This window comes from Nycticebus coucang, chromosome X (assembly GCF_027406575.1).
Source record: "Nycticebus coucang isolate mNycCou1 chromosome X, mNycCou1.pri, whole genome shotgun sequence".
Classification (NCBI taxonomy): Eukaryota; Metazoa; Chordata; class Mammalia; order Primates; family Lorisidae; genus Nycticebus; species Nycticebus coucang.
The window spans coordinates 35,227,390-35,299,478 of NC_069804.1; the positions used below are offsets into that span (position 1 = coordinate 35,227,390).

Here is a 72,089-nt window from a genome sequence, read left to right on the forward strand (position 1 = left end):
TAAAATTGGAAAAAACTGAAATAAGAATTCTTTTTTTTTTTTGTAGAGACAGAGTCTCACTTTATGGCCCTTGGTAGAGTGCCGTGGCCTCACCCAGCTCACAGCAACCTCCAACTCCTGGGCTTAAGCGATTCTCTTGCCTCAGCCTCCAGAGTAGCTGGGACTACAGGCACCTGCCACAACGCCCGGCTATTTTTTGGTTGCAGTTTGGCCGGGGCCGGATTTGAACCCGCCACCCTCGGTATATGGGGCCGGCGCCCTACCGACTGAGCCACAGACACAGCCCAAGAATTCTTTAAATATAAAACAAAATGTTCTTGTTGGAGTTTGAAACTCCATAAAAAGTTTAAATAATGTATTAGATGCAACCGTAAACTGAAAATGAGTCAGAGAAAATTATAATGAGGTGAAATTAAAATGTAAAGGTTAAAGAAATGAAAAATAAAATTAAAAGGCCCACATTCATCTAATATTTCTCAAAGGTGAGACAGGAATGAACATAATCATTATTTCAAGAAATTGTTGGTATTTTTTATCTGCTTATTTCTTTCATTTCCTAAGGAAATTTTTGGAATGAAGATGGACATGGAATCATTGGTAAAAATAAATGAAAAAAATCCATGTGTATACACCTATATCAGACCTTCCCCTTGGTTTCATCCTTTCCTCGTTCCAGTGTTTATTTGGCTCTGGCAGACTTCTTATATTTACCACTGTCATTTGAGACAATTAACAGTGTCTCAATTACTGTTCATGATATACTCCGATCTACCTACTCTCCAAGTCCCTCCCCACTCCTACAGATGTTGCTGCTCCTGAAACAACTTTCTAAGTGTCCTCACATGCCAAACCAGTGGATGGATATTTGCTCCTTTCTCCATAATGCCTCTTCATGCAGTTTATGGGACTTCTAGGAGTCAAGTACCAGCTTGATTGGGCATTCACACACTGGATTGCCCTTCTTCCCTGATTTGCTGCTCTTATCCTGCAACCATGTTCACTTGGCTTATACTTACTAAGCAAATAATAGCACATAAACTCTTAGTCTGAGGCTTTGCTTTCTGTGAAACCAAGGATTATAAAAAATAGCTGGTGAACCACAGCACATTAATGGCAAAGAGAAATGTCTAAAAATCAATCTGCAAGAAATATGCAATACCAAAGAAGAGAAATTAGACTGGTAGTCCCATCATTAATAGATGCCAACTAATAATTTTTAAAAATACTATCTCCAAAATGTTAATGGAGAAATCACTCTTAAACTCAAAATACAATATTCAATCAACCATATTAACAAATAAAAAAATAGACATTTTCAGACAAAAACAGGTATTTTTACTTACAGACTAACCGGTAGGGCTTCTAATGAATAGGTTTCTATGGAAGGGAATTAAGCTCACAGGAAGGAATGAGAATAAAAAAGCAAAAGTGAATTCTCCATACTTCTTTCCATAGAGCCTGTATTAGTTTGCAATCCCACCAACAATCTAAAAGTGTTTCAATCTCTCCACATCCACACCAGCATCTGCAGCTTTGGGACTTTGTGATGTGGGCTATTCTCTGCGAATGGGCACAACGTAAGGGTATATGGCACACCTCCTGGTTGAAGAGCTCAACTAGAACGTGGGCTTAACAAATGCAAAAAATGCAACCTAATTATTTCTACCCTCATATTAATCTGAAATTTAAAAGAAATTAAAGTGAGGCAGCACCTGTGTCTCAGTGAGTAGGGTGCTGACCCCATAGACCAAGGGTGGCAGGTTCAAATCCGGCCCAGGCCCAACTGTAACAAAAAATAGCCAGGCGTTATGGTGGGTGCCTGTAGTCCCAGCTACTGGGGAGGCTGAGGCAAGAGAATTACCTAAGCCCAGGAGCTGGAGGTTGCTGTGAGCTGTGATGCCACGACACTCTACCAAGGCCGATAAAGTGAGACCCTGTCTCTACCAAAAAAAAAAAAAAAATTAAAGTGGACAAAGAAATGGATATACATGTAAGAAGGATTAACTGTTAAATATCACATAATCAAGTAACTAACTTCGGGGAAGATTTAAAAATTAAGTGCAGGGTGGCTCCTGTGGCTCAATGGATAGGGTGCCGGCCCCATATGCTGGAAGGTGAAGGGTTCAAACCCAGCCCTGGCAAAAAATTGCAAAAAAAAACTACATTTGATTCCAACATATTTTTTAAAAGGAATATATGTGTGTGTGTGTGTGTGTGTGTGTGTGTATCATGACCTTATTAGATTTATCTCAGGAATGCAAGATCGACTTAACATTCAAAAAACAATTAATGGAAGGGGAAGGGAGGGGGGAGGTTTTGGTGGAGGGAGGGTAATGGGTGGGGCCACATCTATGGTGCATCTTAGAATGGGTACAGGTGATTACACTAATGTACACAGCTATGATTTAACAATAAAATAAAAAAAAATTAATGCAATAGAATGGAGGAGAAAACACACAATCATCTCGAGAAATGCAAGGAAAGCATTTGACACTATTCAACATTTTTTCACGGTAAAAGCACTCAACAAACTAGGAATAGAAATTTTTCCAACCTGACATATGTCCATAAAAGTCCCACAGCTATCCTAATACTTCCTAATGAAAAACTGAATACTTTCCCCCATAAAATCAGGATGAAAAAAATAGCCATTCCTATCATCTCTATTTAGAATTGTACTAGAAGTTCTAGTCAGGTTACTTAAGAAGGAAAATTAAAGAAAAGCTAAGTTGGAAAAGAAGAAAAAAATCTATCACTATTCATTGCTGATATTACGTTGCATACTGAAATCCTACAGAAAATCCTGCAGAATTCACTAAAAATAAAATAAAATAAAATAAAAACTATTGAAACAAATTAGTTCATTAAAATTACAGGATGCAAGATCCATATGGAAATAGCGAATGTTTTCTGTATATTAGAAATATCAATTCATTTTTTGTATACTAGCAATGAATCATTCTAAAATAAAATTTAGAAAATAATTTTTTTTTGCAATAGCATCCAAAAGACCCTGGGCCGTGTTTCATGCCTGTAATCCCAGCACTGTGAGAAGTTGAGGAGGGAGAACTGCTTGAGCTCAGGAGTTTATGACTTGCCTGTGCCCGACCCCGACTCCTAATAAAATGAAAAACCCAGCCGGGCACCACGGTGAGTGCCTGTAATCCCAGCAGCTTCTGGAGGCTGCGGCAGTGGGATGCCCCATAGCCCGAGTCTGAGGTTGCACTGAGCTATGACGCCATTGCACTCTGCTCAGGGCATAGGGCATGTCTGTCTCAACAACAACAACAAAAAGCACCCAAAAGAATAAAATATTTAAGAATAAATATAACAAAAGAAGTAAAAAACTTATTCTCTAATAAACGATCTTACATTGTTGACAGGAATTAAAAACCTAAATAAATGGAAAGTTATCTCATGATAATGGATTAGAAGACTTCATATTGTTAAGATGGCAATACTTCCCAAATTTACTTACTTAATAAATGCAATCCCTACCAATATCCCAACAAATTCCTAATTTTAGCCTAAAATTCATATTGATATTCAAGAGACGTATATTAGCCAAAACAATTTTTAAAAAGATCAAAAGGGACTCACACGTCCATATTTCAAAACATAAGACAATAATCAGAGGAATATGATACTGGCAAAAGGCTAGACCTACCGATCAATGGAATAGATTGAAAGTCCAGAAATAAATCTTCACATTTATAATTAATTAATTTTCAAAAGAGGTCCCAAGACAATGTAACAGAGAATGAAAGGATACTCTTTTCAAAAAATAGATCTGAAACAACTGAATATCCACGTGTAAAAAAATAAAGTTGGACCTCACAGCATATACAAAAACTAACTCAAAATCAAAGTATAAGAGTTAAAAGGGATGAATTTTTGTGACCTTGAAATAGGCAATGGTTTCTTTTCTTTCTTTCTTTTTTTTTTTTTTTTGCAGTTTCTGGCCAAGGCTGGGTTTGAACCTCCCGCATATGGGGCCGGCGCCCTACTCCTTTGAGCCACAGGCACCGCCCTAGGTAATGGTTTCTTAAATATAACACCAAGAGCAAAAATCAAGAAACAAAAGGAAAAAAATAGATAAATTGACTTCATCAAAATTTAACAGAAACCTTTTGTGCTTCAAAAGAAACCATCAATGTGGCGGGCGCCTGTAGTCCCAGCTGCTCGGGAGGCTGAGGCAAGAGAATCGCGTAAGCCCAAGAGTTAGAGGTTGCTGTGAGCCGTGTGACACCAGGGCACTCTACCCTAGGGCGGTACAGTGAGACTCTGTCTCTACAAAAAAAATAAATAAATAAATAAAAATAAAAAAATAAAAAAAAAGAAACCATCAAGAAAACAAAAAGACAACTCACAGAATGAAAGAGAATAATCTGACACAGGGCTTGTATCTACAATAAATGAGAACTCTTACAAATTTATAATAAATACATCAAATACCCAAATTTAAAATTGACAATAAATCTGAATAAATATTTGTCCAAAGAAGAAATACAAGTGGCAAATAATACATGATAAATTGATAACATTAACCATCAAGGAAATGCAAATTAAAACCAACATGAGATAATACCTCACATGTTAGTATAGCTATCATAGAAAAAGACAGATAATAAAAAGTGTTGGTGAAGGTGTGAAGAAATTAGAACACTCATGCACTCCTGTTAGGTATGTAAAATGATGCAGCTGCTTTGAAGAACAAGCTTATGGCTCTTCTAAAAGTTAAATATGAAGTTAAGATATGACCTAGCAATTCCACTCCTAGGTATTTACCTTAGAAAAATGAAAAAAAAAATGAAAAATGAAAATGTACATCACACAAAAAATTATACACATGTGTTCACAGCAGCATCATTCATAGTAACAAAAAAATGGAAACAACCCAAATATCCATCAGCTGATAAATGGGTAAAATACAGCAAATCCATACAATAAAATATTATTTTGTAATAAATAGAAACAATGTATTAATACATGCTACAACATAGATAAACCTTTTTTTTTTTGACTGGGGCTGGGTTTGAACCCGCCACCTCTGGCATATGGGGCTGGCGCCCTATTCCTTTGAGCTACAGGCACCCCCCATAGATAAATCTTATAAACATTATGGTAAATGAAAGAAAACAGTCACAAAAAACCACATATTTTATGATTCCATTTATGTGAAGTGTTCAAAATAGGCAAATCAAAAGACACAAGACAAATTTGTGATTGTTTTTCATCTTTGTCATAATTTATTTTGAATTTGTGATTGTTAATGGCTGAGAGAGTGGGGTAGGGAAGGAGAAGTACAGAGTGACTGAATGGTATGCTATTTCCTTTTGGAGTGATGATAATATTCTAAAATTGATTGTGATGATGGTTACACAATTGTTTGAATATACCAAAAGCCCCTGAATTATTCACTTGAAATTAATTAATTATATGGTATGTGAATTACATCAAAATATAGTTGTTATTAAAAACGAGAAGAGGGGGATTCTGGGAAGATGGCTGACTGGTAGCAACCCTCAGCAGAGGATCCTGACCAGAGGGAGAAAAACTGGACGGAATTGGACTCTATGAAGCCAAAGGTAGGGAGCTGAGCCAAGAAAGAAGTTCGGCAGGCTGTACTCCAAGGAAGAGCATTCAAGAAAACAAATTACAGGTACAAAGCCTATCAACTAGAGGACAGGAGATCCCTCCTCCAAGCAGGAGGCCCTCTGCAGGCTATCTGTGAGTGAGCAGGGAACAAAAGACCTCTCATTTTACCTTGCTGGAGAGAGCTGCTAACCACCAAGTCTCTCTCTCCAGGGAGGTCCCACTTATGAACCTAGACACCACTACGTCAGGCATAAAATTGAACAGATACTTTCCCCTACAAGTCCAAACTCACATTCCACCCTTCCCCCCTCGCATAGTGGTCTGAAGTTCTGCCCCTTGCAGAGCACAGAGTGTTTGGTCTTTTCCTGAGAGATCTGGGCATAGTGTGGACTGCCAACCATCAGGATGGAACCTGTGGCTAACGGGGAAGAAAGGGGGTCCAAGAAGAAAGGGATACTCAGTGGGAAGAGGAGCAGTCCCCTGATTATGACTTTGTCTGGCCAGTGGTGGCATTGACCCTTGGTTCAGGCTGTGTCTGGTTGGACGGGGTGCAGAACACCGGCTCTGATGGCACCCACAGTGGGAGAGTGGTTGCCCAGTATGGACTGAGTTCGGCAAGTAGGACTGGTACCCAACCTCTGCTGGGCCTGTGAGCAGAGGCTTACCAGGCATGGACTAAGACCTGAGGGCAAGGGCAAGGCCCCTTGACTCCGACAGAACCCTCGAACAGAGGCTTGTTCGGTGTGAACCAAGACCTGAGGGGAAGGGTGTGGTCCCCTGTCTCCAGTGGGCCTGGTGAGCAGAGGCTTACCAGGAAAGGACTGAGACCTGTGGGCAGGGTGTAGTAGTGCCCTGACTCCAACGGAGCCTGTGAACAGAGGCTTGCCAGGCAGTGGACTGAGACTGGCAGGTGGGAGTGTGGTCCCCTGACTCCAACTGGTCTGGCAAGCAGAGGCTAGCTGGGTGTGGACTGAGACGGGTGGGTGGGGGCGTGGCCCTGGCTCCAACTGGGCTTGCGAGCTGAGAACTAGGTCTGGCGGGCAGTGGCATCGATCCCTGGCTCCAATCATGCTATTGGGAGCCTTGAATCCCTCTCTGTTCATCAGGGTTTGCACTTCTTGAGACAATTTAATTGGAACTCGTGTGTGGGGATGTCCACTTGGAGACATTCTGAGGTTGACCTTTGAAGTTCCAGAATATAACTGAAGGGTGGGGGCTGAAATGGAAGAAAAGATAGAAATTGAATTCCAAAGATTGTCTCAAGAAATTAATGAATTCAAGGACAAAGTCACCAAAGATATTGACATAGTGAGAAAAGAGAGCATAGAGCTCAAGGAAACGAAAAAGGTACTTGAGGAGCTCCTAAATACAGTAGAAACTCTCAGTAATAGAGTTGAAAACACTTCCACTTAGATCAGGAATGAGTCAAGGATGCCCACTGTCTCTACTGCTATTCAACATAGTAATGGAAGTCTTAGCCATCACAATCAGGCAAGAGAAGGCAATCAAGGGTATCCAAATAGGGTCAGAGGAGATCAAACTCTCATTCTTTGCTGATGATATGATCCTATACCTGGAAAATCCCAGGAATTCAGCTTTAAAACTCTTAGAAGTGATCAAGGAATACAGCAACATTTCAGGATACAAAATCGACACTTACATATCAGTAGCTTTTATATATGCCAAAAATAGTCAAGCTGAAAATATAGTTAAGGACTCTATTACTTTTACAGTAGTGCCAAGGAAGATGAAATATCTGGGAATTTACCTAACAAAAAATGTGAAAGATCTCTATAAAGAGAACTATGAAACTCTGAGAAAAGAAATAGCTGAAGATGTTAACAAATGGAAAAACATACCATGATCATGGCTGGGAAAAATCAACATTGTTAAAATGTCCATACTACCCAAAGCAATCCACAGATTTAATGCAATCCCTATTAAAGTACCATTGCCATACTTTAAAGAACTGGAAAAAATAGTACTTCGTTTCATATGAAATCAGAAAATACCTCAAATAGAAAATACATTACTCAGAAATAAGAACAAATCAGGAGGTATCACGTTATCAGATATCAGGCTATATTATAAATCTATAGTGATCAAACAGCATGGTACTTGTACAGAAACAGGAAGGTAGATTTATGTAAGAGACTAGAGAATCAAGAGATGAACCCAGCCACTTATTGTCATTTCATCTTCGACAAGCCTATCAAAAATATTCAGTGGGGGAAAGACTCCCTATTTAACAAATGGTGCTGGGTGAACTGGCTGCCTGTAAAAACTGAAATTGGACCCCTACCTTTCACCATTAACAAAAATTGATTCTCACTGGATAAAAGATTTAACTTAAGACATGAAACTATAAAAATACTAGAAGAGAGTATGGGGAAAATAATTGACGAAATTGGCCTGGGAGAATATTTTATGACGAGGACCCCCCCACCCGGGGCAATTGAAGCAACACCAAAAATACATTACTGGGATCTGATCAAACTAAAGAGCATTTGCACAGCCAAGAGCACAGTAAATAAAGCAAACAGACAACCTTCAGAATGGGAGAAGATTTTTGCAGGTTACGCTTCTGACAAAGATCTAATAACTAGAATCCACAGAGAACTCAAACTACTCAATAAGAAAAAAACGACCCCATTTGTTTGTGGAAAGAGACTTGAACAGAAACTTCTCTGATGAAGACAGGTGCATGGCTACAAACACATGAAAAAATGCTCATCATCCTTAATCATCAAAGAAATGCAAATCAAAACCACGTTGAGATATCTTCTAACTCCAGTAAGATTAGCCCACATCACAAAATCCCAAAACTACAGATGTTGGCATGGATGCGGAGAGAAGGGAACACTTCTACACTGCTGGTGGGTATGCAAGCTAATACGACCTTTTTGGAAAGAAGTTTGGAGAACACTCAAGGAACTAAAAGTAGACCTACTGTTTGATCCTGCAATTGCTCTACTAGGTATATACACAGATGACCAAAAATTATTTTACAACAAAGACATTTACACCAGAATTTTTATTGCAGCCCAATTCATAATAGCCAAGACATGGAAACAGCCCAAGTGCCCATCGACCCATGAATGGGTTAACAAATTGTGGTATATGTATACCATGGAATACTATGCAGTCATAAAAAAAGGATGGAGATTTCACATCTTTTATGTTTACCTGGATGGAGCTGGAACATATTCTTCTTAGTAAAGTATCTCCAGAATGGAAAAAAAAAGTATCCAATGTACTCAATACTACTATGAAATCAATATATAACCACCTACACATTCATATGAATGGTAAATCATAACTATAGTCCAGAAAGTAGAAGGGAAGAGGAGAGAGAGAGGAGGGGAGGGGGGATATTGGAGGAGGGAGGGTATTTGGGGGGACCTCACCTAATGCCATGATGCAATGGTACATTTCAAAACTATTAAGAAATGAGTGTAATTGTGATGGATGTGTTACTTAGTTCAATGTAAGCATTTCACATTGTATATCAAATCAGTACACCGAACTTCATAAATGCATCAATGTACAAAGTTATGATTTAAGAAAAAATATAAAAATATAAAAATAAAATAAATAAAAACGAGAAGAATATTCTGCTTGGTGTGAGGGATGGATGGTATAAGCTAAAAGAAAGCGTGTAGCAGACATATAGCTTATGGGTATAAGAAGCAAGCGTAAAGCTCGGAACACTTTGTAATTATAAGAAACACCCGTGGGCGGCACCTGTGGCTCAGTGGCTAGGGCGCCGGCCCCATATACCGAGGGTGGCGGGTTCAAACCCGGCCCCGGCCAAACTGCAACAAAAAAATAGCCGGGCGTTGTGGCAGGAGCCTGTAGTCCCAGCTACTCGGGAGGCTGAGGCAGGAGAATCGCCTAAGCCCAGGAGTTGGAGGTTGCTGTGAGCTGTGTGATCTGTGAGCTGTGTGATGCCACGACACTACCGAGGGGGATAAAGTGAAACTCTGTCTCTACAAAAAAAAAAAAAAAAGAAACACCCGTAACATCTCGGTAATATAACACCTTGGTGGTAAGGGCTTGGGAAAGGGATTCGGCTCTCTTTGACACGAGAGCTTGCCAGACGAGAACACCAGTGACCGGCAGTCTCTACACCTGTGGTGCAAGTAGCCACGGGATCGTGTCTTTAAGAAGCTGCAGGCGAATGCAGTTGGGGAGGAGGTGGTGGTGGTGGTCCATTCTTTCATGGACCAACTCACTCTGACTCTTGCTTATCCTGCCAGCAGGGCATCTGCCCAGCGTCTCTCCAAGAAGACTGCTAAGATTTACTTTCTTGCTAAGACTGTTTCTGTCCCTCAAAGACTGTTTCTCTCTCCCTTCTGCTAAAGCGAATAGCACTCAGGCACCTAAGGGTAATTGTTCCTGAGCAAGATAGCACAGCGGTCCACGTCTGGACAATCACTGAGCCGGCCGGAGACCTGGCCAGTCCCAACCCCGACAAAAGAGAGACCTTGAGAAAAATAATGTATTTCTTCTGATGAGATATATTGTAAATACGATGTACGCAAATGTAAGTAAAGTCATATTTATTAGCTTGAAAGCATATTTGTGAATAGACAAAAGATGTTTCTTTGAGAATTCAACACTAGGTTTTCACTTTGGTATCATTCCCTGTACAAAACATTCCATTATTGCAGGAAATAATTTGTATCGCATTACAGTTGAAAATTGAGTTTCAGGGTGGCGTCTGTGGCTCAAGGGACAGGGCGCCGGTCCCATATGCCGGAGGTGGCGGGTTCGGGTTCAAACCCAGCCCCGGCCAAAAAACAAAAAAAAAAAAAGAAAATTGACTTTCAGCTTTTAACGCTTTTAATTTTTAAAATTCACAAAGTTTTGGCCTGTGATTATTGCATTGCCCTTGCAACGCTATAGTGGATGTTCTTTTCTGTTATCAAGTTACACTTTTCAAATTGGTTATGTTTCCTTTTGCAAATGTAGAAATAAACCTAGATTTCACAGTCATGTTCTTTTCATCTAATTATTCAAGTAATAAAATATCAGCTTTCCTGATATTTCAGCAAGAACAAACTTTGCATGTTTCCATAGTGAAAATTAAGGGCAAAATTAGATGAAATTGAAGTTCAGAGAAGACGAAGAAAAATGATTAATGCCTGAAATGATTTACCAAGAAATATGTGTATTAAATAAGAGAAGCTAAATTTGAAATGCTTAGAAAAGATGACTAAGCACAAACAATTGTATATAAATATCTGATAGATATTTAAAGAGAGATAAGTGACACAGAGGAGCCAAGAAGATAGAGAAATGATTAACAATTTCATGTTAAAGGAGAAAAAGTAAAATCAAAATTAAAACTGAAAGAGTAGGGTGATTAGTAGTATAAACTATAGTAGAACAATATGATATTAAAAATTATCAGATTACAGGTTATCAAAAATGTTTTTTATTATATGTTGATAATAGATGAACAAAGTTATGGTAACAACGACCTTTAACACACTGCAGTAGCATGCTCCTTAATTTAAAAAGCAAAGAATAAGGCAACAGAGCAAAGAGATGGGCATTCTGCATTGGCAATCACTGTTCAGAGATAGGACCTTAGGAAATATTAAGTAACCTCAGCATGTTTTTCTCTAATGTCTATGTCTCCTAATATTGACTTCTGCTACCATAGGATGGATAATTGGAAGATGTTCATTATCATACAGTGTGTAATCTCTTTTATTAAAGAGTAAACTGAGCTTTGGAGTCATTACTTGGCACACATGATTATTATTCATTACATTTCACTCACTAATTGCAATAAGGGATAGGTGTGATTTTTGCTGCACTAGTCTTTCCCAATATGGAAAAATATTTGCCATATGATAGAGGACAAATAGTAAACTTTGAAATGTGTTGGAATAGAAATATTTTTCCTGTAACTGGCCATTAATTTTAGGCAATTTACTAATTGTCTTTGTTTCTCCATCTGAAGATGTCACTTCTGCCTTGGCGTTGAGTGGGAATGTCCTGCCATCATAATAAATGGAATAACAACAACAGATTTTTTTAGAAGGCACTTACAAACAATAATTTTTAGGTTTAGACCAAGTCTCCATTTTCCTGATCACCTGGGTTTTTATTCTCTTGCTTCATACTTTAACTTCTGACACCAATCTTAGATCATCCTGCTTATGTTGATCCATTTAATTCTGTTTCATTGATGTGCGATCCTAACCTGCCTTATTCAACACTTAACTCAAAAAAGATGAGTTAGTCCTAAAGCCAGGTGCCATGGCTCACTCTTGTAATCCCAGCACGTTGGGAGGCTGACGCAGGTGGATTGCCTGAGCTGTGGAGTTTGACACCGGCCTAAGTAAGAGCAAGACCCATCTCTGAAAAAAAAATAGCCACTGTTGTTAGGGTGCACCTGTAGTCTCAGCTGCTCGGGATGCTGAGGCAAGAGGCTTTCTTGAGCCCAAGAGTTTGAAATTACTGTAAGTTATGATGCCACGGCACTCTATCAGGGGTGACAAAGTGAGATTCCATCTCAAAAAATCCCCAAAGATGTACTTTATTTTTTTCTATAATAATACTTTTTAGCTCACAGCTACCTCAAACTCTTGGGCTCAGGCAATTCTCTTGCCTCAGCCTCCCGAATAGCTGGGACTACAGGCACCCGCCACAATGGCTATTTTATTTTATTTGGAGACAAGGTCTCACTCTTGCTTAGGCTGGTCTCCAAACTGGTGAGCTCAGGCAGTCCACCTGCCTCAGTCTCCCAGAGTGCTAGGATGATGGGCGTAGGCCACCAAACCCGGCCAAAAGATGTACTTTAATGATGAAATTTCTACAAAACCTTTTAAGTAATTCATACAAAAAAGCCTCTCACTTCCTGTGGAAAGTTAATTATGGTAATTTCATTATAGGGAACATAGCATTTTTATCTTTAATTGTAATGGTTTGGACCTCCAGCATATTACCTGGTATATAATGAGACCTTAAAAATGTTTGCTGAAAAAAATGAATGAATAATCAAATAGATGGTAAAAAATACACAGGTTATAGGCATGGTTGAAGAATTATATTTAATCTGTTAATTTGTGTATTAGAGAATTATTGGGATGGCAAAATAAAAGCTATGCTGGATCCAAATTGTAAAACCCCTAAAGTTTGCATGCTAAGGAATTTGGCATTCACCTGGTAGATTTTTAAAGTAGATGAATATCGTGAGTGTTAGAAAAAAAAAAAACAAAATAGAAGGAAATGAGTTCCAGGGAAAGACTCTTTCAATAAGGTGGATGTAATCCACAATTTCAAATGATGAAGATCATTAAGAATATGATAAGATATTTTATGGTTAAGTTTTTAGTGACCTTAAAGAAGGTAACTTCATAATTTGGTAGGCACAAAGCAAGAAAAGGTAAATTATATTTTCTCTTCTGGCCAAGATAGGGGAGAATGGACAGATTTATCTTTGAAACAGCTTTAAAAAGTGGGGAAAATAAAACTACAGTTTTCAAGGTAGTAAACATTAAGAAGCATAGACTGATCCCTGTGAGGTGGGTGATGAGTGAAGTGAGCCTATGATTGCTCCAGATTATTTATAGAGTTTTCAGGTCATGGCTCAGGGAGGAAGAAACCAGGCAAAGACTAGCAGTATCACTAAGTTGAAGAGATGGAATTGAGAGACTCTAGAGAAAAAGGAGCATAGTTCTCAAGATAGAGTACCAGAGAGGAGAATGACGCACAGAGAAGGAAATCCAGAAACTTGCAGAGTCCTACCCACAAGCTAATTGTTCAGTCGATTACTGGTCAACTCATGTATATGAGGAAATTATAAGATGAGACGCCAGGAAAGAAACCACTTTAACAGATTATAGATAACACGTCTGGTATTTATACAAAGCTGGGAATAGTGACATTCCTATTGAACGGACTGGAAAACCTCAAGATTCAAAGAGCATTTAATAATATACATGGAAGGGTCTTGTCTCAGCAGTAGGTAATATTTAGCCATAGATTGAGCACTGATCTGTTTCTGTCTAAAACAGTGGTTCTCAATCTTCCTAATGACGCAGCCCTTTAATACAGTTCCTGTGGGGCGAGACCCACAGGTTGAGAACTGCTGGTCTAAAAATCTTAAAAGTATAGGGCGGTGCCTGTGGCTCAAAGGAGTAGGGCACCGGCCCCATATGCAGGAGGTGGCAGGTTCAAACCCAGCCCTGGCCAAAAACTGCAAAAACAAAAAAAAAAAACTTTAAAGTATAAAACCATCTTTTAAAAACTCCAAAGTATAAAATCACTTCCAAGAAACAACAGCAAGCTAGAACAAAAGAGAAAAAGCATTTGTAAAATACAAAATTATCCATCAGCCAAAAAGATAAGATTTACAATATCTAGTATCCAATAATAAATTGCCACAGATTGAAAAAGGCAATAGTGTCCCCATAATAAAAAGATGAAGCAATCAAAACAAGCCAGTAATGACAAGATATGAGATTTATTAAAATAGGACATTGAAACAATTATATTTATACTCAAAATGTTTAAAAAGTTAAATAGCAACATGGAAGATATAAACAATTTTTAAATCAAGCTTATAACAATAAAGACTTCAAAGTGTAAGATGAAAAAACATTGGGTGGCATTCATAACATATTAGACATTGTAGAAGAAAATAGAGTATGCTTGGAGATTAAGCAAGAGAAATTATCCAAAATAAAATGCAAATAAAAAAGAAAAATGCTTAAATAAAATAGCAGTATATATCAGAGAAAACATATTTAAAGAGACAATGGCAATTTTTTCTCAAATTTGATGGAAACCCAAAAGTCCAAGAATTTCAACAAAACCCTAGCACGAGAAACAAAGAATGACACAAAGTCACATCATATAAGTTGTTCAAAGACAGCGATAACCAGGAAGTCTTAAGAGCAGCTAGAGTAAAAATATATTACATATAAAGTTATCAGGGTATAACCAGGTTGTTGTCTAAAAAAAACGCAAGTGAGAAAAGAATGGAGCAACCTTCTTAAAGTACAAAAAGAAAAGAAAAATAGTCAGTTTAGAATTCTACATACAGCAAAAACATATTTTTAAACCAAGACAAAATTATGATTTTCTTCGGTCATGGAAAAGATAAACAAATTCATCACTAGCAGGTATATAGTACTAAATGTATGTTGAAAAATTTTCTTCAAGCAAAAAGAAAATCTTTAATTGGAAATAAGGATCTATACAAAGGAATAAATATTAATGAAATTGATGATTACATGAATAAATACATAAGATTTTTATATATTGAAATCAACAGAAAAAAGTAAACCATGATGCAATGTTTAAGGGAAAGTAATTTTTAAAAAGTAATGTGGTTTTTATAACATATACAAAAGCAAAATGCCTGTAATATAACGAAATTGGAGGAAAACTCAAACAGAAAATAGGAAAACAACATATATAAATCAATGAAACCTAAAAACTGATGCTTTAAGAAGATCTATAAAATGCATTATATCTCTAGTAAGTCTCCTCAAGAAAAAAAGAGAAGAGACAAATTCTTAAAATCAGCATTGAGAGAGGTGATGGATATTACGAGAGATTTCACAGATTTTTTTTTATTATCTTTTTTTTTGCAGTTTTTGGCCAGGGCTGTGCTCGAACCCGCCACCTCCAGCATATGGGTCCGGCGCCCTACCCCCTTGAGCCACAGGCGCCACCCCGATTTCACAGATTTTTTTTTAAAAATTCGTATTATACCATATTTTTGTATATATAGATATTTAAAAGATAACAAGGGAAGATAGTCTGAACACATATCCACTAATATGTATGAATGAAACATACGTATTCCTTGAAAAACACAAACTAACCAAGTTCATTCAAAAACACAAACTAGGGCGGCGCCTGTGGCTCAGTGAGCAGGGCGCCGGCCCCATATGCCGAGGGTGGCGGGTTCAAACCCAGCCCCGGCCAAACTGCAACAAAAAATAGCCGGGCGTTGTGGTGGGCGCCTGTAGTCCCAGCTGCTCGGGAGGCTGAGGCAAGAGAATCCCGTAAGCCCAAGAGTTAGAGGTTGCTGTGAGCCGTGTGACGCCATGGCACTCTACCTGAGGGTGGTACAGTGAGACTCTGTCTCTACAAAAAAAAAAAAAAAAAAAAAACACAAACTAACCAAGTTCATTCACCAGACGGGGGAAAATGGGAAATTATATGTACCATTATTTACAAGATATTCATTACAAAATTTTATGAAATATCTCTCTATGTGCTGGCCACCTCTTTCTACACACACACAAAGTCATCTCTCACTCATGGCCTGACCACATTCCAAGATGTCTATTTTTATGTAATGTTTTCCTACATAGAGAGACTTTGAGGACACCTTATAGATAACCTAATATCCCATCCCCTATGCCTATTAAAGAAAATAAACTTGCAGTTTCAGAAACCTTCCTGCAAAGAAAGCCAGAGACTGAGATCTTCCATGGTGACCTCTACAAAGCATTTAAAGAAGGAACACCAATTATACGCAAATACGTCCAGAAAATGAAGAGCATAAATCCTTTTCAAACCATTCTACTAAAGCCAGCCTTAGCCTGATAACAAAGCCAACTAAACAGTAACATTAAAAGAAAACAGTTACCAGATGTCTCTCATAACCATTGAAGTGAAAATCTTTTTGGCATAATTTAACAAATATAACCCAACAACATACAAAGGGGATAAATAATGAGCATAAAAACCAAGTGAGGTTTATCTCAAAAATTTAATGTTTACCACTTGGAAATCAATCATTATAATTCCCTAGTTTAACATAATTATAAAACAAAAGCTTCATGAACATCTCAGTAGGTGCAGGAAGAGCCCAAACATTTGTCAAAAAAGCATTTGTCACATATCTCAGAACATTAAGGGTAAAAAAGAATTTCTTTAAACCGAAAAAGTTTATGTACAAAAACTTACAACTAACATTATACTTAACGACTTTCACCCTAAAATCAGAAACAAGACAAAAATTTCCACTATTACCGCTTCTAGCCAACATTATAAATAGGCCCCTGCCAGTACAATAAAGCTAGGGGTGGGGAGCTGGGTGGGAGATATTCAGGTTAGAATGGAAGAAGGGAAACTGCTTCATTCATAGATGACATAATCACCTATATATAAAATTCAGAGGACTACAAAATTCTTCTAAAACTAGTGAGTTCACCAATGTTGAATGACATGGTCAATGTACAAAAATCAGTTACATTCATATATACTAACAACGAACAACTGAACATTGCAATGTAAAGCAATAATGCCACATATAATAGTATCAAAACCATAAAATATTTAGTGAAAACATAGAGAAAAAATGTGAAATACATATATGATGAAAACTATAAAATATGCCTGAGATAAATTTAAGATCCCATAAACAAATAGAAAGATGTACCTTTCTCAGAGGTCAGCTTCACTTTGTTGCCCTCTGATAGAAAGCTATGGTGTCATAGCTCACAGCAACCTCAAACTCTTGGGCTTAAGTGATTCTCTTGTCTCAGCCTCCCGAGTAGCTGAGAATACAAGTCCCTGCCACAACACCTGGCTAATCTTTTAGAGGTGGGGGTTTTGCTATTGCTCAGGCTGATCTCAAACTCTTGAGCTGAAGCAACCCACCCGGCTCAGCCTCCCAGATCGCTAAGATTACAAGGTGGGAATCCCTGCGCCTGGTAAGACTCTCTCTATATATAGATATATATTTTTTTTTTTTTTTGTAGAGACAGTCTCACTTTATCACCCTCGGTAGAGTGCCATGGTGTCACACAGCTCACAGCAACCTCCAACTCCTGGGCTTAGGCGATTCTCTTACCTCAGCCTCCCGAGTAGCTGGAACTACAGGCGCCCGCCACAACGCCCGGCTATTTTTTGGTTGCCATTTGGCGGGGGCTGAGTTTGAACCCACCATCCTCCGTATATGGGGCCGGCGCCCTACCCACTGTGCACAGGCGCCACCCTCGTATTTTTAATATGTTGACTATCCCCAAATTGATCCACATACGCAACAGAATCCCAATTAAAATCACACAAGGTTTTCTTAAAAGATTTGGACAAAAGATAGTCTTTTCAAAAAATAGTTCTGGACTTACTAGATATCCATAGACAAAAGATAAAAATTTAAAAAATAAAAAGTTGGATCCATATCTTGTGCCATTTACAAGAATTAAAATTGATGACATATCGGGCGGCGCCTGTGGCTCAGTGAGTAGGGCACCGGCCCCATATGCCGAGGGTGGCAGGTTCAAACCCAGCCCCGGCCAAACTGCAACAAAAAAATAGCCGGGCGTTGTGGCGGGCGCCTGTAGTCCCAGCTGCTCGGGAGGCTGAGGCAAGAGAATCGCGTAAGCCCAAGAGTTAGAGGTTGCTGTGAGCCGTGTGATGCCACGGCACTCTACCGAGGGCGGTACAGTGAGACTCTGTCTCTACAAAAAAAAAAAAAAAAAAAAAATTGATGACATATCTAAACGAGAAAAAAAACTTTGTGACCTGTGGATAAGCAAAAAGGTACAACATAAAAAGCACAATCCATGTAAGAATAAATGGATAAACTGGATTTCATCACATTGAAAACCTTCTCTTTCAAAGACATTATTAAACCAATGAAAGAGAAAAGCCAAGGATGAAGAGAAAAATGTACTATCTGGTAAAAGACCTACATTCAGAATACATCAAGAATTCTCAAAACTCAACAAGGTATCAAGCAGTACAATTTTAGAATGGGCAAAAAAGTTTGAACAGACACTTTACCAAAGGAGAAATTAGAATGGCAAACACACATATGAACAGAAATTCAATACCAATAGTAATTAGAAAACACAACTTAAAACTGCAATGAGATACCACTAGGCAAAATTAAAATAACTAACCATACCAAGTTTGGGACAGCATGTAGGAAAACTGCAATGCTCCTACAGTGATTGACAAAATACAAAATAGTAGAAAAACTTAGTAAAAGTCTGGTGGTTTCTTAAATACACTAAACATGAATGTATCATTTGACTTCCCCTTTGCACTCCTTGCTAAAGTTTACCCAAGAGAAACGAAAGTATACATGCATACAAAGAAGTAAATTTAAAAAGTTCGCAGAAGCCTAATTTGTTATAATTCAAAATAGGAAACAGCCCAAATGTCCATCCAAAGGCTTATATTTAAATAAATAGCGTTATATTCTTACAATGGATGAGAAAATCGAACCAGTGGCGGTTGGGCGTTTCGGGGAACACCGATGCCCGGGAGAACCTGCCGCAACTGCCACCCGGGGAAAGATCTCCGGCTGGGCTTGACTGGTGGTCTCCTAGCGACCGCGGAGGCTGCAAGAAAACAAACCACTGAAGCTCTGGCAGTGGCTAGGAGCCAAGGGCACCATGATGGAACAGACGAAAGTATTTCGGCCGTGGGTGCTGCAGCCCATGCCTCTGGGCATGAATTGCAAGCCTTGGTACCTCGACAAACTACCTTCCAAGTGTTTGGCAAAGCACAAGAACAGAATTATGAAGTTCCCCACTTCCCTGAACAGCCAGCAGTGGGTGTTTGTAAAAGAAGGGCTGGACGACTTCAGAAAGGGCTGTCTGCCTTGTGAAGGTCTGATCACTCGCGGTCCCAAGGAGTCCTTTCTCCCCATGATTTCTCACAAATGTCTCCGACCCGCCCCCAAAACGAGTCAGAGAAAGCTATCCAAGGACTTCAGCCTGTTTTCCACGCTCTCTCAAAGCCAGCTAGCACGGAAGGCGTTCGTGGAGGACATGGAAGCCCACCTGACCCAGCATCCATTGGCCAGCTACCCGAATCTGGAAGATTTACCTGCAGATCTCTTACTAAAGGTGCTGCAAGTGCTGGATTCTGAGAGGGAGCTGGAGGATGCATGGGCTTATTGTGAAGGCGACAGGGAAAGAACCAGGGAACCCATGAAGCTTTGTAAACATCGATATAGGAAAGCTTTCCTGGGACCTCCCAAGACTCCCGTGACCTATCCAGAAGATTTGACTGAGGAAGAAGAGACGTCATCCTCAAAGGATGAGCTCCCTGAGTCTCCTCCTACTACTACATACATTCCGAGTGGAATCCATGACTTCTGCAAATGGGTTGCTACTTTTGGAGATGGAGATTTGGGCATTGATGAAGAGTTCGTCATGAAACAATTTGAGATCAAGCGTGAAGACTGCAAGTCAAATTATGAGGACCTACAGAGGAAGACGTTAAACGAGGTTTGTTCAGACCTAAAGTTCAGCGTGGGGCTAAGCAAAATGGAGGAAATAAAATTCTCCATAGAGAAGCTAGATATCGAGAGAAAACTCCAGAAACCACCAAATCCTTATAAACCAAAGTGGGTGAAGATGAGGTATGGAGCATGGTACCTGAAGCCTAAGTTGTGGAAAAAGTTAATAAATGATGAACCTTTGATTGACCCCAAGGTCATACTTGAAGCTGAAGCTAGGCTTTCTAAACCGGACATTCTTGACGACCTTTATGGAACAATTGCCTTTAAGGATTTCATTATGAGCAAGGGGTACAGGATGCCAGGCTTCCTTGAGAAATTATTTCACCGAAAGGGATGGACTTATGAATCTGTTAAGACTCCTATACCACACGTAGTAAATACTTATTCCATCATAGGAGATGATCCATCTGAAAATGATTAGGTGGTTTTCTATTTACTGCTGAATTGAATATTACTCATTCTCATTTTAAACTGCAATACATGAGAAGCCAGGTCTTCTTAACTGGACATTTTTGATGCCTTTATGGAACAATTCCTTCAAGGATTTCATTATAGGCAAGGACTACAGGATGCCAGAATTCCTTGAGAATTTATTTCAAAGAAAGGGATGGACACAGAATCTGTTAAGACTCCTGTACCACATGTAGTAGATATTTATTCCATCATACAAGACGATCCATCCGAAGATGACTGATTAGGTGGTTTTCTATTTACTGCTGAATTGAATATTACTCATTCGCATTTTAAACTTCAATACATGAGAACCCAGGTCTTCTCAACTGGACATTTTTGATGACCTTTATGGAACAATTGCCTTTAAGGATTTCATTACAAGCAAGGGGTACAGGATGCCAGAATTCCTTTAGAAGTTATTTCAATGAAAGCGATGGACTCATGAATCTGTTAAGACTCCTGTACCACACATAGTAAATACTTATTCCATCCTGTAAGACGATCCATCGGAAGATGACTGATGAGGTGGTTTTCTATTTACTGCTGCACTGAATATTACTTACTAATTTTAAACTTCAGTACTTGTAAGAATTTGTGATGATTGCCCCACCATACTTGTACAACTTTGATAACATTTGTAATTTCAATATCTAATGCTTATAAACATTTCTTAATGGCCTGTTTCAAGTTCGTCAATATTTTATATATTTTATTGACTAGGAGATCAATATTCATACATACTTTACTCACTTTTTGCAGTATTATAAATATTACATAGTCATATCAATTATTTTTTCAAATACATAAAACCAGAAATAAAACCATAATTATTCTCAAAAGGAATTATTTAGTGTTGTTACCCTACAACGTGAAATGAATCTCAAAGTAACTGTGTTCAGTGAAAGGAGACTTGTATAGCTCCACTTATATTAAATTTGTAATGAAATAATTATGACAATTATTTTGTTAAAATTGAAATCCTTAGGCAAAATAATGTTAACCCCCTTTAATGGTAAAGTAGTTATCTTCCCCTTTAGGATTCCATTGATTCCCGCCCCCCACCCAGTAAAACCAGTTTGAAAAATATTTATCAAAACTGTAGTTAAGGCTCGGCACCTATAGCTTAGCGGCTAGGGCACCAGCTACATACACTGGAGCTGGAGGGTTCAAATCCAGCCCGGGCCTGCCAAACAACAATGACAACTACAACCAAAACATAGCCCGGCATTGTGGAGGGTGCCTATAGTCCCAGCTACTTGGGAGACTGAGGCAAGAGAATCGCTTAAGTCCAAAAGTTTGAGGTTGCTGTGAGCTATGATGCTATGGCACTCTACCCAGGATGACATAGTGAGATTCTGTCTCAAAAAAAAAAAAAAAAAAAAAAAAACCACATTAAAAAAAACTGTAGTTAAAAGTCGAGTTATGCCATTTTATCACATCTCTTAATTGAATGCATATAAATTTTCATCATATTCGTAAAAGTTCACTTTCCAAATTCAATACACAGGTGCAGAATATCAGGGAGCATCAAGTACCTGGCAAATTTTGTGTGCACAATTTGTGAGCAAAGATACAAAGCAATATAAAATACCTTGACATATGTATTCAAATACAATTAAGGTTTGCATTTCATGAATAGTAATTTAAAATTCACTCATATATATAAAATAAGAAATCAGATAGCTTCCATACCTCTTCAAAAGAAAAGGGGAGAGGTAAATTTTTAACTAATAGGATTTGTAGTGCATATCTGAAGTACATTTCTGTTTCCAGTGATGAAGTAATCCATCTGTAAGTGGAAGTAGATGTATATTTTTCATTCTAGTAAGAAGGGACCTGTACCTGTTTATATACAGATTCTCTGCTTGTAGTGAAGTTTTTCTGTAGGCATATCATGTGCCTAAAAAAACAAGTCTTTTTTTTTTTTTTTTTTTTTTTTTTTGCAGTTTTTGGCCAGGGCTGGGTTTGAACCCACCACCACCGGCATATGGGGCCAGCACCCTACTCCTTTGAGCCACAGATGCTACCCAAAACCAAGCCTTTTTGATGTCATTTTGTAAGCCAAGGCCTAGAATTTCTTTCCAAATGTAGCAACATAAACTTATTTCACCTATCACCACTGTATCAGCACAAACTTAGGTTCACATCACCACTGTATCTCATAGTATTTATGTGGTGGTGTCCAACCCATTCGCTCTTCTCTGTGAGTATGTTTTTGTAAAATACAAACTTGGTCAAATTCGCACCCTTGTTAATTCTTTTACTGTAATTAAAATTTACCTACCCTGTTTCCCCGAAAATAAGACAGTGTCTTATTTTAAGGTGTGCTCCCAAAGATGCACTAGGTCTTATTTTCAGGGGACGTCTTAACTTTCCTGTAAGTAGGTCTTATTTTCGGAGGATGTCTTATTTTTGGGGAAACAGGGTAGATATGGAAACGCATACACACAAACACACCCAGATGTGCATACTCCTGCATTACAGACTTCATTCAATTATGTCTTTTTTTACCTCTGGGTCTTTGTTCATGGCCTCTCTATTGTTGGGACTTCATTCAGGCCATGTGATCCTGTTTCAATGCTCTCCCACTGAGGCTAACTTTAGGATTAGTTTTATTAAGCTATTATGTTTGTAGAAAAGGAAATTCAGTTTCCACTTAACCTTCTAGTGAAGAATTTACTTCAATATCCTAAAGAAATGAGCCACTAATGTCTTCAAAATCTGGGAAATCTCAATACCTGTTTATTCAAGCCTCAGAGAGGCCAAGGTCATGTTGTATGTCTCAGTGTTACACCTAATTCAGTTTCTTAAGGTCTCCACAGAATCCTTGTGCTTTACAACAGTGTTCACCCTTGCATGGTCAATGTTCAGTTCCTTTAAGCAAGAGAAAGACCTGATTTTTCCACATTTTGCTTATGTCACCTTGCACTTTAGGGAGCATGTATCCTCATCTATAAAATGGACACCATATCACTATTCTCAGACTTTGGTGAGAATTAAAGATTTACTTATATATATTCTTAATGCTGCAAAGCATCACAAAGTAAATACTCAACATATATTTGTGAAAGAAGAGGAGGGAGCCAGGAAGGAAGAATACTAAAAGGGTACAGCAGAAAGAGAGCAAGAAAAAATAATAAACTTTTGAGGGTGTTTATCCAGCAATAGGCTGCAGCAAAATCTCACTCAACCTTAGTTGTTGCTTAAGATGAAACAGTGGTGCTCACTTCAGCAACACACACAAGTATATTAAAATTGAAATGAAAGAGTGTGTTTTCAAAATAAGAATCACTGGTTAAAGCCTTTTCTTGCTTGTTGGTAACAGCTACTTCCAGTGAAATAAACTTTCCTCAGAGAAATTATGTGGGTCTCTCCATACTGTAATTACACACATTGGTATTAGTTGTCAGAACAACATAAACAGAAGCAGTGTTTGATTTATTTCGATTTTTTAAATACCAGTTGGACTTCAAAAAATAACCTGAACCCAAATTAGTACTTTTTAGAAGGAGCAGGAAATCAGGAGAGCCTGACATACAACTGTGTTAGCGTAGCCTCTTAAAGTTTTCAAAGGCCATTCATGTTCTTTGTATTATTTTTTTCTTTTTTCCTTTTCTTTTTTTTTTTTTTTTTGCATTTTCTGGCCAGGGCTGGGTTTGAACCCGCCACCTCTGGCATAGGGGGCCAGCGCCCTATTCCTTTGGGCCACAGGTGCCACCCCCTATTTTTTTGTTTTTATTGTTTACAACATAGAGCAACCAAAAAGTATTATTATTTTCATATTATAACTAAGAAATCTCCGGATAATAGAGTCAAGTGTGAAGTTTGCAGTTGAAGTTTTCTAATTTTGTGCCTTATTTGCACATGAACGTTTGGTACTATCATTAACAATAAAACACTCTCCTTGAAACCTTGGGCCACAATCATTGAAACTAGGGTTAAAACATATGCATCAAGGACTCTAATAAAGGAAACACATACTTTCATTTTCTGAAGCCAGTTCTATCCTGCTCTTCCATCTTGCCAGGCATGGCAACCACAGATTTGTCAGTGGTGTGTCAGGAGCAGACAAATTCAGATCTGGAAAGATGTAAAAGCCATAAATGAAATAGAATTGCATTACATGGTCAGTGGAACCCCTACTATGCACTCCCAATCTGACCTTTTAAGCAGAGGTTAAGGATGTTGTTCTCTTTTCAATCTATAGTAGAGTAACTAAGGAATTTTTAGTGTGCATAATACAAAATATGCCTTTAAAGAAGAAAAATATTGATATCAGTCATTCAACAAATATCTGCATCATGAAGTTGACAACACATGAAGGAACGGAAAGATAATAAAATAGCCACTTTTGCTGTTTAACATTTTACAAAAAGGGAAACCTGTAATTTCTTAGTTACTCTTCCTTTACTGCTTCTTTTTTTGCCCAAGATCACAGCACTTACCTTTTGGGATCTAATTGCTTCCTATCAAAAAAAGAGAAACTATTCTATTCAATCTTACCTAATTTCGGGAAAAACTATTTGCAACAATCATGGTGAAAACAAGTACTGTGTAATTATTAAATATTGCTAGCCAGGTTCATGAGGCTTATATTAAATTGATTTTAAAGAATCTAGAAATAGTTATGCTGAGTTAAAGATGCTAAGAAGATAGAGAACATACTGTATATTCTTTATTCAGGAAAGCCTGATATACAATTGTGTTGGTGTAGCCTCTTAAAATTTTCAAAGCCCATTCATGTTCTTTGTATTATTTTTTTCCCTTTTTGATGTTTACAACATGGAGCAACCAAAAAGCATTATTGTCTTCAGATCATCTTGTAACTAAGGAAACTCGAATAACATAAAATGCAAACCAATTGACAGCGTCAGAAAACAGGTAGCCCCAGAAGGGCCAGAGTTGGCGAATTAATTAAAGAGAGGCATGAGGAACCTTTAGGGTATAATGGATATATTCATTATTTTGAGTTTGGTGGTTTCACATATAGATATAGACATAGGTAAATATATATATATATATATAATATCAAAATGCACCAAATATGTGAAGTTTATTTGACATCAACTATATGTTGGTAAAGCTGTTCTTAAAAGTATAAAAGTTGTTTTAAATAAAGACTTGTTTTTCCGCTGGTCATGTATATGTCCATGTAACCCTGTACTTTAAGCCAGCCATGGCCCTAATACCATAATAAAGTGTATTACAGTGCATTACAGTATTACTCGGAATAATAAAAACTTTAGAGAATTTGTCTATAGAAATACGTGGTTTAACAAAGACAGAGGAAATTATTTTTCATTTCTGAGAGTGTGCAGGAAAGAATTCTAAACGCATGGCCTTTGGAGCTAGAAATGAATTCGTATCACAGCACTTCCATGTTCTTATCCTATGACTAGAGGTGAATTGCCTCACAGAAGCTGTTTCCTCATCTTAAACATAGAATGACCTACCTATTTCACTTGAATTTTTGAAGATTATATGACATATGAATGATTGTACAAATCATCATCAATTAATTTTGCTGCTTCCCTTTTTATCACCTGGTAATGACTGATGTTGTACTAAATATCAAAGACTCCTTTGCTTTAAAATCCCAAAATATAAAAAGGAAACTTAAAGAAACATCAGGCAAAGCTTGATTAATTTCTATAAGTCTAATATTTTGACTCAGTGTACATGACCAAGGAACTACTGAAGTGAATCAAAATGTTCTAATAAAACTTTCTACTTGCCCATTTAGTTGTATCTTAAATAAAGTAAGCTTAGACCTCATCAAAAATACTAAGAAATGAAACGGCCCCAAGGACCATGGAGAAATACATAATTTTTCTTTCTAACATAAATTGTGAGCTCTGTGGGAAGCGAATATAGTGTGACTTATTGAACATCAGAAGATAAATGATATCAGAAATATGCTCCTTGCTAATATTAAAAAAACATATTTTCAGGCAGCAGCGTGGGGATTAAAAAACTTAATCACATTCTCCTGCTATTACAATGTAAAAAGTGACCACTATTACCACTATTATCATTTTCAAATTCTTCCTGTATCATTGAGGAAAGAGGTAAATAAGAACACGCTGCAAATATCATAAAATTACACAATATTTACCAATTCTTGAATGCCATCAAAATATAAAAATTAAAATCACCCCTGTTAAGGGCAATTGTGATCTACATATATGTGGAAACACACGTACATTCTATAGCATCAGGGAGGCACAATGCCACCTGACTTCTTCCAAGCCTAATAGATTCTTAGCCAGAGAAAATAGATCATTTAATATAACGAAAATAGCTGCACTTCTATTAGCCTGCAGAAGCCAGTCCCCACATTTATATGGCAGTTCATGACGACACAATATGTACACAAAATGCAACAGTGATAGGTTTCATTTCTCAATAAATTCTGGGAGAAATGGGCCTGATTTTCATATAATGTTTGATGATGTGTGAAAGTCAGAGCAAACACTACTGTAGCAATGAGAAGAGGTAGATGAGATGGGAAAGTAGCAGACTAACTCCCACCAGGGTGTCTAACCATGGCCCTCTGCTGGCTAGGAATGCTTATCTGAGGTGTCTGCTAACAGGAAAACTATGCACAGATTTTTATTTATTTATTTTTTATTTATTTATTTTTTTTGCTCTTCAACTTGTGTATTTAGTGTGTGGCCCAAGACAAGTCTTAGATGAGCCTGTGGTTGGACAGCCCTGTGAAATGTTCAGGAAAAAATAAACAAGAAAAATATTAATAGAATTATTTACTAGCCCTTAAATTCATCATTGAGGTATGGCCTTCTGTGGAGTCTAGCTTGCAAATTACTGAAATATTTGCTTTAAAAAATATTCTAAGCCCTTCATCCTCAATCTTTTGTCATGGGAACTATGCAAGTGATTGATAATTACATGTTATTTCTTTTATTGCAGTAGGAACACTAAACACAACATCTATTCTCTTTATAAAAGTTTAAGTGCACAATACTTAATTGTTAACTATAGGCACAATGTTGTAAAGCAGACCTGTAGAACTTCTTTCATTTTGTATAGCTTTATATCCACTGAACAGTAACTCCCCATTGATCCTTCAGCCTCTGGCAACCACCATTCTACTGTTTCTATGAACGTGTCTATCTTTCCTACCTTACGTAAGTGGAATCATGTCCTTTTGTGACTGCTTTATTTCACTTTGTGTAACATCTTCTGTTTCATTGATGTTCTAGGAGATAACAGGATTTCCTTCCTTTTTTAGGCTGAATAATATTCCATTGTATGTATACATCACATTTCCTTCATTCATCTGTTGATGAACATAGTAGCTGTTGTGACTAGTGCTGCAATGAACATGGAAATGTAAATATCTCTTCAAGATTCTGATTTCAATTCTTTTTTTTTTCTCAGACTTAATTCACTTTATTATTCTTGTATAAAAACCCTGTGTTGTAGCCACAGCTGGAGTCTGGGTCCTCTGCACAGAGACTCTGGTGTGGGTCTTGACAAGATGGTCAGTGAACTCTTAGTAAGGAGACTTGGTGAACACCGTGTCTTTCCAGAGGTCAGGAGTGAGGTAGCTGTAGGTCTTGGAAATGGCATCAAAAGTGGTCTTGGCAAAGTTGCCCAGGGTGGCAGTGCAGCCCCTGGCTAACGTGTAGCAGTCATCAGTCCCAGCCATCATTAGCAGCTTCTTAGGCACTGGCACTGATACAAAACCAGTTCCTCTAGGAGCAGGGATGAGACATACCAGCACAGAGCCACAGCGGCCTGTCACCTTGCAAGGAACAGTGTGAGGCTTGCCCATCTTATTTCCCCAGTAGCCTCTCCGCACTGGGACAATAGAGAGCTTGGCCAGGATGATGGCCCCTCGGATGGCAGTGGCTACTTCCTTGGAACACTTAACACCCAGACCAACATGGCCATTGTAGTCTCCAATGGCAACACACGCCTCGAACCTGGTCCCCTGGCCAGCGCGGGTCTGCTTTTGCACTGGCATAATCTTTAAAACCTCATCCTTGAGAGATGTCCCAGGAAAAAAAATCAATGATCTCAGATTCCTTAATGGGCAGGGAGAGATAGATCTCCTCCAGAGATTTGATCTTCCTGTGCTTGACCAGGCGGCCCAGCTTGGTGACGAGTATCCACTCTTTGTCCTCAGCCTTAGCTCTGCGGCCTCAACCTCGACCCCGACCCTGACCCTGACCATGGCCATGACCCAGGTCTGGAATGCCACGGCCAAAAGCCTCCACGGAAACCACCACGGCCTCCCATTCCAGGGCCCCAGGGGGCCTCCAGGCCTTCCGGCAGCTGCAAGGGCAAGTTGGTGTTTTTGTCAAAGAAGAAGCTCTGATTTCAATTCTTTAGCATATATACCTCGAAGTAGGATTACTGGATCACAGAATTCTATTTTTTTTTTTTTTTGAGGAAATACCATACCGTTTTCCATGAATTTTGTACCATTTTATGATACTTTTCCACCACCAGCGTATATGGGTTCCAATTTCTCCATAGCCTCAGCAACATGTAGCATATTTTGCTTTCTGTCTTATTTTTCTCGTAGCCATCCTGGTATGTGTGAAGTACGAGCTCAACGTATTTTTGTTTTGCCTTTCCCTGATTATTAATTATATTGAACGTCTTTTCATATACCTGTTGACCATTTATTTGTATGTCTCCTTTGGAAAAATAGCTGTTCAAATCTTTTCCCCAATTTTACATGAAGTTTTTATTTTTATGCTATTGAGTTGTAGGAGTTTGTTTTATATTTTGGAAATTAATCCCTTATCAGATATATAGTTTGCAAAAGTATTATCCCATTCTTTAAATTGCCTTTTCATTCTGTTGATTATTTCCTTTCCCGTGCAGAAGCTTTTTAATTTGATGTAGTCCCACTTGTCTATTTTTTTTTTTTATTTTGTTTTGGGTTTTGGGCTTTTTTTTTATACTTTTAATTTTTTGGTTTTGTTGCTTATGTTTGGGGTGTTGTAACCCAAAAACTGTTACCAAACCCAATCTCTGAAGGTCTTTATGTATGTTTTTATTATAGGGTTTTTATAGTTTGGTGTCTCATAGTTAAGTCTTTAATCTACTTTTTACCTAATATTTGTATATGATATAAGAAAAGGATCCAACTTAATTCTTTTGCATGTAGATATCCAATCTTCTCAATACTTTTTGTTGTAGCGACTATCATTTCCCTGTTGTGTATTCTTGACCCCTTATTGAAGATTGCTTATATCTTATGTACTCAATTTTCTTTCTGGAGTTTGGGGGAACAAACTCAAATATACTATACATTGCATATTTGCAATCTTTTCTTCACTTATTTAAAAAATCAGCAATGTAGCCGGGCGTTGTGGCGGGCGCCTGTAGTCCCAGCTACTCAGGAGGCTGAGGCAAGAGAATCACTGAAGCCCAGGAGTTGGAGGTTGCTGTGAGCTGTGTGATGCCACGGCACTCTACCGAGGGCTATAAAGTGAGACTCTGTCTCTACAAAAAAAAAAAAAAAAAAATCAGCAATGTAAATTGTCATTTTTTCTTACAATAGAATACAGAGTATCAGTTCTGATATTTATTGAATCTGCATTTGGTGGTGTAAAGTAACTCTTTAAAATAAACTTCTTATACTGTTATTAAGCTTCAAAGAGATAAAACTCTGTAATGAAAACACATTGACAAATCTAATAGTTCTTTTTTTGTGTTACAGAAATGATACAAATACTCAAAATTAAATAGTAATTCAGGATAATAATATAAAAAAGTACAAAGGCTATGTAAATGAATAAGCCACTTTTATAAGCTTTTACAAACTACTTTTTCAAGGTTACTCACTTTTTGTCAGACTAATCTTTGCCATTTATTGATTACAAAAGATATTCATATTTTGGAACTGTACTACCTACTAACACTATCACCAGAAATAATATAAATGAAATTTCAGTGACTAACTGGAAAAGAAAAACAATGATAGCATAAGAAGGAAAAGGAAATGTATTGCATTTGTCTTCTAAACTTAACAACAGAAGAGTCTAAAGTTTAAAGATTAAGGTAAGCTTTTATATAATGAATTGACTACTTTCCTAGGGACAGCCTACTTTATAAAATAATAGCTACCAAATATGGATTGAAAATAGTGAGCAAAGCACAATATTAACATCGTCTTAAATGCACACCTAATACTTACATAATAACATGTCACATTATTTGGTGCTGTTTGTCTAATGAATAAATCACTATACACAAGTTCACACAGTTTGGAAGGGGTGGAGTCAAGCTTTCAACTGAGGACTATTTGATACTGAATCCCACCTCTTTTTTTTGCCAGGTAAGAAGGGAGTAAAAATTGTTTATTGCATTCATTATGCATCTATATACTTTAAATGAAGGAGAACAACACTGAGAATACAGGTCATAAATTATCTCAAATCCAAGGCAGCTGCTATATCATATACCTATTATTTGTAACTTTTTGTCAAGTGCCAGAATGTTCTATTATAACTAACATTAATGCAAAAGGAGGACTTCAATTTACAGATATATGAGGTCACATAAAGTGGGTGTGTGGTTACTTCTCAAGTTTAAAAATTGACTTTTACCTTTCAGTATAACAGTTCATAAACTGACAGCATGCTGTTTAAATGATTTTAGTTACAGGCTGTTTTTGAGAGGCAAGTATCTTGGGAATATGTCTCATTTAACTGTTCTTTAGCATAATGTCTCCCCCATGGCTCATTTTCTTAGTTAATAATCAACATCAGTAATATATCTTTTTAATGTGAACATGAAATTTGTGCTCTGCAAGATGATGATGGCAGGAGATAGTAGAAAGCTTTTCATTTATCTATTTATTTTTGCTTACCCCTTTATAAGTAAAGCCATCTTGTCAATAGTTTATAAAATGTATTATGTACAAGAATCTTACTTATTTACTCCTAGTAAGGAGTGGAAAAATTACTAAAGTTCGTAAGATTCCATTCTCTAATGAACTATAGTTCAATGATGCACTAAAACTCACCAACATATAAAGAGGCTACGAACACTTAACCACATGTGCTACGTCAGTCAAATAAATCCAGTTGCAACCCCAATATCCACCACACTAAAAATATTCCAAATATTTCTGAGAATATTTTTGTTGATTTTGTTGGTGAAAAAAGTTACTACCAGAACCAAATGCTTTTTAATAACTTGCCACAAAACAGGTAATACTGGGCGGTACCTGTGGCTCATAGGAGTAGGGCACCAGCCCCATATGCCGGAGGTGGCGGGTTCAAACCTAGCCCTGGCCAGAAAGTGCAAAAAAAAAGGTAATATCCAATACAGTTCACCTTATTATTGTTGTGTGACTGGAGACGCGAAAGAACAGCAGCTTTGCGGTGGGTGTAAACTCGCTCCTGTAATTATTAAGTCAAGAAACAGACTACACGAGATGGGATAGCATGTAGCGAAAAGCTTTATTCAGGGTTTTGATTTTATACTTTTTTAGTTACATACACACTTAATCATCATCTGTTAGTTCTATCATTATCTTACTTTACCTATCTGAAATTAACTTGAAAGGAAATATTTTGTTATCATATCAATACAATCACTTTTGTAGTAAACCTCTTCTTCTAAACACTGACTAATTTCTGAGCAGGTATCTAAATAAAGATCTCAAAGAAGAAAGTAGCCACAGGGGAACAGAGTTAATGGAAGAATATCTTCAAGCATTCTCTCAGTTTACACAGTGTGAAGTAATGACTGTGTCTTTCCCTCAGGGCAGAGCACTTACAGACCTCTGACAATATGTTGTTAACATACGTCAACCCTCTGGCCCATATCTCTGAGGAAGGGTGGCATGCCCTTTGATCTCAGGCTTCACGGGGTGTACAGCTTCAGAGAAATGGCTTATGGAATAACTCCAGAGAAGCCAACTCTGTGTGTATCCCGGGGGCCCAGGTCCCTTAAGCCTCTGGAAGAAAAGCAACTCATTTTAAACTCACACTGAATTCACTTTGTGTGCTTGATGTAGGATATGTTTATGTCTAAATATTATCCTACAATTATGAAGATATAGGTGGTAGATATGCATGCTGACTGATGGGTTCTGCTTTTACAAACCTATTTCTATAGTCTATTGTTTATCCAATTATAATAAATTTTATAGAAGAAATAATCATACACAGTGCTTTTCTTTAGAGCCTGTCAACAGTTATTCTCCATACAGATAGATGTTGATTGAGTACTCTTCTCCTCCTGGTGGGAAAGAGGAAAGCTGAAATAAACTTAGTCAAGCCTTTCAGTAGTTATTGTCCTTCAACTCTCATTTAAATCATCCCAATCACCTAGAAAACAGACAACAGAGCTTCCAATCTATCACCAAAGCAAATATAAAGAAAATTTGTTTCAAAATCTTAGAAGAGAAAATAGAGTGGGACAGTGATGAATATTCCCTTTCTCTTGCATTCAGAAAATATTTATTCATGTATTTATTTAATGCAAAGTATTGGAAATTTGTAGAAATATATCATGTTAAATTTAACAAAATTCCATTGTAACAAAATATTCCTAATGTGATAAATTCTAAAATGGATTTGTTGTATTTCTTTAACTCTCCCATGCCTTGATATGGCTTTTAAACTATTTTAGTTAAATCTGAGAAATTCTAAGTATAAAATTGCTTCTTAGAGTTTCTTACTGCCTATGAATTTTTTAAATGGAATTTGCAATTGTGAATTTAAGAAATAAGTTTAATGTTTGTCAAATACAATGTTTTCTAAACTCATTTGCCCTCACAACAGATTTCTTTTCAGGAAATAGTTATTAAACTTTCACGGATCAAGTGAAACATCCTTGAGAAAACCCTATTTCCTTGGGAGAACTATTCAGTTAAAATGATTTTATCTGTATTTACAATTTAATTTAAGCAATCAGTGTAAATTAATATTTTGAAACAATCTATTATATTTACATATTATAAATAAATGTTAAAATAATATTTCTGGAATTTAAATCTTCAGTATATAAACTAAATAATACAATAGATCAAATGGATCAGGGCAAGAAGAAATAAAATCTATGATGTGTTACTGATGCTGGAATTTCATCTTCAGAAGGTTCTTGGTCTCTGTGATTTGAAGAATGAATCCATGGACCACAGATCAGTGGTAGGACAGGATTTATTTATTTTTTATTTTTTAGAGACAGAGTTTCACTTTATTGCCCTCGGTAGAGTGCCGTGGCATCACACAGCTCACAGCAACCTCCAACTCCTGGGCTTAGGTGATTCTCCTGCCTCAGCCTCCCGTGTAGCTGGGACTACAGGCGCCCGCCACAATGCCCCGCAATTTTTTTTTGTTGCAGTTTGGCCAGGGCTGGGTTTGAACCCGCCACCCCCGGTATATGAGGCCAGCGCCCTGCTCACTGAGCCACAGGCGCCGCCCAGGACAGGATTTATTTTACAGAAAAGAATACAAAAACACAAAGCCCCTGACAGAGAGAAAAAAAACCAAGGGTGGTGGGGGGCAGTTCTCTCTCTCTCTGTCTCTTTCTGCCTGGGTTCTTTGTCTAGGGGTATATATAATGACATGGATCCTCTGTAGTTAGAGTAGGCCTGGACTTGGTAATGAATGGATACAGTCCCTTTGTTTGGGTAAGATGAATGAGTGTATTAATGAATGAATGCAATCCATTCCTGAAATTGGCCAGGCCTAGGAAACTTACATGAAATTAACCAGGCCTGGCACTTGGGGGTTCCCTGTTCAGCTGTAAGTGCAAGGGGAGGGAGACACTAAAGCGCTGGTATCTCCCCAGCAGTTGTCTGGTCCCTGTGGCTACTGAAGCCTCCTGCGAGGGGGCCCCTTGCTTACCCTCCAACCTGCTGGCTCCTCTGCCAGCTGTGGCCACACCACCACCGCCAGGGTGGAGGCGGCAGGTCCACCCCTCAGCTCCACCAAGCCGGCTGGGGCTCCACCTGGCCACCAAATGTTGGGCAGATGGTAACGTGATAAAAGATATGAGAGATAATTAAGAAACTTGGTGATTAAGTCTAACCCAAAGCAAACAGAGGTCCTGAAAACAAAAAGAAATATTTAAAGTAAAGAAATATTTAAAGAGACATTGATTTTTTAAAAATTTCTGACCTAAAAAAATAGACAATTTTTCACATTGGAATAAGTCCATGAAGTACTGAGTCCAATGGATTTAAAAAAAAAAAAAAGAAAAGAATAGGGCCGCGTCCCCTGGCCCGCGCTCGCGGCCAGAGGAGCAACCCGGCCTGGGCCCCGCCCCTCCCCACGCCGCGCCGCTCGGTGCCCAGGGGTCCCAGGGCGGGCTCCGGGCTTCTGGCGGACGATGCTGCCGCGCTGGCGGCGGGAAGCAGAGGCAGAGGTGACGCGCTAGGGCCAGGCGGACGGGCCGGACCATGCAGCGCTCCCGTGGAGGAGGCGGCCCTGCTCCATTTAAAAAAAAAAAAGATTCATAGTGAGATACATGCCAATGAAATTTCAGAATCTCAAGAATTAAAGCTTTAAAAAAAACATTCGGAGGAGAAAAACAAGGTCCCTACACAAGAATACGAATTAGATATATATTCAACCTTTTGCCAGAAATGCTGGATAGTAGACATCACAAAATAATGCCTAATCAAAACTGCGTTAAACCAACAATTTATAACCAGCTATACTATAAGTTGTGTAAAATAAAACATATCATATCATTTTTGTATTGCTATAAAGGAAATACCTAAGACTGGATAATCTATAAAGAAAAGAGGTTTAGGCAGCATCTGTGGCTCAAAGGAGTAGGACGTTGGCCCCATATGCCAGAGGTGGCAGGTTCAAAACCAGCCCTGGCCAAAAACTGCAAAAAAAAAAAAGGAAAAAGAAAAGAAAAGAGGTTTATTTGGCTCACAGTTCTGCATTCTAGACAGGAATCATGGTACCAGCATCTGCTTCTGGTGAGAGCTTCAGGCAACTTCCAATCAAGGTGGAAGGCAAAGGAGGAGAAGATGTGTTACACAGTGGGAGAAAGAACAAGAGGATGAGGTGGTGCCAGCCTCATTTGAACAACCAACTCCCACATTAACTAATAAAGGTAGAACTCACTCTATATCATAGTGGGGCACCAAGCCATTCATGAAGGATCCGCCCCCATGACCCAAACACCTGGCAGCAGGCCCCACATTCAACACTAGGGATCAAATTTTGACATGGGATTTGGAGGGGCCAAATATCCAAATAAATCAACAAATGTACTCATGTTTTTAAAAATTATATAAAAAGTGCTTTTAAAAAATGATGTTTAGAAAGTGAAGAAATTATATATTTTAAAAAGTAGTGGCAAAACATGACTTTTAAGAAGAAAAGAAATCTCCAAAGAAATAAAATAGACAATAGAACAGAGGCAACCTGAGTTTCATCAAACCTGCTAGGGCACCACAAAGGCAACTCAGGACCAGCACATCCCCCCTCACACACAATCAGGAATTAATCTTTGGGGAGTCAGACAGATCCGCAAGCCAGACTAGCACACCCATAATTTGATTAAGAGGCTAAATGAGAAGGAATCAGTGAAATAACTCCAGAAACATGAAAAATCAGAGTGAAAGAACAACCCCAAAAGAAATCAATAACTCCTTAACAATGGATCACAACCTAAACAAAATGGTTAAAATGAAGATGAAAAACTTTGAATATGGGTTGTAAGAAAGTTCAGTGAAACACAAGAGAAAATAGAAACCTGACACAAATAAGCTACGAAAACAATGCTGGAAATGAATAAAACCTTATCTAAAGAAATTGAATTATTAAAGAAAAATCTAATTGGAAATTATGGATTCAAAAAATCATCAAGCATATAGGCAGCTTATTTTATTAGATGTTTCATGATAGGGTGTTATAAAGTGGTTCATGTACACATAAAATTTTAGGGTACACGGTTTGAGGAGCTCAAAAATGGTTAAATTATTTTCCATTTAGTGTGCTGTTAAGGTAACAAAACTTTGATGATGTATAAATGCTATTGCATTATATCCACAGATTTAATCAAAGACAATTGACCTCACTTATTGATGGAAATTTGGTAGATGCATTCAGGTGCTGCCATAAATCTTATTTTTGGTAGCTATCAAAAAAATTCTAGAATCACTTCCTATTATGGATATGAAAAATGCAGAAAAATCAGTAATCTCAGTTATCCCCTGGTGCTGACTTAATCTCACTCCTCTTCTAATGCAACATTTGTATCTTTAATACAAAATTACAAATTAAAATTAATACAAAATTAAAAATTCAGTATAGGGTGACACCTGTGGCTCAAAGGAGTAGGGTGCTGGCCCCATATACTGGAGGTGGTGAGTTCAAACCCAGCACTGGCCAAAAAAAAAAAAAAATAATAATAATAATAACTCCAAAAAAATAAAAAATAAAAATTCAGTATACTATACACACATGCACAATCGGTTAAGATGCATGTTCTCAATAACGTGTACTTCACTTGGCTAATGGCCAACATTGGAAGAGTAGGCAAAAATATGCAATGTTATTATTATTTATAAATTGTTACTATTATAACAATTATAATATGAAACACAGTTATGAAGCACAGGCTGTTACTTCTATATTAACCAGATCCTACCCTTTAGAATAATGTGTGTATATATATATATTCAAGCCACAGTTTACATTAAGTTTCAAATTTTAGCGGGCTTTAACGTTAGTGATAAAAGCCTAATATGTACATGCAAACGTATGCATAATATACACATTTACACACACCACAATTTTCTGAAATATTATTGAACCTATTACAAAATATTAGTTGAGTTGTCGTTCTACAAAAATAATTTTGAAATCCTATTATTACCTGTTTGTTCATTTGATAGAATAACACTCCTGTGCAAAAAGATACTTTGAGCGATGTTCTACCTCATCCAGCTACGAAACAGAGTTTTATAAAGCAAATTGTCCTATATAGAGATTTACTCCAATTAATCAATCTAACAAAATTTATCTGATAGCATGGCTAGGAAAATCACTCCCATGGTTTATAAACCAGTTGAGTTGTTTTTTTCTGAGAAAAAAGGAAGTGCACTTCTGTTTTTGCGTAGAATCCTGTGATTCCTATTTTTATCACCCAATTTTATATTTGTATTAACTGAATAAACTGAATTATGTTTTTCCATTTTCTGAGTGCCGTCTCTGTAGATAAACCAATTAACTGAAATGTATTGATCTCATTGATGTATTTATCAATCAAATGATGATTTAGGAAGTGATTATCATAATTTGGAGAATCATGCACCTTGATTAGTTTAATAAATTATTGTCTTTTTTCTAAACATTAAAAAAATGGAGACTGTACGTCTTTTATGTTTACATGGATGGAGCTGGAAAATATTCTTCTTAGTAAAGTAACTCAGGAATGAAAAAAAAGTATCCAATGTACTCAGTACTAGTGTGAAACCAATTTATAATCACTCACACTTGCATATGAAAAATGAAACACAACTATAGCCTAGGATGAAGGAGGGAAGGGGAGGGAGACCTGCAGGGAGGGGGTGGGTTGATAGAGGGAGGGTTAGTAGGGGGACCACACCTATGGAACATATTGCAAGTACAAGTTGGATCTATCAGGCGTAGAACACAAATGTCTTAATGTTGTAATTGGGTAAATGAGGTGAAAGCTTGTAATTGGGTAAATGAGGTGAAAGCTATGTTGATTAGTAGGATGTAAGCATTCCAATTTGTACAAATAATCAATACATGGAATCCCATAATGGCATAAATGTATTTATAATCTATGTATAAATGACTTAATAAAAATAAAAAAAATTGTCTTTTTTCTAAATAGTAGAGATTTTTAATGTGGAGTAGAAAAAAATTAAGGCCAAGGCCCATCCAAGAGAAATTGCATTTTTCTCTGCAGTATAATTGAGGAATACATTTGATTAAGGGCCAAAGTGATGATTTAGAAGGAACTAAATACACTGATATTTGATACAGGCCTAATGAAATAGGGAAGCAATTCAAAATAGATTGTTTTGGTTGTAGAACAGACATTTCCAGTTATCATTGCAGGCGTTAGTCCTTCACAGTTATTGAAGGCCTGAAGAACGCTAAACAATGTATTGATAGCTATAGCATACACGACAGTAACACTTACTGTCACCAGAAACTGTTCTCAGAACAACTTTCCACTTTTGCTCCAGGCCAGGGACTTTACCACACACACAGGCAGTCAAGGTAAAGAGAATTATTTGTCTTACAAGAATTCTTTTCAGCGGGTGGCGCTGTGGCTCAGTGACTACAGTCACTCAGTACACTGGCCCCATGTACCGAGGGTGGCGGGTTCAAACCTGGACCTGGCCAAACTGCACCAAAAAAATAGCTGGGCGTTGTGGTGGGCGCTTGTGGTCCCAGCTACTCGGGAGGCTAAGGCAGGAGAATCACCTAAGCCCAAGAGCTGAAGGTTGCTGTGAGCTGTGATGCCACAGCACTCTACTGAGGGCAACAAAGTGAGACTCTGTGTCTTAAAAAAAAATAGTAATAATAAAATATTAAAAAAAAGATTTCAGCAGTTCCCTTCTCCTTAATTTCCAATTTTTAAAGCCTATTCTCTTTCAAAAGGGCTGCTTGTGGTCTCATCTTGCTTTCTCAAACCACCAGTTACTCTACAACAAATCTTCACTTCATGTTCTATAAAGGGATGCTAGGTTTTGTCTTTGCACTTAACCCCTCTTCCAGTATATAAGCTTTATAAATTAGTATTATTGCTAATTATTTTTCTGAATCAGTATTTTTCTGGCAGGAGAAAATCAAGGGATTACAATACTAATGGATAACCAAGTCATACTTCCTACAGCATTTGACAGATCATTAAAGAACATTTTCCCATGAGTTGTCTGACATACAAGAAATCATAAAGCACAGGCTCCTTCCCTTTGGGGAAGAGAGAGGAACAGAACCTTCTCTAAAGAAGACAGACGGATGGCTAGCAAACATATGAAAAAATGCTCATCATCCCTAATTATTAGAGAAATGCAAATCAAAACCACCCTGAGGTATCATCTAACCCCAGCAAGAATGGCCCATATCACAAAATCTCAAAACTACAGATGCTGGCACGGATGTGGAGAAAGAAACACTTTTACACTGCTGGTGAGACTGTAAACTAATACAACGTTTTTGGAAGGAAGTACAGAAAAACCTCAGAGAACTCAAGCTAGACCTCCCGTTTGGTCCTGTAATCCCATTACTGGGCATCTATCCAGAAGGAAAAAAAAAAAAAAAACCTTTTATGATAAAGAAACTTGTACTAGTCTGTTTATTGCAGCTCTATTTACAATCGCTAAAATGTGAAAACAGCCTAAATGCCCCTCAACCCAGGAATGGATTGGCAAACTGTGGTACATCTATACCATGGAATACTATTCAGCCATTAAAAAAATGGAGACTTTGCAGCATTTGTATTAACCTGGATGGAGGTGGAACACATTATTCTTAGAGAAGCATCACAGGAATGGAGAAGTATGAATCCTATGTATTCAACTTTGATATGAGGACAATTAATGACAATTAACGACTGGGTGGGGGTGGGGGAAGGAGAGAGCAGACAGAGAGAGAAGGAGGGAGAGGGTGGGGAAAGCAAAAAAAAGAAAAGAAAATAGTGACTAATCCTTACATAAATTGGATTTAATTTATGACTAAAGTACATTATTTGAACAATTATTTTTAATTTAACTTGTCAATACGTTGTTTAGAATATTGCATCCTCATTTATAAGTGAAATATGTTTGTAATTTCCCTTTATAATAATCTATTTTTTCCAATTCTAATATCAGGTTTATCCATATGAAGTAGAATGAATTTGAAGTATTTCTTCTTTTTCTATTGTCTATAAGATTTGGCATGATCTGATTTTTGAAATTATCTTCTATTTTTATTTATAAATATTAGTTGTCTATTTTTTGAGACTTTGGGGGAAAAAAGCAATCTCCACACAAGCAATAAGCAAAAGGGAAATGTTGAAAATCTTCATATCTAAAGAATATATCCCACTGGGAGGCTGAGGCAAGAGAATCACTTAAGCCCAGGAGTTGAAGGTTGCTGTGAGCTGTGATGCTACAGCACTCTACCCAGGGCAACAGCTTGAGGCTCTGTTTCAAAAAAAAATTTTTTTTGAAGAATATATCCCAACCCGTTAATTCATATTAAATTAAATGAGGTTTAAAATAATTTTGGCAGAAGGCTGGCTTGGCGCCCATAGCACTGTGGTTACCGTGTCAGCCACATACACTGAGGCTGGTGGGTTTGAACCCAGCCAGGCCAGCTGGACAACAATGACAACTGCAACAAAAAATAGCCAGGCATTGTGGTGGGCACCTATAGTTCCAGCTACTTGGGAGGCTGAAGCAAGAGAATCGCTTAAGTCTAAGAGTTTGAGGTTGTTGTGAGCTGTGACCCCACAGCACTCTACCAAGGGCAACATAGTGAGACTCTGTCTCAAAAAAAAAAAAAAATCATTTTGACAGAAAGCTAATAAAAATCAGATATTTCCTAGGAATTTGAAACTCCCAAAATTAGTTAGATATATTTCCTAAATACAGAATATCGATGGCTTATGCTTTTTTTATTCAGTCAGCCAGTATGTGCCTCTTCAGAGGGGAATTCAAGCCATTCACATTTATTAAAATAATTGATAAGTATGGTGGAGTTTTTTTCATCTTATTTTGTGGTGGTCCATTGCTTAGTTTTATCCCTTGGCCATTATGGAAGCTAGGTTTTGTCCTTTAATTTCTGGTTGTGTTTACTTTAATGGTGGTTTATCACGCTTGTCAGTGTGAAGAACAGATCTAAGTGCTTCCTGCAGAGCTGGTTTTATCGTGGGAAATTTCCTTTATGATTGCATGTCAGTAAAATATTTGATATCTCCATCAAAAATGAAACTTAGTTTAGCAGAATACAGAATCCTGGTCTCCAAATTGTTTTGTTTAAGAAGGTTAAATACAGACTTAGTGCCCGTAAAACAGTGGTTGTGGCGCTGGCCACATACACTGACAGTGGTGAGTTCGAACCCAGCCCGGGCCAGCTAACCAACAATGACAACTGCAACAACAACAAAAAATAGTCGGACGTTGTGGCAGGCTCCTGTAGTCCCAGGTACTTGGGAGGCTGAGGCAAAAGGATCTCTTAAGCCCAACAGTTGGAGGTTGCTGTGAGCTATGATGCCACAGCACTATATGGAGGGTGGCATAGTGAGACTCTGTCTCAAAAAAAAAAAAGAAAGAAAGAAGGTTAAATACAGATGACCTCTCTTCTAGCTTGAAAAGTTTCAGCTGATAAGTTTCCTGTAACCCTGATATTTTTCCCCTTTTAGTTGCTCACATCTAGTTGATTATAGAATTTTCTCTTTCACTTTAACCTTGGCCAGGTTCATTACAACGTGGCTTGACATTGCTTTGTTTGAATTGAGTTGTGCTTGGGTCTGAAACTATCTAGTATCTGGATTTCTGCAATGCTTAGGAAATTCTCCACCATGATTTCTTGAAATAGAGCTTCCATGCTATCTGACCCCTCTTCTTCTCCTTCAAGTATCCTTATAATTTTAATATTTGATTTTTTGGAGTATTCCCTTAACTCTCAGGGAAATCACTGCTTTTATTCTCTCTTTGTCTTCTGCCTTTTTGAATAATTGAGTTAGTTCAAAAGTCTTATCTTTGATTTCTAAGATTCTTTCTTCTCCATGTTCTACTCTATTGCTGAGACTCTCAACTGTGTTTTGAATCTCCTTGAATGCCTATTTCAATTCCTTAAGCTCTGCTACATCCTTTCTAATTATATCCAGATCCTTAGTGATTTTGTCCTTACTTTCACTAAATTCTAAAGATAATTTTTGGACTTCTTTTAGGATTTCTTTTTCCATCTTGTCTTTAATTTCATTCACCTTATTTGCCATCCATATTCTGAATCCTATTTCTGTCATTTCAACAATTTCTCTGTGGATGGTATTTTCAGCTATATCTCCTTTGAAATCTATTGAGGGGGTTGATCTGCTCTAATTTTTCATGTTGCCAGGGTTTTTCTGCTGATTCTTCCCCATGTGTATTTTTAGATTTTATTTATACATTTACATACTTTTTAAGCTGTAATATTAGTTTGTTCCTAAATAGTCATTGAGAGATAATCTAATTGGGACTCTTAGGCAGCACCCCACAGACCTAATTGGCAACTAACTCTGGCAGCCTGAAATCAAATGTGGAGGGCCCAGGATATGGTGCTGACCAACCAGCCCTTCACCACTGACAGTTCAAATGGGCTGGAGCTTAGGACTGTGGCCCTTCCCACTCAGCCTCACAAAGCTTACTTTTGGGGCTAAAGTGTGAGAGTCTCTAAGGACCAGCCTTGTTTTCTCCATGTTGGTTGGGATAGCACTAGAGGGGGACCTCCATGTGAGAGTCCCAGGCTGGTGGTGTATCCCAGTTAGCTCAAACTGTTTCTGTCCTAGTATTAGTACCCTCCACCCAGTTTAAAAGAGCCATGGGGTTTTTTTGTTGTTGAAATCTCTTCTGTAATGAATTCAAAATGCTACATTCCCCACAGGTGTTTGGGGGTGGGGAATTCATAGGCTGCCCTATTGTTTCCACCCAAGTTCCTGCCCCAAGGTATGAACCTTCCTCATACAAACAAATTCAAAAAGCTGAGGTTGTTGTCAGAGTCCTGGCCACAATAGCCTGGATGTACTATGGCCTTTATCCACGGCTGGGGGAGGTGTTCTGTGGCCTGCTATCTGCCTCTCAGATCTTCCCAGGGTGCAGTGCCTGAGGCCAGGCCTATCTCTCTCCACATCAGCTGGAGGTGATCCAGGGATGAACAGGCACAGACACCATGCAGAACTACTCCATCTGGCAGGGAAAAGGTCTCCCCTAACAGGAAGGAGACCTAGGAAGGATCCCCACCCCCAACCCCATACCAAAGTCGGTGGTGCCTAGCCACAGTTTCCTCTCACAGAAGGGAAGGGCACAGTCGGTTCACTGGACCACACAATTGAGAGTACCCTCAGAGATCCTGCCAGACACACTGGGGAGGCAGGGCTTGTCTTCCTTTCCTCCTGTGGCCAGTTAAGGATCCAGTTGGTTATGACAGAGAAAGTGGCCTCTGTAACCCTTGCTTCTACGGTTGGAGGTTCCTTTGCCTTTCTGGTGCCTGGGCCTGGTGTTAGACTCCCCAGGCTATCTGGGCTGAGCTAGCACTCTGCTTTGCCTGGACACTAGGAAGCTGGCCTCTGTAGGGGCAGTCTCTCAGTGGGGGATGGGCTGTGGTCTCAAGGTGCTGGAGAGAAAATCTGTTCACTTTTGTGCCAAGCATAATGGAGACCTAGAGGTGGAAATTCCTAGGTTTAGGAAAACTGGGACTTTGTGGCTCTGTCTCATCAGGTGAGAGATGCTCTGTTTGCTGCTCACAGAGAGCTCGCTGTAAGCCCCTGGGTGAGTGGTCTCCCTTACCCTTCAGACTCAGGAACCCTCAGTCTAGTTGCTCTATATTTCTTCTCTGTTCTCCTCCTTGCAGTTCGTCTCAGAGAGGATAATGAATGCCTTGATTTCTTCTCCTTGTATTCATCCCTTCAATTTCAACTTCTCCAAGTTCACTTCAGTCCAGTTTTTCTCCTTCAGGACAAGAGTGTTTGGCAAAAACTGCCTCTATTTGGCCATCTTTTCCCCCTCCTATTATTCTATTTCTTTAAAAGATCAATGATGAAATGCCTCTAAAACTTCCAAGATGATTTTAAATATGACATTTTAATACTTAATCCTTTGTTTTCTTCATAAACACTGATTATAAATAACATTAACTTCCAAAAAAAATTGACCAAAATAAAAGTACATTAATAGAAGCTGTAAGAATAAAGCTTTATGAAAGAAAATAGGCATTTTACCGATAACTTTAAAAGCATTTTAGAGCACTTATAATGTTCTGTCATTCTGTCTTTTACCATGAGAACAAAGTCTGTGCTTGATTTCTCTCTCTCTTTTTTTTTTTTTTTTTTTTGCAGTTTTTGGCTGGGGCTGGGTTTGAACCCACCACCTCCTGCATATGGGGCCAGCGCCCCACCTCTTTGAGTCACAGGTGCCGCCCCTTGATTTCTCTTATTTCAATAATCAAACAGTGACTGACACATATTTGGAGTATATAAGTTGTTGTTGAATTAATACACAAATAAATTATTAGTACCTAGGTTGATTGGACTTATGTCTTCTAATATAAAATCCTTGAATTCTAAGAATATGGTTTGTTATTTATATTTCCATATACATGTGTAATATCTTGTATGTGTTTACCTGAAGCAATAAGGAAGAAAATATGACACTTTTTTTTAAAGGAATAGAGATTTCATCTCTCTTTTTCTACATCAAATCCTATTCCTGTGCTTTGGACATATTGGGTAAGTAATAAATATTTGTTGAAAGAAAAATGTTATTAATTAATGAAAGGATATCTGAAATCAGTGGTAGGATAGCTAAGCGAGTTCACTACTAATGATGAAAGAAGAATTACTTGTTGACAATTGCAGAAAAGACGAAATTTGTATAGCTTATGTGGCTTATGTCATACAACCTACTTGATCGATTAAAGAAAAAGGCTTGCCCAGTGGCACTAGAATTACAAAGGAGGTGAGAGGGTCTGCATACATCCACGTGGTTAACAGTGCTTTCTCTTAGAATGCATACAAGGCTTTTAAGTCTACTTGCCAAAGAAGAGGAAATTCACAGTGAAGCTAAAGGGTATAAGCAAATCTAGGATGTTGGGAAAATTATACTGGATTGTCCATTTTGGAGTCCACACAGGGCAGAAAGAATGTTTTCAGGATTGTGCTTAAATATTGAGATACTTGAGAGAATAAAGGAGTGAAAAACAAGTCAAAAAGTGTGAAAAAGGCTAGGAGTGGGGTGGCTCACACCTGTAATCAATCCTACCACTTTGGGAGGCTGAGGCAGGAGGATCACTTGAGCTCGGGAGGTCGAGACCAGTCTGAACAAAAATAGACCAGTCTCTACTAAAAATTGAAAAATTAGCCACAGCTCATGATGAGTGAATGCCTGTAGTCTCAGCTACATGGGAGGCTGAGGCAAGAGGATCCCTTGAACCCAGGAGTTTGATGTTGCTGTGAGCCAGGCGAAAGCCATGGCACTCTAGCCTGGGGCATCAGAGTGAGACTCTGGGGAAAAAAGATGTGGAAAAGATGGAAAGATTTAAATAATCACTGTTTGAGACTTTGGAGATAGGGCTCTTGTGTCAGGGAAGTCAGAAGTTGATCATGAGTAAGAGAAAAATGGAGATCACTGAGTTAATAAGGTATAGGAAATCAATGCGAAGGCTATCCACAGTATCACTGGTACAGATACTGAAGTCACGGAGGAAAACTGCCATTCAAATAAAGCTTTGTGATAATATAACTAAAGACCTCACAAAAACATTACATTTTTGAAAAACACAACATTTGCACATTAAAATATGTTTTTAAAGGATATTATCCATGTGTTTAACTCAAAACTGTTGCACTTGTATTCATAAATAACTTTTTAATATATTACATAGGTCAAAAGGTCATGGCAAAGTCTCCCGAGATTTCCTGTAGATCCCTGAGATTGTGCTCTCACTTCCTGTCCCCACCCCCCTGGTAACGGCCTTCAGACCCACTTCCGATCAACTGGCTGACTTGCCGCCATTCACAAAGCCACTTGCTGGGAGGTCATCCTCTGCTGGCTGCCACCTTCTTCCAACCTGGGTGTGATCCGACGTAGCCGCCTCCAGCCCCGCCGCCGCTGCCGGCCCCTCACCCCGCGGCTCCGCACCGCCTTTGCCGTCTTTTTGTTTGCTGCGCCAGCACCGCCAGCCATGGCCGTCGCGCCCCTGCAGGTACGCCAAAGCTACCACCCTGATTGTGAGGCCGGTGTCAACAGCTTGATCACCTTGGAGCTGTATGCCTCCTATGTGCACCTTTCCATGGCTGCCTATTTCGACCGGGACAACGTGGCCCTAAAGCACTTCGCCCGCTTCTTCCAGCAGCGGTCAAATAAGGAGAGGGAGCTGGCTGAGACCCTGATGGAGCTGCAGAATCAGCGTGGGGGTCGTGTCTACCTTCGGGATGTCAGAAAGGCTGACCGTGATGACTGGGAGGGCGGTCTGCAGGCCATGGAGTGTGCCCTCCATTTAGAAAAAAGTGTGAACCAGACCCTCCTTAACCTGCACCATCTGGCCACCGAGAAAGGTGATGCACAGCTCTGCAGCTTCCTAGAGATCCACTTTCTGCATGACGAAGCGAAGACCCTGAAGGAGCTGGGTGGCTACCTCACCAACCTGCGCAAGCTGGGGGCCCCGGAAGCCGGCCTGGCTGAATACCTTCTTGACAAGCTCACCCTGGGCGGCAACGACAAGAAGTGAGCTGGGACTGTCCCCACAGCCACGGGTGCTTACCCCGGGGCGGCCACCAGGCCAAGGGTGCACATTGCTCAGAGCACTCCCTCACATCTTTTCCTTTCTGTTTAACACTCTTCAATAAAATAGTCTGGTTGTTGAAACAATAAAGGTGTCCAGTTGATTTGTGCGTGCTCTCACCTTTTAGAATAAGGATGAGTCCCCATGGATGTTTAAAACCAGGGATTGCGGTGGGGTTTTAAAATCCAGGGGGCTTTCCACCCACCTACAACCCCCCATCCACATCCAGCTCGGGATCTCTATGAGCGGTAGGGAAGGGTATTCCATGGGCTCCTGGAAAGCACAAAATTAGTCTTCCCCTAAAACGTGGTCATATAGGGGGTTGGTGGTCTGGAACTTTGGTGTCCATAGGTACATGTGTGTGGTAAAGCATAAAACACCATCCGTATTTTGTCATAGTGGTTGCCTCTGGGCACAAAGTGAAGGGAAAGGAATCGGGTAGGGATTAGACATCCCTGGATTAAAATAAAGAGGTTTTCAATTTTATTTGAAAGCTTTTAATTTATTAAAATATGCAAATGTTGGGTGGCACCTGTGGCTCAGTGAGTAGGGTGCCGGCCCCATATACTGAGGGTAGGGTGTTCAAACCTGCCCTGGCCAAACTGCAATAAAAAAGTAGCGAGTGTTGTGGCGGGCGCCTGTAGTCCCAGCTGCTTGGGAGACTATGAGGCAAGAGAATCGCATAAGCCCAAGAGCTGGAGGTCGCTGTGAGCTGTGTGATGTCATGGCACTCTACTGAGGGTGGTAAAGTGAGACTCTGTCTATACAAAAAATAATAATTAAAATATATATATATGCAAATGTTAACATTTGTTGATTCTAGGTAGCAAGATGGGGGCCCTAGAAGATGACGTGGTAGACTCTTTGACAAGTTCATCCTGGGTGACTGATCTTAGACTGGCTTCTCCATAGACAGCAGAGTGAATTCCTGTGGTTACCAATGGCAGGCATTTGTACTGCTTCTTCCAATAAAGTAAAAAACTGCAACTTAAAGCAGGAGACCATATAATAAAACCAATTTTACCATATAGGATAATTGACACACAAGTTCCTATAGCATACTTCTGGTTATAAGAACATCATGAAACTTATAAATAAAGACCAAAACACTTCTAGAATTAAACATGGAAATAAACGTGAGCTGTATGTACATTTGAAAGATTAATAAAAACAAGTAATGGGTGGCTCCTGTGGCTCAAAGGGGTAGGGCGCCGGCCCCATATGCCAGAGGTGGTGGGTTCAAACCCAGCCCTGGCCAAAAACTGCAGAAAAAAAAAATAAATAAAAACAAGTAAGATAATTATTTATCAGATTACTCCAGTTCAGGGTTGCCAGTGGCTGAAACCTATCTGCAGGGTCCATGTCAGGAACCAACCCTGGACAGGCTGCCAACTAATCCCTTTCATACTCATACCCACACCCACACTCACACTGGGACAATCTAAACATGCCACTTCACCTAATGCCTATATCTTTGGGATGTGGAAGGAAACTCGAGTACCTGGAAGAAACCCACACAGACAGAATGTGCAAAATTCATACAGACAGTGGCCCCGCCCACAATCAATGTTTTTTCCTCATCAATGAAACAATGAAACAATCTTGAACAAAACAAGGTTGAAGAAAACAAATGTCGTTCAAGTACTGTGTATTATATGTGTATATATACATATATTTAAATTTCGTTTACATAAAGGGTGGACATAAAGTTCCTGTACAATTTAGCATGTTGCACATGAACTTTATGTCCACTCTCTATTTAATATTTACTTAATAGACACATTCATTCTACCAGCACCAGAGTTCATTTCGAATCTCCGGACAAGTTTCTGAATTTGTTCTTAGGAAGACATCCTTTGTTCAAAGAAGTTTAGTGACTATATTACTGGAAGTGATATAGCTTCTTTCTAGGTCTTTCCTGAGCCTGGTTTTATTTCTGCCCTTGGGTTTTATGCATCCAGCTTTGATTTGGTTTTTGTTGTTTTCTACCAAGAGAAATTAAACTAACAGGTCATATTATCACTGCACCTTTATCAGGCTATATTTACAGTGGGGTGAATGACATTTTTTCTCTTTATTCCTAGCACACAGTTTGTAGAAATGAAAAAGCATGAAAGGGTAGACAGGATAGAATAGAAACAATTTGCCTCCATGAAGTGAATGCTGCTACCACAACTGCTCATTCTCACCTGGAAGTGTATTTCCTTCATAATTTACAGGTTTTTAATTCCTTATAGTGGCATTTATTAGACTGTGTTTACTATCAGCCACTTTTGCAAAATAGTAATAGTTGTTCACTTAAAAAATGGATTATGGATTCATGGCAATACTTTATATACATTGTATATGTATATACAGAGTGAACTTAAAGTTTGTGTGCAATTTACTATGTTAAAGTATTCTAAATTGTGCACGAACTTCATGTCCACTCTGTATATATGCAGAAAGTATTTTTATTAATTGAGTTAGCCGTATTTTTATTTGTTTTGTTTTCTGTTTTTACATTTTACTCTAGGCCCTTTCAGTCTTTAATATAAAAAGTATAATTGTGAATTTACAACAAGGGGATAAATATTCAGCATTTCCCAAACTTTCTAATCATGGGGTTATTTTTCTACTGAATCTCATAGAACGTTAATCCAAAGAAAACAACTCAGAAAATGTCAAAGGATCTCATAATGTGTTGTTTCAGATGCTCCTACTGATGCAGGACAAAGTGACACCACGACCAGCCACCTTAGCCCTGGAGGTGTTGATGCTGCTGCTGCTAGAGGAACCAGCTTCCTAAAAGGGGCAGACACCTGCTGGGGGAAGACACTGGCGCCTTGCTGTCTACTCCCCTTGCACTTCTGGCTGGTCAGTTTCATGGACCGAGCCTTGCTGTCTCCTCCAGGTACACTTCTGACTGGGGCGAGGAGGGATTTCATGTAAGTTTCCGAGGCCTGAGAGTTCACTGGACAGCTGGCTGTAACTGACAAGACCCACACCCTAAAAGTCAACATTGAGTTCTTAAGTAACAACCCCCCTGCTACTATATAAACCCCTGAGCAGAGAGCCGAAGAACAGACCTCAAGAGAGAGTGGGAGAGCTTGTTCCCCTCCTTGGTTCTCTCTGTCAGGAGGTGTGGTTTTTGTAGTTGTAATTTTTATTTCTGTGACTAAATCCTGATTTACCACTGATGCTATGGTCCTGGGTTCATTCTTCAAATCGTGGAGACCAAGAACCTGAAACTTCGGTATCAGTACCTGGCAGCTAAGTCTCTCTCTTTCACTAATAAGTGTTTATGCAAAACATTTTTTTGCTGTGAAAATTCCAATACAGTTAATTTCAGGGCAATAAATGCAGTGTACAGCCCTCACCATTAGTGTGGGGAGATAACACACACAACTGTTTTGTTTCCTGATGGATAGCTCCTCATACTCTATTATTATTTAATTTTCTAATTTCCATTTCTAAATGAATGGTTTCTGAGAATGATGACACTTAACTTTTTCCAGTATTTGAATCAAAGATTTTCAAGGCTCCCACATTAGCTAATATATGTCCTTCCCTCTGCCTATGTATTCATCTCAGGAGCAGCTGAGTTCTTCCTTTTGATGCTCCAGAGTAGATTGCTGAATCTAGGTTAGCAATACATCCTTCGGTCAAAAGTAGTCAGTGCCTACATTTGTTAGAAATGAAAAGGCTGCTCCCTCTATCACTAGTGTATGTTGAAATTTCTTCAAATTCAGGAATTTGGCCATAAGAAAAAAATAAAGCATATAGCCTACATAGCATTTTAATTAATAAAGGCCAGGGTTGTTAAATAATTATTGGATGAGTAATATGTTAATGTGGAGCATCTTACACACCTATATCTTTCCAATATAGATCATCAACATTTTCTATATTATAAGTTTGGGATGAGCATCTTATTGCTATGTGTTCCTCTTTAAGCTCAGTGAATGACGTGACAAGCTTTTCCCCATCCCTGAAATACATAATGTAATTCTATAAACTGAAGTTTTAGCACTCCCAAACAGTAATGGCACAAGGCAACATTTAACAGTGAATTTAAGAATATTTTTTAATTTAAATGTGCCTCCACAGCTACTCTCAGGTAGCAACTCTTATGACACCTCCAATGAATTTGATAGGGTACCCATTTTATTCCCAAGCAGACATCAACACAATACAAAACTATTATTTTCTCAATATGGAAAATATTCAATCATTTTAATGAATGATTATATTATGCTAGGAAATAACAAGGTGATTAAAGAAAGCTTCTCAACAAGAATACTGTTTCATTCTGGCCAATCTTACTAACCACAACTTTCATTTGTCTGCTGTTGTGGCTGCTTAATTGAATTCACCAAACATTTGTTCTTAATAAATGAGATGGTGCTGGGAGTCAAAGTTAAATAAGACATGGATTTGGCCCAGTTAAGAGAAATGTATTAGTAGTTTGCCAATTTTTTAAGAGTAAAATAAATGTCCAAAAGGAGATTATTTTAACAGCAAATTAAGTCAATAGTGTAGCTAGAAAATGTTTCAATTTATCACGCCCCACTTTTTCTTAGTCAAGAGATAATGCTACATACACATCATTCACCAAACTTTGACAAACTGTAATGCAACAATTTTTATAAGGTATGAGGAAGAATGCAAGCAATTTGTTCTTCATATAACAACAGTGGACTCTAAACAAATCTAAAGAATCATCATATTGACAATCATCTGGGTAAATGAAAGTATGAAAATGTGTTTAGAAGCTTCCTTTTCCTGATAATGAGGGATGTTACCTGAGGGAGAGGGGAGAGTTTGAGCAATAATTCAACACAATTATCAAATTAGATTTTAGTAAATGAGGAAGTTACTTACTTTTTACATATTTTATGGTGTTTTTGCCTAGAAACAAAGGATGTGCTTAATTAAAGGTATGGTTTGTTAGTGTGTATCACACAGGAATCTTGTAAGGGACTGGTTGAAAAACATGTTTTCAAAACTGTGAGGAAAAAGTTATTTTCACTCTGGATTTGAATCTGAATGAAATCTACAGGTAAAGGTAATCTGGAAAAAAAAAGGGGGGGGGGAGGCATCCTAAATGTTTGAGGCTTTTACAGCAGCAGTACTTGCATTCACTGATAAAAATAGCTCTTACAGGCTCAGTGCACGTAGTACAGTGGTTATGGCTCTGGCCACATACACCAAGGCTGACTGGTTCCATCCCAGCTCAGTGGCTAAACAACAATGACAACTGCAACAAAAAATAGCCGGGCGTTGTGGCGGGTGCCTGTAGTCCCAACTACTTAGGAGGCTGAGGCAAGAGAATCGCTTAAGCCCAAGAGTTTGAGTTTGCTGTGAGCTGTGACACCACAGCACTCTACCCAGGGCGATATAGTGAGACTCTGTCTCAAAAAAAAAAAAAAAAAAATAGCTCTTACACTTATTGACATCTTGCCATGTATCAGGCTCTAGGTTAAGACGTTTACATAAATTATTTCATTTCTGCCTCACAGCAACACAAAAGTTGTCACTACTGTCACACTCGTTTTACAGGTGGTGGCTGTAAACTCAGAGAAATTACATGAATTCTTTAAAGTCTTACAACTAATAAGTGGCTCACCTTAAATTTATCTCAAGACTTTTTTTTTTTTTGCAGTTTTGACGGGGGCCAGGCTTGAACCCGCCACCCCCTGGCGCCCTACTCCTTAAGACACAGGCACCGCCCTCTCAGGACACTTTTTAATTTGACTTTCAATTCCTTCATTGACTCATTGGTTGTTTAGGAGCATGTTGTTTAATTTCCATGAGTTTGTGAATTTTCTGAATTTTTTAAGTCCTATTATTGATTTCTAGTTTTATGTCATTGTCAGAAAATATATTTGATATTATTTCAATCTTCTTAAATTTGTTAAGACTTTCTGTGGTCTAATATATGATGTATCCTAGAGAATACTCTGTGTGGACTTGAAAAGAATGTGTATTCTACTGCTGCTACATACATCATACTGTATGTCTGTTCGGTTCATTCAGCATAAAGTATAGCTCAAGTCCAGAGTTTCATAGTATTTATTTTCTATCTTCATCTGACCATTGCTACAAGTGGTGTATTGAAGTCCCCTACTATCATTTTACTGACTATTTCTCCCTTCATATCTATTAATATTTGTTTTATATACTTAGGTTCTCTAATATTGAGAACATATGTATTTACAATTGACATAGTCTCTTGATAAATCAACCCCTTTATCATTATGTAATGACCTTCGTAATCAATAGAGTTTTTGACTGAAAGTCTATTTTTTATTATTTTTGTTTAGCAATTCCCATTCTCTTTTGGTTTCCATTACAAAGAAAAAAAAATTTGCCTATGCTTATCAAGATAAATAAGTTTATTTTTGAATTACAGTTACAAAATGTGTAAATCTATCTCATATTTTTACTTGATATTGATATATGTTTATATCATTTTTGTTAGAATGAATGGAATAATATATTTAATATGTAATATAAATTACAATCTAACACCCACAGTGGAACTGAAATTATTATTAGAGTTTGGAAAAATGGGATGATATTTTTGAAATTATAGCTTTCACTGTATTTCATGTCCAAAGATATTTCTGCTGATGTTTATTATAATATTTGAATGTGAACATGATAAAGAAGCAAATGTGTGAACAGAATTTTAAGGTTAGCAGGAAGGGGGATCAGGTGGGAGAAGGTTATCTTTAGTTTTCTTGACCATATCATACTATTTTAAAAGGTCAGTTCTATTAGCAAGTGTTTATCATTATTACATTCATTTTCCTTAAATGTAGATTACTTGATTAGGCATTCCTAAGAGATGTCATTTCTTTTATTTGTTGTTTAGGAAGGAGTGGCTCAAAACCTGAAACAATTCTAATATTTAGATAATGAATAATTTTGAAGTAAAAGTAATCGCTTCTAGGCCTTTTGGCTAAGATCAAGTGTGTTGAAGTAAAAGTATTATTTCCCTTTCCCAGCCAAGTTTCTGGATACAAAATGGACAAATGTTTTCCTTAAACCAGAAAACTACTGGGCGGAGTACTGTATGATCCAGAACATAATTTTGACAGATGTTTAAGTGTGATCTTAAGAATCTTTTTGTATCTCACCCATTTATAGTTCCTTGAATTTGGTTTGTCAAGCTGTAGATTTTTCAAACCATATTTTCCTTCTATCACATGCTCCCATCCTCCCTGCCACTTAAGATCTGATTCTGAACTTCAAACCCCATGCCACAGAGTTGGCTTCCTGTTTCCTCACATCTCTTGACAAGTGATAGCATGCTGGCTTAACATATCTCAATAAATTCCCTCCCTGTAGGTCTCTGAGTTTTGTATCTCGTATGTCAGCTAGGTCATCTTAACCCTAGCTCCTCGATGATCAGTTACCTGTTATTTTCTCTGAAGATAACTGACTTTTTCATTCTCAACTCACCAGCAACTTTCCCTCTAGAGAGTATGTCTATTCTAGAACTTGACCCCTGTCTTGAATATAAATCATCTGTGAAAAGCCATTCAACGAGAAAACGGAAATTATCCATGCTGCTAACACTATTGCAAGATCTCTTTGCATATGGCTATCAAAACATTTAATATTATATGTTATACACACATGCACACACACATATATGTTGTTACATATATATGTTGTTACAAATATATGTTATTTGTTGTTCTTCAAAACTTTCTACAAATTTCCAGGTGTGGTGGCTCAGGCTTGCAATCCTAGTACTCTGGGAGGCCGAGGATTGCTTGAACTCAGGAGTCGGAGCTCAAGCTGAGTAAGAGGGAGACCCTGAGTAAGAGTGAGACCCCATCCCTACTAAAAAAATAGAAAAAGACTAGCTGAGCCTTGTAGCGGGTGCCTGTAGTCCCAGCTACCTTGGGAGGCTGAGGCAAGAGGACTGCTCAAGCCCAGGAGTTTGAGGTTGCTGTGAACTGTGATGCCACAGCACTCTACCCAGTGTGAGACTCAAAAAAAAGAGAAAACTTTCTAAAAATGTTTTATTCTCTCTCAAAATTTACTAAAATTTTAATATTACCCAAATCCACTGAACATAAAAGATATAAAAATTTAGATATACAGGTTTTTAAAAAATATCTCATCATTTTACTGCACATAAAATACATCTATCAATGAAGCAACGTATCTGTTTAATCTCTTTTTTTTTTTTTTTTTTGTGGTTTTTGGCCGGGACTAGGTTTAAACCCACCACCTCCGGCATATGGGACCAGTGCCCTACTCCTTGAGCCACAGGCACCGCCCATCTGTTTAATCTCTTAAAATACGTTATCTATTTAAGTGAGTCATTATAAGAGTGTCATGCAGAATATTTCAGTTAAAACACTGCAAAAAAAACCCCACCATTACCTTCATTAAGATGATATTCCAATTAGTAGATGGACTATAGATATGAAGAAAAACTATCACAATTGCAGAAAATAAAAAATCTGAACTCATGCTTCTTCTTTCAAATCAATAGATTTAAAAAATTAAGTTGAATTTGATCCAAGTATTTAATCTGTGCCTGAAAATATTTTTCTCCAGAAAAAAGACTTTTTTTTTCCACACTGTGTCTCTTAATCTATATCAGCTTCACTTATACTCTAACAGGATGAAGTCATTTTACTTCCTTAAATACACCTCACATTATCCTCTGAAATGGATCCATTAACGTCATTTGACATAAGACACAGGAAGTGAATTCACAACAATTTAGTTCAGAAGGACATCTCCGTTTCTGAAATAATAATTGTTAGGATGCCATGGAAAAAGAATAGTATCAACATGGCAGCGCCTCTGGCTCAAAGGAGTAGGGCGCCAGCCCCATATACTGGAGGCGGTAGGTTCAAAACTGGCCCAGGTCAAAAACTACAAAAAAAAAAAAAAGAATCGTGTCAACAAAAGTCCTCCAGTTTCTAATATTATCCAAATTAATGGTAACACTGTCTGAGAGGCAGTGTATCAAATATGCAAAGAATTTGCATCAAATATAACTCAGTAAAAAAAATCCATTTACATCATGTATTTACTGTATGACCTTTGGCAAGTCTTTTTTCTATTTCATCATTTTCCTATTTAACCACACTTTTCAAAACATTGAAAGAGCTATATTACATAAACAACTTAGTGGCATGCCCAGCATATGGAAAATGGCTAATAGTAGTTAGTATTACTGTTAGCATTTTAATTATCAATAAGCATCGCATTTCCATAGTTATTGACCTTTATTTTCATTTAATTTGTATGAAAATGTTCTAAATGCCTTTGACAACACTTATAACATTTTATCACAGACTCTAGATAGGAAGAACTTTACATTTAACCTGGCGATGGTGTTTTACTATTGCAAAAGAGTATATTGAGATATGTACAGAAGACAAATGAGCACATTAAAAAAGGTGCATTTTAAGTAGTTTATTCCTTGAAAATGCATTTGGAGCACAGGAAAATCTGTTTTTTCATATACATTCTTTTGAAACCTCTTGCCCAGAAAGCCTGCAGCATTATTCATTATTTCCAACTGTTTCTACATCCATCACATCTTTATCTTCTGCTTTCCATGTGACTGCCTACCCCTTCTGATTATACTAGCTAACAGAACTAATCATGAATACACTTAAATTTGAGACAAAGCAGAAGTTCAGTGGCCAGGTAGGACCTCAGGTCTCTCCAGCCTGTGTGGGTCTCAGGGTATTCTTATCTATCATACGAAAAAGCCTATTTTATCCCAGCTGTGCACTAGGCTAGGCTGGGCATTAGATTAAGTTAAAAGGGCATAATCTTCCAGCCCTGGCGGGCATTTTTAGATGTTGATATTTAGCATTTATCAAATGTACCCTGTGTTGTCTGTGTCAAAACAAATCAAGGGCACTTCTTTGAAAAACGCTGTGTCTTAATAGGGCCAAATATATAGAGGAGATAAAGATAGAGATAGAGATAGCCAAAGTAGGTATATATAGTAGATGTTGGACACAGATTATGTATTTCATGGTAAAGAAGGAAAACAAATAGAACAGGATCCCCCCCTTTCTCTATGTTAACACCATAGCATTGATGTTGCGGATATATGTATACCATGGAATACTATTCAGCCATTAAAAAAAAGGGAGACTTTACATCCTTTGTATTAACCTGGATGGACGTGGAAGACATTATCCTTAGTAAAGCATCACAAGAATGGAGAAGCATGAATCCTATGTACTCAATTTTGATATGAGGACAATTAATGACAATTAAGGTTGTGGGGGGGGAGGAAAAGCAGAGAGAGGGAAGGAGGGAGGGGGCGGGGCTTTGGTGCATCCCACACCTTCTGGGGGCAAGACATGATTGCAAGAGGGACTTTACTTACCAAATGCAATCAGTGTAACCTGGCTTATTGTACCCTCAATGAATCCCTAACAATAAAAAAAAAAATAAATAAATAAATAAAATTTAAATAAATAAATAAATATATGTTGATGGTAGTGAGAAATTCAAGATAATGTGGTAGTAGGAACTATTTCAAACACATCTCTGTCTCTCCTTTATTCACTGAAGCCCATTTTCATTCTCATTTTCTCTGTAAGTTAGAAAAATTCTATAGTACATGTTTAATATTTTCATATTTGTGTCCTCTTGGGGGGCATCAAAATAGAATACGCTGATCTCTTCCTTCAGAGACCTGTGAATTCTTTATATTTCAGGCAAGGAGATGAATATACTTGAAAGAATTAATAAACAGAGGCTGGCACGGTGGCTCATGCCTATAATCCTAGCACTCTGGGAAGCCAAGGCAGGTGGATTGCTTGCACTCAGGAGTTTGAGACCAGCCTGAGCAAAAGCAAGGCCCTGTCTCTACTAAAAATAGAAAAACTAGCCAGGCATGGTGGCAGGTGCCTATAGTACCAGCTACTTGGGAGGCTGGGGCAAGAGGATCACTTCAGCCCAGGAGTTTGAGGTTGCTGTGAGCTATGACCCTGCAGCACTCTACTAAGAGCGACAGAGTGTGACACTGTCTTAACAAAAAAGAATAAAATAATGAATAGTCCAAATTAACGTATTATTAAATTCTACAAGTTATCAAATAGACAAAAGAGGCAGAAGGCAATTAGAAAATTAATAAATTATAGCAGACTAGAATAGTTCAACTTTATGGGTTCAATTAAATTTTAAGTGAAATTTTAGTATCAAATTACAAACATTGCTTATATATGGTTGTTTTCTTTATATTTACCCTTAGTTTTCTCTTAAGCTAAAAAATTGTGAGCTAGTACTCCATATTTTCAAACTATATTTAGAAACAAAAATGCAATGAGATCGCCACTTTCATAAAGTAAGGAAGAAGGAAAGAGAGAAAGGACTTCTGCATGAACAACATGCATGAATGAACGTGATCTCAGTCTTTACTGTCATAACCTTGTGAAGACAAAATAGTACAAAGTAATTTTGATATGTCTAAATTTAAGGGGTACAGTGCAATTTTGGTACATGGATATATGAATTTGGCAACAACAAATTGCTAATAAGCAAAATTACACATGCTTTGACTCAGGAATTCCACTTCTAGGAACCTACTCCAAAGACACCCTAACAGAGATACGAAGTGATTTATGCACAATACTATTTCTCTTTTACTTGCAAAAATAAAACTATTGTAAAAGGGAGTAAGGATGAAAGAAATATGTTAAATATTTTGGGATATCCTTTATGAACTTTATACACCCACTCATACAGATATGCACACATATGAAGTAAAATAATCAATATGAATTTCACAGAATCCCTTGTGAAATACTCTTTCCAACATAAAATAAAGTAAAATAAAATGAATCAGTTGGACATCAAGCTCTAACTAATAATTACAAGAAGTTTTGACAAATAGAAAAAAATTACAAACATTTCAAACATACAAACTAGACAGAATAGCATATGAACAATAGAATAAACCAAGAAATTATAAAATTTAAAATACCAATATAAAGAGTTGCTGAAATTGAAACAAATATTCAGTGAAGAGATTCAACAAGACACAAGTAGGTTATTTCTAAAAATGTAAATCAAATGCACAGATGCTGACAAAACTAATAAGGAACAGTAGCATATATGTGTAAACAGTATGAAGGTAGAAAATGGGAAAATGACTTCAGTAGAGGTAAAGCTCAGATTCCGAAGAAAAAACTACAAAAAATTTTATTGCAATAAATTTGAAAATGTACATACAATAGTCAATTTCCTGGAAAATAAGAACTTTATAAAAATTAACTGAAAAACATTGTCATAACAAATAAATTCAATCGTGTTTCAAAATGTAAAATGACCGCAAACAACAAGGCCTAAGTGCTTTTCAGGCAAATTCAACCAAATTTTTTTTTTTTCTTTTTTGGAGACAGAGTCTCACTTTGTCACCCTGAGTAAAGTACCTGGGCAGCATCATAGCTCACAGAAACCTCACACTCTTGGGCTCAAGCGATTGCTTGCCTCAACCACTCCAGTAGCTGGGACTACAGGTGCCCACCACAGCGCTCGGCTATTTATTTATTTATTTATTTATTTTTTGACGTTTTTGACCGGGGCTGGGTTTGAACCCGCCACCTCCCACATATGGGGCCGGCGCCCTGCTCCTTTGAGCCACAGGCGCAGACCAACGAACGCTCGGCTATTTTTAGAGATGGGATATCACTCTGGCTCAGGCTGGTCTTGAACTCCAGGGCTCAGCCAATCCACCCACCTCGGCCTCCCAGAGTGCTGAGATTACAGGCATGAGCCACCATGCCTGGCCTTGTTTTTGTTTTTTGAGACAAAGTCTCAAGCTGTCCTTCCGGATAAAGTTCTCTGACATCATAGCTCACAGCACCTCTAACTCGGGCTCAAGCCATCCTCTTACCTCAGTTTTTCTATTTTTAGTAGAGATAGAGTGTCGCTTTTTCTCAGGTCGGTCTAGGATATGTGAGCTCAAGCAATCCATCCGCTTTGGTCTTCTTTGTTTTTTTGTGTTTTTTTTTTTTGTGTGTGTGATTTTTTTTTGGCTGGGGGCTGGGTTTGAATCCGCCACCTCCGGCATATGGTACGGGCGCCCTACTCCTTGAGCCACAGGCGCTGCCCAAACCCGGTTTGAACGCATCAGCCCCCCGTGTCCGGGTGACGCTCTAACCATTTTTTTGTTTGTTTGTTTGAGACAGAGCCTCAAGCTGTCACCCTGGGTAGAGAGCTGTGGTGTCACAGCTCACAGCAACCTCCAACTCCTGGGCTCAAGCGATTCTCCTGCCTCTGCCTCCCAAGTAACTGGGACTAGGGGCGCCCGCCACAAAGCCTGGCTATTTTTTGGTTGCAGCCGTCATTGTTGTTTGGCGGGCCCAGGCTAGATTAGAACCCACCAGTTCAGGTGTATGTGGCTGGTGCCTTAGCCTCTTGAGCCACAGGTGCCGAGCCGATGCTCTAACCATTGAGGTATGGGCGCCCAGCCCAAATTCTACCAACTTTCAAAGAAAAGATTAATCTTATAAATATATTTCCAGAGAAAGGAAAAAAAATAGATTATTATATAGCTCAGCTAAACATTATCATGGGTTTGGCGCTTGTAGCTCAGTGTCTAGGGCGCCGGCCACATACACCGGAGCTGGAGGGTTCAAACCCAGACCTGGACTGCCAAACAACGATGACAATTACAACAAAAAAATTGCTGGGCATTGTGGTGGGTGCCTGTAGTCCAGCTGCTCTGAAGGCTGAGGCAAGAGAATCACCTAAACCTGAGAGTTTAAGGTTGCTGTGAGCTGTGACATCACAGCTCTCTAACGAGTGCAACATAGTGAGGCTGTCTCAAAAGAAAAAAAAATTATACCTACTGTTTGCAGATAACATGATCTTATATATGAAGAAAGCCCTACAATTCCCCCCAAAGACTGTTAGAACTAATACACAATTTCAACAAAATCTCAGTACAATCAACACACACAATTTTATTTATTTATTTATTTATTTGAGACAGAGTCTCACTTCCTCATCCCAGGGAGAGTGCCATGGCATCATAGGTCACAGCAACCTCAGACTCCTGGGTGCAAATGATTCTCTTGCCTCAACCTCTCCAGTAGCTGGGACTACTGGTACCCGCCAGAATGCCCGGCTTTTTTTAAGATATGGGGTCTTGCTCTGGCGCAGGCTGGTCTCAAACTCCAGGGCTCAGCCAATCAACCCACCTCGGCCTCCCAGAGTGCTGAGATTACAGGCATGAGCCACCATGCCCGGCCTTGTTTTTGTTTTTTGAGACAAGAGTCTCAAGCTGTCGCTCTGGATAAAGTGCTCTGGCATCATAGCTCACAGCACCTCTAACTCGGGCTCAAGCGATCCTCTTACCTCAGTTTTTCTATTTTTAGTAGAGACAGAGTGTCGCTTTTGCTCAGGCTGGTCTTGAACTCGTGAGCTCAAGTAATCCACCCATCTCGGCCTTTTTTTTTTTTTTTGATTAGCAGACCAGGACCGGATTCAAACCCGTCTGCCCCCGTGTACGGAGCGGCGCTCTATCCATTGAGGTATGGGCGCCCAGCCCAAATTCTACCAACTTTCAAAGAAAAGATTAATCTTATAAATATATTTCCAGAAAGGGGAAAAAAAGTAGATTATTCTACAGCTCATTCAATGATGACAACATAATCTCAATAGCTAAACATTCTCATAGCCTCGGAGCTTGTAGCTCAGCGACTAGGGTGCCAGCCACATACACCGGAGCTGGAGGGTTCAAACCCAGCCAGGAGCAACTAAACAACAAGGACAACTACAAAAAAAAAAAAAAAAAAATAGCTGGGCCTTGTGGCCGGCGCCTGTAGTCTCATCTGCTTTGGAGCCTGAGGCAAGAGAATCACTTATGCCCAAGAGTTTGAGGTTGCTGTGAGCTGTGACGCAACAGCACTCTACCCAGGATGATATAGTGAGACTGTGTCTCAAAAAAAAAAAAAACAAATAAACAAATAAAAAAATCATGGATGAATGAGAAAGAAATTGGAGGTCAATGCACTTACTAACATAGAGGCAAATATCCTCCGCAAAATGTTAGTAAATTAAACCCACAGTGTACAAAAAACGAACAACAACAAGACACATTATGACCAGTTGGGCTTTTTGGAACTTTTCAAGATCAAGACACATTTTCATAACGGTGCCCTGGCTGCTACGTTGAGAAGAGATTAACTTGGGGTGAGCAGTTAGGAGCAGAGTTGCTGGATAAAATCTGTATTTACCAAATCTAACAACTCTACTAAAGAGGTTATTGCAATAATTGAGACGAGGCATATTGTTGGCTTGTACAAGTATAGTGGAAGGGCAGATGGTGAGTTGTGGTGGATTCTGGAAACATTTTGATATTAAATACAACATGATTTCACTCATATGTAGGAGCTAAAAAATTGACCTCATAAAAGTAGAAAGTAGAATAGTGGTTACCAGAGGCTGAAGAGAATGAAAGGGGAGGGGAGGAGAAAGGAGGAGGGGGTGGTGGGCAAGTAACAATGTTACAGTTAGATATGAGGCATAAATTCTGCTTTTCTATTGCACAGTAGGGGGCTATAGCGAACAATAATGCATCGCGTATTTCAAATAATTCGAAAGGAGGATTTTTTTTTTTTTTTGAGAGATAGAGTCTCAAGCTGTCACCCTGGATTGAGTGCTGTGACATCATAGCTAACAGCAACCTCCAACTCTTGGGCTCAAGCGATCCTCTTGCCTCAGTTTTTCTTTCTTTCTTTTTTTTTTTGTTTGTAGAGACAGAGTCTCACTGTACCGCCCTCGGTAGAGTGCCGTGGCCTCACACGGCTCACAGCAACCTCTAACTCTTGGGCTTCCGCGATTCTCCTGCCTCAGCCTCCCGAGTAGCTGGGACTACAGGCGCCCGCCACAACGCCCGGCTATTTTTTGGTTGCAGTTTGGCCGGGGCTGGGTCTGAACCCGCCACCCTCGGCATATGGGGCCGGCGCCCTACTCACTGAGCCACAGGCGCCGCCCGAAAGGAGGATTTTGAATGTTCTTACCACAAAGAAATGATAAATATTTGAGGTGATGGATATGCCAGTTACCTTGATTTGTACGCCATAGACGTGTACAATTATTGTCAATAAAAAAGTCAACAAGCTTTTTGTGATGGATTGGATATGAATTATTTCCCATTCTTCTGTCTATTACAACGTGCCCTGCACTATTCCAGATCTGTACCCTCCTTTACTGTAATTCTGAAGTAGCCTCCTGATTTCTGTTGCCTCTAGACTTGTCTCCCTACAATTTCAAATTCTAGCCTAAGTAATATTTCTAAATGTGCAAATCCAAATGTTCACTACCTAAATCCCCTTAATGTCTTAATTTTGTCCTTTGGGTAAAGTCTAACTCCTCAAACTAGATGACCTTCCCTCTTTGGCCCCATGTCTAATTTTCCCATTCTCAAGGCAATCATTTCTATTATACAACTTCCACTTTCTGTCTGGCTACATCTTATTTATTTTCTAGTTCTTAACCTATAGGTGACATTCTCACGAAGCCCATCACTAAGGTGGGTTTGGTTTGATTGCCATAAATTCTCATAAAATTATAATTTCTCTCATTATACTATTCATCAGGTTACTTAAAAATCATGTATTTAAATAGATAACATGATTTCTCAGGCCAGGTGTGGTGGCTCATGCCTGTAATCCCAGCACTCTGGGAGGCCAAGGCAGGTGGATCGCCTGAGCTCGCAGATTTGAGACCAGCCTGAGCTAGAGTGAGAACCCCCATCTCTAAAAATAGCTGGGCATTGTAGGGGTGCCTGTAGTCCCAGCTACTTGGGAGGCTGAGGCAAGAGAATCACTTGAACCCATGAGTGTAAGGTTGCTGTGAGCTATGATGCCACAGTGCTCTACTGGGGCAACAAAGTGAGACTCTTGAATAAATAAATAAATAAATGAATACATAGATGTTTTCTTAATTGTTCAGAAATGTCAGGGAAGGGTGAGATGTAACTGTCTTATTTATTACTGCAAACAAAACCTTAAAGAATCTATGATATGGAGTATATAGTCAATAAATATTTTAACTGAACGATGACTAATAAATTAACTGAGTATTCATTTGCATTTAATATTGCACAACAATTACTGAGACCTCCAAAATACAACAACAAATGATGGTGCTTTATTACAGCACACTAGTGGTGCCACTAACTGTTATATTTGATAAAACTTTGTCCTTAGAGATTATTTTCTTTAACTGAAAAAAAATGCAGTTGTATTATGTCACAAAATTTACTTATGAAAGTGTACATTTTGACATTTTCCTTAAAAATAATCACTTCAATCTCTCATAAACTAGGACTTACTTCATTTCTACAACATGAAAATAAAATGGAAGTTTTTACTTCTATATATTTTATCTAACTAGCTATCAATAAGATGACAGAAAAGCAGACACATTAGAGGACATTTCTCTCTCCTATTGTAACAAATAGTGAATGAAAGACTGAAGCTCAAAAACAGAAGTCAATGAGACATAGGATTATTAGAGAAAAGGGTGTATATTTAAAACTTTGGAGAAGGATTAATAATCTGTGCATATTATTGATAAACTCAAATAAAAATGAAATCTGAAAATAAACATGAATAACATTAAACTGGTAATAATGTGCCTCTATAATAAGTAGTGTTTTTTTCTAATTTTAGCACTAATTTAGCCCAATATCAATTCCATCCTGTCTACCAGACTTAAAACTTATGTAAAACAAAAAATCTGGTAGGTAGATTTTTTTTTTTTTTTTTTTGCTCAGAGTGTGCTTTTTAATATCTTTTCTCTTCCTCTGTGAAAAGGAGCCAGTACTTCTTCACTAATAGCTGATCCTGTGATAATGGAACATAATACAGCTGCCCAAAAGTGAGGAGGATTTCAAAGATGTCTTAGAGAGTGATAGAAGCACAAATGAGCTCAGTTAAAAAGGATTCTCGTTGTCTAAATTTTTGCCAATATACGTTTAACAGAGAAAATATTATGGTAATTTATAACAAGGTGAGACTTGAATGGATGCACAACTCTTTCATTATAATCATAAGAAGAAATTTACTATGAAGTTTAACAAGAAAGTTAACATAATACAAATGAAAGGTGAATTGGTTATTTTTAATTTATTAGTTAATTTCAGTGACAAGGATGTGTAATGCATGTAATATTCATTTTTAAAGTCATTACCTATATGTGCAGAGTAAATTGGTATGTTTTTTAATATTTGTTATGCCAGCCAAATTGTGTAGGAAAATTAATAACAGAGATAAATTGATTATTATTGGTGTCTCCCACAGTATAGAAGAAGAAAGAAATTTCAACTGACTTTGCAAGATGAAAAATGAACCAAATATATTTCTTATTGTCCAGGATATGAAATGTCTGAATGTCAACACTAAATATAATTAAATAATGACAAGGATTCCATGTTTTCAGTAATAATAGTAGGTCATATCAATATGCAAAAGGCTATAGAGCACTGGACAAGGAGCATGAAGAATAAAATACGTTGGGAAAGGATGACCAGTTGCAGGGGTCCTCAAACTACGGCCCACGGGCCACATGAGGTGGTGTGATTGTATTTGTTCCCATTTTGTTTTTTTTAGTTCAAAATAAGATATGTGCAGTGTGCATAGGAATTTGTTCATAGTTTTTTTTTTTTTTAACTATAGTCCAGCCCTCCAACAGTCTGAGGGACTGGCCCACTGTTTAAAAAGTTTGAGGACCCCTGAGAGAATACTAAAATGTGAGTGAAAGGCTTAAGTCGGATTTAATAGTATAAACTTTATTATCATTATTTTTTTTTTTTGAGACAGAGTCTCACTTTGTCACACTCCATAGACTGCCATGGCATCACAGCTCACCACAACCTCCAGCTCTTGGGCTTAGGCGATTCTTTTGCCTCAGCCTCCCGAGTAGCTGGGACTACAGGCGCCCACCACAGCACCTGGCTATTTTTTTTGTTGTAGTTTGGCCAGGCCGGGTTCGAACCCGCCACCCTCAGTATGTGGGGCCGGCGCCCTACTCACTGAGCCACAGGTGCCGCCCGTAAACTTTATTATTAAAATAATGGAGGCTGGGCACAGTGGCTCATGCCCGTCATCCTAGCACTTTGGGAGGCCAAGGTTGGTGGATTGCTTGAGCTCATGAGTTCCAGACTAACCTGAGCAAGAGTGAGACCCCTTCTCTACTAAAAATAGAAAAACTGAGGTAAGAGGATCGCTTGAGCTCAAGACTTTGAGGCTGCTGTGAGCTATGACGCCATGGCACTCTACCAAGGGCAACTAAGTGAGACTCTGGCTCAGTAAAATAAAATAAAATAAAATAAAATAAAATGAAGGGACTAGGAGCTCCATTTTTATACTTTTAAAAATGCTAGAGGGTACAACTATATCCCATACCTCATTCAGTAAATAATTGGTTGTTATCCAGCACTTGCAACTATGACTAGTCTTAACATTTGTTTTATTTCCAACCTAAATACTGAGATGACTATCATTATAAACTTTTCAAGTCTGCTCGTTGAGACAGAATATGTGTGTCATTAGAATGACTTCCTAAAAGTGACAACACTCAGTCAAAAGTGTATAAATATGCCCAATATTTGGATATAATTTGCTTAATTTTCATTCAAGAAGTCTGTAATAATGTGTCATAAACAGTAATACATTAGAGATTTTTCTACAGTATGTTTATAGTACAGACAGCTAGTTGCCCCCCTAAAGCCCAATCTCTTCTTTTTTACTAATGGGAAAATAAATGTTTCATTCCAGATGCTTACGTGCCCAGCCAAAATCTACATGGGCCATCACCCTTGCACCCAGGATTAAACAGTGAGATGGAGGTTAAATCAGGTAAGTCTTCTGGATATTCTCCATCACCTTCGTTTTCCTTCTTGGAGCAAGACATGAGGTTAGAGCGACAGCAGGAAAACTTGAGAATCAAAACCTCTTATTAAGGATGATGATAACAAACAAAAAAATAGCGGAGGGTGGCGCTTGTGGCTCAAAGGAGTAGGGCACCGGCCCCATATGCCAGGGGCGGCAGGTTCAAACCCAGCCCCGGCCAAAAAAAAAAAGGATGATGATAACATTGGAACCATCAAACCAATCTTGGCCTGCATATACATGTAATTGAGAAATAAATAAATATCTATCTTGTTGAACCCATTTATTATATATATTCTTCTAAGGAATACTTTCTAAAATGTTATGTTTATAAAAATACTTACTGTTAATTTAATAATAACTTCTTTCAGAGTTTAGTGCCCAATCCTATTTTCCAGGTTTACACATTTGGGAGCTCTTTTCTTTGTTTTACCCAGCACCAAAGATTTTTTTTATAAAATCCACGATGATGACTCAGAGACTTGTATCTCTGTCTGAGAACTCTTCTCAGTAATCCAGAACCAATTTCCTTATTGAAATTTGAGATTTTTCATTTAAATGTCTCAAAGTTTGATGAAATTTAACCCAAACACTATATATGTAACCTGCTCCTCAATACAGAGCTCACCTCTTCTAACATATTTTATCCTAATGAAAAGCACTAATGTTCAATAAATGGCACACACCAAAAACCTAGAAGTTTTTACTCCAGTATATGTTTAAGCTGTCCACTTTTCCCATGCTCGTCACTGTTACTATACTTTATCTCTGGACATACACAAATAAAACATCACTGCAGATGATTTTTCTATAGCTCAGGCCTTTGGCCTCTCTGGGCCACACTAGAAAAGGAAGCATTGTCATAGGCCACACATTAAATACACAAGTACTAACAAAAGTTGATGAACAACAACAAAAATTCATGTATAATTTTAGTGCTACCTGCCACCACAGATAAGCAAAAAAGATCCTCACATAATAATCCTAATTATTTGCAACAGCCTGTTCAGAGCATCTTTTAAAATTGTCAAGCAAATCCCAAGTTTGCCATCACTAATATAGAAAATTTACCCATCTAAGTAATAAAACAACTTTGTCTTTGGATTTTTTTGCATATTTTTAGTATAAAAGTAAAAGTAGGCAACATGAAACTGGTGGGATATTTGACATTGCATTTGAGAAACTAATCCATCAATATCTGGTTCAATGAAAGTAGTTGCAATTCTCAGTGAGTTCTCAAAGTGATCATCAGATATTTTGGTTCTAATTTTACTGTTAATGTGCTTCATTCTTGGAAAATCGATCGCAAATGTAGGTGCTGCCAAAAAACAATGATATGAAGAAGGGATGATTGTGAATGAGGGATATTTGTCTCTGGGAAGACAGGACCTATAAAAGTCCAGTGAACGGAAATGATCAAATTTTTCTTTATCCCGAATATCAGATTGCAACTGCATACATTCCATTTGAATATTAGCAGGTAACATTTATGTCCACTGAAAATAGAGCTGCAAATGCACTAAAATATTATTTCCCCAGAAATCTGTTTTCAAATTCATATATCAAACAAAAAGCAAGGCTGCATGCTTTTCACTGTTCACTGGACTGTGTTTAGCTAAGGTGTCAAAATGAATAAAATCGTTTGCCTTAATTTGACTTTGCCATAATTTTACTTTCATTTGGAATGCTGTTAGGGTTTCAAACATTGCATTGGCAAGTTGGTTTTCACCTTGAATATGTGTGTTTAAACTTTTTCAATGAGCAGTTAAATCCACTAAAAATGCTAATTCTGTAAGCCAGTTTTCATTGTCAAGTTTTGGCACAAATTTGTTTTTTGATACCATAAATGACTTGATAACACGTTGCAAATCATAAAATCCTTTTAACATTTGGCCACGACTTAGACATATTTACTTTTGAAAAGTAAATGATGTCGTCATAGTCAGTCATTTTAAGAAATTCCTGGAATTGACAGTAATTCAATCTCTTGGCCCTTATGAAACTCATAGTCTTGATGACGATTTGCATGACATTATCTGTTTTTAAAACTTTTGTGATTTATTTTTCTTAATGTACTATGCAATGCTACTTCATCAAACAGGAATTCAGGGTGGCAATTGCATCATCTTCTATTAATTTTACAAGTCCCTCTCTTTTACCTCCCATTGCCATCAATTACTATGTCAGATATGTTGACAATGGACAAAGAAAATCACTTTAACATATTTTTACTGCTTTGTATAAATCTCTTGATTTAGTTGTGTCTTTTAATGGCAATAGTGAAGCCATTTCTTCAGTGACATCACATTTGTTAATAGCTCTAATACAAATGGCAAGTTGAGTCATATTTGTTAACATCCATGCTGTCATTCATCACCAACACATAAAATTTTAAAATACCAGCTTTACTTTGCAAATTACTTTTGATAGATTTTCCAGTTTCTTCAATCTTCCAGGCTATAGTCTGGTGAGACAAAGTGATTTTAGAAGTACTCCCTCTTTTGGGGGACAAATTATATCTGCCATGTTTTTCATACATTATTTAATAAACTTACCATCAGTAAATGGTTTTGATTTTTTTTTTTTTGCTATTAAATATGCCACCACGTAACTAGCTTTTACAACGGAATCCGTGTGAGTTGTAACTTAAAAAAAAAAAAAGAAAATTGTTGAGAAGACATACTTTTTCTCAGTTCTTCTATTTTCTCCCAATGATATAATGCTTCATACACATCAAATTTGGCAACACGTTTTCACATATAATTCCTTTCCAAATTTTAGTCTTTGAAAACTTGCACAAATTCCCTACAAATTAAGCAGAGTGCCTTAGTATTTGCTTTGACAAAAATGTAGTCATCTGCCTTCTTTTTATTGGGCAATCTTCCTCCATCCATAATTTTTCTTTTGGGGGGACAGGTTATATTTGCTTCTTTGTTTGTTGTTTTTGAGACAGGTGATACTGTTCTTTTTTTTTTTTTTTTGCAGTTTTTGGCCAGGGCTGGGTTTGAACCCACCACCTCTGGCATATGGGGCCAGCACCCTATCCCTTTGAGCCACAGATGCCACCCGACACTGTTCTTTTTTGAGGAAAGACTGAAACAATTTAACAGATGAAGGCAAGTTCATATGGTCCCTTCCCCTTCCCCTCCACATTCATGTTATCCACACTGCATTCTGCCTCGTTACCCGATTTAGACTTTCGTAAACAGAAATTGTTCCTTGCATTTTGCAGATTAAAGATTTTTAGTTTCCAGTGTTGTTTCAGTTTCCAAGTTTGAATCTTTTGGGGAGATTTAATGTGCATTACAATTGTTAGAGAGCAAATTAGTAGTCATTATCTGCCATCACAATATGAATGTTACTAAATAATATATGAAATTTTCTTAAGGATGAAAATATTATGTGTCCTAAAGACTAATTGACAAAGACGCTTTTGGTACACAGATAATGGAGTGTTGTAGACCACCTACCGGTGTTTGCAGGTTTTTCTTTTTTTGTACTTTCAATTACATTTTGAACTCTAATGATATTTTGTGTTCATATTTACACTCCAAGACATCAATTAAAATGCTAATATGTATTGTAGATGACAAAATATATATTCATAGGTAATATCACAGCTTTCATTTAATTTAATCAACTGTGTACTGATCAGTTAGCATTTGTGGGGAAATAAATATGTTTGCTCAATCAGAATTGGTGGCTAAGTAAAACTACCTACTTATTTTCACATAAAAAATATTTTTTTATTTGAACTCACTAGATAGAAGACAAAACTTCCTAGAAGTTAGAATTCAATTCTTGCATATATTTCGCTATTCCTCTGTGCTAAATGCCTTTGATTACCTTTTTCTTAACAGGAGAAAATGCTGCACTTCTCTTACCAAAATAGTCACAGTACATATTCTAAAAGAAACCCCCTATCACTTATAATTAGCTTAAATGTATGTAGCATTGTTGTGGGTATTATTGAATTATTTAAAAATCATAGCTGTTGTTAACTGATTAGGGTACCTAAAGTATTTTTCTTTCAAACTTGTTTTGTTTTCTGAAAGGTGTATTTTATATTTGATATAAAATAAGTATATGAATAATGGTTTTAACAATCATTTCAAAGTTATCCAAAATGGGGGGGGTTGAGTCAGAGTCTCAAGCTGTCACCCTGGGTACAGTGATGTGGCTTCACATCTCACAGCAACCTCAAACTCTTGGGCTTAAGCAATTCTCTGGCTTTAGCCTCCCAAGTAGCTGGAACTACAGGTGCCCGCCACAATGCCCGGCTATTTTTGTTGTTGTTATTGTTTTTTAATTATTATTATTAAATCATAACTGTGTACATTAATGCGATCATGGGGTACCATACACTGGTTTTATAGACCATTTGACATATTTTCATCACACTGGTTAACATAGCCTTCCTGGCATTTTCTTAGTTATTGTATTAAGACATTTACATTCTGCATTTACTAAGTTTCACATATACCCTTGTAAGATGCACCGCAGGTGTAATCCCACCAGTCACCCTCCATCCATCCACCTCTCCTCTCCCTCCCCTCCCGCTTCCCTTCACCCTATTCTATTATAGCTTTCATGTGAAAGCCATAAATTAGTTTCATAGTAGGGCTGAGTACATTGGATACTTTTTCTTCCATTCTTGAGATACTTTACTATGAAGAATATGTTCCAGCTCCATCCATGTAAACATGAAAGAGGTAAAGTCTCCATCTTTCTTTAAGGCTGCATAATATTCCATGGTGTACATATATATACCACAATTTATTAATCCATTCATGGATCGATGGGCACTTGGGCTTTTTCCATGACTTAGCAATTATGAATTGGGCTGCAATTTACATTTTGGTACAAATATCTTTGTTATGATGTGATTTTTGGTCTTCTGGGTATATGCCTAGTAGAGGAATTATAGGATTGAATGGCAGATCTATTTTTAGATCTCTAAGTGTTCTCCAAACATCTTTCCAAAAGGAATGTATTAATTTGCATTCCCACCAGCAGTGTAGAAGTGTTCCCTTTTCTCCACATCCACACCAACATCTCTGGTCTTGGGATTTTGTGATATGGTCTAATCTTACTGGAGTTAGATGGTATCTCAAGGTAGTTTTGATTTGCATTTCTCTGATGATTAAAGATGATGAGCATTTTTTCATATGTCTGTAGGCCGTGCGCCTGTCTTCTTCAGAGAAGTTTCTCTTCAAGTCCCTTGCCCAGCCTGCGATGGGATCACTTGTTCTTTTCTTGCTTATACATTTGAGTTTTCTGTGGATTCTGGTTATTAAACCTTTGTCAGAGACATAACCAGCAAATACCTTCTCCCATTCTGAGGGCTGTTTTCTTGCTTTACTTACGTGTTCTTGGCTGTTCAGAAGCTTTTTAGTTTGATCAAGTCCCAGTAGTGTATTTTTGAAGCTGCTTCAATTGCTT

General features: G+C 38.0%; 2 protein-coding genes and 1 pseudogene across 3 annotated transcripts; 2 read left to right on the forward strand and 1 right to left on the reverse strand.

Moving 5' to 3' along the window:
- The first annotated feature begins 18,983 nt into the window (after positions 1–18,983).
- Positions 18,984–20,258, forward strand: LOC128576755 (protein FAM47E-like). Its single transcript, XM_053578990.1, has one exon. It carries the CDS (start codon positions 18,984–18,986, stop codon positions 20,256–20,258), a length of 1,275 nt encoding a protein of 424 aa, XP_053434965.1.
- Positions 20,259–27,687: 7,429 nt separating this feature from the next.
- Positions 27,688–28,555, reverse strand: LOC128578302 (40S ribosomal protein S2-like; annotated as a pseudogene). The gene has a single exon (XR_008377695.1). The product of XR_008377695.1 is annotated as a 40S ribosomal protein S2-like (transcript).
- A 17,603-nt stretch (positions 28,556–46,158) lies between these two features.
- On the forward strand, positions 46,159–46,704 carry LOC128576756 (ferritin heavy chain-like). Its single transcript, XM_053578991.1, has one exon. The coding sequence runs from the start codon at positions 46,159–46,161 to the stop codon at positions 46,702–46,704; it is 546 nt and encodes a 181-aa protein (XP_053434966.1).
- The last annotated feature ends 25,385 nt before the right edge of the window (positions 46,705–72,089 follow it).

Bases quoted from the DNA above. Each gene is read 5' to 3' on its own strand.
- LOC128576756 (XM_053578991.1), top strand. From the start codon at position 46,159: ATGGCCGTCGCGCCCCTGCAGGTACGCCAAAGCTACCACCCTGATTGT.
- LOC128576755 (XM_053578990.1), top strand. From the start codon at position 18,984: ATGATGGAACAGACGAAAGTATTTCGGCCGTGGGTGCTGCAGCCCATG.